At 42.9% G+C, this 72089-nt stretch overlaps 1 protein-coding gene and 1 long non-coding RNA gene across 10 annotated transcripts; one reads left to right on the forward strand and one right to left on the reverse strand.

Annotated features, from left to right (window-relative positions):
• Window positions 1–19420: 19420 nt before the first annotated feature.
• Window positions 19421–20405, reverse strand: LOC309541018. Its single transcript, XR_014223617.1, has 2 exons — window positions 19524–20405; window positions 19421–19482 (listed from the first exon to the last, which is right to left on the reverse strand). It is a non-coding gene; the product is annotated as an uncharacterized lncRNA (long non-coding RNA).
• Window positions 20406–28603: 8198 nt separating this feature from the next.
• Window positions 28604–58507, forward strand: NPY2R (neuropeptide Y receptor Y2). 9 transcript variants are annotated; one of them, XM_082237738.1, is made up of 5 exons: window positions 28608–28818; window positions 32656–32752; window positions 34935–35036; window positions 38289–38739; window positions 39829–43344. In XM_082237738.1, exon 5 carries the CDS (start codon window positions 39877–39879, stop codon window positions 41038–41040), a length of 1164 nt encoding a protein of 387 aa, XP_082093864.1. In that variant the 5' UTR covers window positions 28608–28818; window positions 32656–32752; window positions 34935–35036; window positions 38289–38739; window positions 39829–39876; the 3' UTR covers window positions 41041–43344. The 9 variants fall into 9 exon arrangements, 8 of the variants coding, with proteins under 8 accessions (XP_082093864.1, XP_082093865.1, XP_082093867.1 ...); XM_082237739.1 differs by having other exon boundaries at window positions 38547–38739; XM_082237741.1 differs by having other exon boundaries at window positions 38595–38739.
• Window positions 58508–72089: the final 13582 nt, after the last annotated feature.

The raw sequence follows: 72089 nt of genomic DNA on the forward strand, positions 1-72089 counted from the left end.
ATCTGCTATTTATTCATATTTTAGCTTTTAAACTTTATTTCCTGCTTACAGTCCCAGTAGAAAGAAAATAATGCTTGTTAGCTCCAGTTAGCAAGGTTTTCTATTTATTATTTATTTCATTTAATTAGCGAGCCTTCATTTATTATTTAGTGGATATTATTATTTAATGACTTTTTACAATTTATACTCCATAAAATGTTCCAGCTCTGTAAAATGTCAAAAAATGAATTTGGATTTTCTGAGAAGATGCCTTCTGTTGCTATTGTTGTTACATCCTGGCTTGCTTTTTCTGCTACGTTAACAAAGTCCAAGACTCTAATCTAAGCAATGTTATGTGGTGGGCAGAAAGTTCGACCTTTCTTTGCTCTCTTTAAAAATCAATAATTTCCCAACGTACATCGTTGGTGAGTTCCTGTGGGTAAAACTCTGTCAGGTAAAGTCAATTTCTCTCCTGTGTTTTGTGCCACTTGCTTGATTAACCTTGGTGTTTACAGTCCTCTGTGTGTATCTGTGATTTCTTTTCCTTACTTTGACTTGAGACTGCACAGATTCATGCTCCTGTTTTCTGGTTAAATGTGTGATTTCACGATGCTCAAATGACCCATTTCTGAGTTGCACCGCATTTGTGTCAGTGTGGCTGTTGTTCACACATCCTCATGAGCACTGGAGAAATGAACCCTGCCTGAATCGAAGGTGACAATATTGCGATATTGTCAGGGGTCCGAATGAAGCACGATGCCCTAGAAAAGGTGGTGAGAGCTGGGTTTCCTTTCTAAAAACACACACCAAAAAACAGTACTGCCAAAAAGAAGAAAAAGAGGAATGTATCACTCAAACAAGAGGGGTAAGGTGATACAGATTTGCACAGGTTAATTTGTTTGTAAAGATGCAACAACAGAAAAAAATTATTATAGATTAAGTGGAAATAGAAATACATCACACCATACTGGGGGGGACAGAGCAGGTCAAGTGTGAGCTTGCTCAGTCCACTGTCCAGCTCCTAAATTTTGATGGGCAGCTTTCAAGTCTCTGTAATTCCTTTCTTACTGGCCTTTATCTCAGACTTGGACTGGACATTGCTTTAAATAGCAGACTCCTTCAAATGGAGGCCTATTCTCTGTAAAGCAGAAGACATGACTAAGAAATGATTAGGAGTCATGGCTACAGCACTCTACCATCTCCATTGTTGTTGTTGTTTAGTCATTTAGTCGTGTCCGACTCTTCGTTACCCCATGGACCAGAGCACACCAGGCACTTCTGTCTTCCACTGCCTCCCACAGTTTGGTCAAACTCATGTTGATAGCTCGAGAACACTGTCCAACCATCTTGTCATCCCCTTCTCCTTGTGCCCTCAATCTCCACTAGCTTCTTACAAACTATCAGACAGTATTCAAGGCATGCGTTTTTTTCCTCAAGAAAGCCCACCAGGAATTTTCTCTTCCCTGGTGTTCTCTCACAATCTTTATGATGAATTACCTTCCTCTGAACTGAAGTGTTTTTCTGAAGTCCTGTAGGGTCTTCCCATTGGGCTGGCAGTTGGACTATTCTTATATTCTACCCAGTGCTATTTTTCTAGAAAAAAGGGTGTTGGAACTCACCATGAGCTTGTTCTCTTATAACTTGTTCTCTTATAATGGCAATGGCGCCCATCTGAGAGGTGCCGGAACTGAGTTCTGGAGAGTTCCAGCTAGAAAAAAAAGCCCCGATTCTACCTGTCCTGAATCCCTGAGCTAAAGTCATACAGGAACTTAAAAGAAAGAAACAAATTCTGATTATACATAAATGCTAAGTATGGTCATTCAACCCAACTTATTTCATCAGGTTTGAGATGGAATATTCAAATGTCCTTACAGTGGTACCTCGGGTTACATACACTTCAGGTTACAGACTCCGCTAACCCAGAAATAGTGCTTCAGGTTAAGAACTTTGCTTCAGGACGAGAACAGAAATCATGCTCCGGCGGTGTGGCAGCAGCAGGAGGCCCCATTAGCTAGAAGAAGAAGAAGAGTTTGGATTTGATATCCCGCCTTTCACTCCCCTTCAGGAGTCTCAAAGCGGCTAACATTCTCCTTTCCCTTCCTCCCCCACAACAAACACTCTGTGAGGTGAGTGGGGCTGAGAGACTTCAAAGAAGTGTGACTGGCCCAAGGTCACCCAGCAGCTGCATGTGGAGGAGCGGAGACGCGAACCCGGTTACCCAGATTACGTGACTACCGCTCTTAACCACTACACCACACTGGCTAAAGCGGTGCTTCAGGTTAAGAACAGTTTCAGGTTAAGTACGGACCTCTGGAACAAATTAAGTACTTAACCTGAGGTAACACTGTACTTACTTTGGCTCTCTCTTTCACAATTCAGCCCAAATGTTATGCTATGGATAGTCCATAGAGAACCAAAATGGACTTTCAAAAGTCACATACCTTATTTTTCTATACACATATTGAGTTTGTGGGCCATTCTTATGCTGTTTTATATGTTGCCTGCCCCAGAAAAGACAGAGCTCAAAGCACACGTTGTTCTGTCCCTTCTGTGGAATAGCAACTGACAGGCCACAGCTTGGTTCACTGCAGCTTTACTAAACAGATGGATAGTTATATTTATGTCCCCCCATGTATCTATTAATGTAAAGTTCCCAGTGCGAACATTAGCACTTGGAACATGGTATGTGTCTTGAAACACATTGCTGAGGTTTCATGTCCCACAAATATTTTTGGCATCCTTACGTAGGAGCGAAATCCTGCTTTTGTATATTTTATTTCATGCTGGTGGAAGGTTTATTATACACGTTTTCTACTGACTCTTTCTCAGAAACTGCAAATGATACGTTCATGCTTCTCAGCATGCAAAGGACATTGAAAGAGGGAAGACTGTGATGTGGGGTTTTTCTTTCCTTTTCTTATACCTCCTTCTGGCACAAAGCTACAGATTTTTCCTGTGATAACTATTAGTATAGAAAGTTGCCTAAGCTATTGGTGGTATTGAGCTATTGCTTCTTATGAGCAATGTGTGCATTATCCCTTGATGAAACAGCAGAAGATCCATGGTTGAGTTGTTGTTTTTAAGTGGCATGCTACACCACTGTCAGGGAACTGACATCGGAGATAGAGGCGGAGGGAAGGCTCTCAAATGATGCTGGAGAAGGGCCCAGCAGGGAGAGAGGCAGCTCCGCAGATGGGGAAGCAAATCAGCGCAACACCAGGGATATAGAGGGGCTGATGGGGGAATCGGCGAGAGGGCTCCAGAACTCTTCACCGGACACCAGCGGGGAGAGCACGGGTCCTCCACTACCCACGCCCACCCTGCGCAGAAGACTTCCGCGCAGAGAGAGTAGGAGGAGACTGGGTGTCAAACAACTTTTATGTTGGAAAAGATTTAAGAAACGCCCACTGACGGATTCTGCTAGCGACTGAGGCAGCCACGAATTGAAGGGCTGTCCAGACAGAAAGGTTTAACAAGGTAACATAACCAGGAGAGGCGGCAACTTACGCACGAGCAACCCCATACCCATTACAACCACCAATATATTTGGGAGGAATAGAGGCTGGTGTGCCACTTTACATCACTTCAAGGCCATTTCTGGCATGCAAGATGCTGGACCCCCACCCTATAGCCTCCAACATTTCTCTGATGAAAACAGGGATATCCTATTCTACATCAGGAAGGTTCTCTTGTGTTTGATGCCCTGCACACATAAACATCATATACGCATCTATACCGATCACCTCGAGCCAGGTACAACCTCTCTGCCTCACCTGCCTTGCAAGGCTATTGTAAAGAGAACATGTGTGAGGGAAGGGACTGTCTACACCAGGCAGCCCCAAACTTGGCCCTCCAGCTGTTTGGGACTACAATTCCCATCACCCCGACCACTGGTCCTGTTAGCTAGGGATGATGGGAGTTGTAGTCCCAAAACAGCTGGAGGGCCGAGTTTGGGGATGCCTGGTCTACACCTTCCACAGATAAATGGAATGAAATAAAATTGTAGTGGTAAACTGCCCGAGTTAATAATAATAATAATAATAATAATAATAATAATAATAATAATAATAGAAACTGTGAAAATGATCAGGAACATACCAGACAGTAAATCCTATTGAACTCAGTGGAACTGAGTTCTGAGTAAAAAATACTTTGGATTACAGCATAAGGCTGCCCAGTCTTTGATAGATTACCTGGGTGTAAGCTCTCTTGAATACAGTAGGACTTATTTCTGAGTAGACAGTGTAAGGCTCCACTTACAATAAAGGGATGAACACTCTACACATTTCCTAACAAATCGCTAGCTGCTGAAGCATTGCAATGAAAGAATTTGAAGTGGATTGTTGACCTTTTCCTTCAAAATTATAGGAAGGGCTTCATATGACAGCTTCACCGTTTCCTTCATTTGGTGCAGGGATTTTATTTTCCGTATAAGCAGGACTCCGTTTCTGCACACACACCTTTTATTTGTTCTCTGAGACATGGAGGGGAGGAAAAAGGAAATCTGGGACACTCTAGGATCCAATCAGAAACTGGGATGCCGTCTGTAATTCCTGGACTGTCCCTGGAAAATCGGGGCACTTGGATGGTATGGTGTGCTATAGCATAAAATTACCCCCCACCCCAGTTTTTTTTACTAAAGTCTTGAAAAAAAACCCCTGCATCTGCCTGATTGCACTATTTTAAAGCTTTGAATCTTAGCTGCACTCAGTTTTCTGATGAACGTTTCTTGATTTAGGTCCTGATTCTCATGAGCTATTCTGCTCTGACAAAGAAGCGGGAAATAACTGTCATGCATAGTCTTTGAGAATGTCACAGAGCCGCTGCCATGTGTGAGGAGGGGAAAGAATGAAAGACAGACTGATGGGCTGAGGAGGACCCGGTTCATATAATGTGATTGCAGGGCTGGATTTAGGTTTTATGAGGCCCTAAATTACTGAAGGTAATGGGGCCCTTTATATGTCCAGCTGTCCTTTGTCAACAACAAATTGTCGCTGTTTCTTGTGTTGAATGTATTCTATATGGCATGCTTCCTCAAACTTGGCCCTCCAGATGTTTTGAGACTACAGTTTCCATCATCCCTGACCACTGGTCCTGCTAGGTAGGGATCATGGAAGTTGTAGGCCAAAAACATCTGGAGGGCCGAGTTTGAGGAAGACTGCTATATGGTAATTTATGGACCTAATAGGTATCTAAAGTCATTTGCACATAACAAATAGGAACCTACACAACACAAAACACTGTTGCTGCATATAGGTTTTATTTTATTTGTTTTTTATCTTATATTTTGGAAATGTACATCCAGTTTTTTTCCTTTAATTTTTTTTTGGGGGGGCTAAGCTACAGCTTGTTTAGCTTATATAGAAATCTGGCACTGTGTGATTGGCATGTGAATGATTGGGACATCTCCTGTAATGTTCTACGCACAGTAAAGTGTTTTCTGCACAGAACATCCCAAAGTAATTATGCCACGTTGCTTCCACACCCCACTTTCCCGTGTATACGGCACTCAAAGTGGTTCGCAAGAGAATAAATACATTAAGAATTAATAACACTTCGCTACCAGCATCCAACAACAATTTGGTTCATTGCCAACGTGAGCAATACAAACTAGCGAAATGCACAATTGATGGCTTCCATCAATACTACTAATCAATACGACACATTTCCTAACTTTGGAATGAGGTTTGATTTCCATGTGTTGTCTTTCCCCCCAGCATGGGCACTCAGATGGGAGAAAATCTTTGCGCTTGCACAGAGAATGCCAGGTCTCCTTTCCTCACTGAACAGACGGGTGGCACCTGCACAGCGTGGGCTTACACATTGCAGTGTCACCACAACCCAGGCAACAGCAGCTGCAGCCACACAGTCAACGCCCTCACAGGCTGTGCTTGATGACACCAGACCGTTTCCATTTGAGAAAAGGAAAAGCAGCGTTTGCCATAAGCTCTTTCAACATTTGTTGATGCAGAATGAAAGAGAAAGGGAGACTAATCAATTATTGCCATGCTTTCGGTGGATTATTTAAACAGACTTCAGGTAGCATAGGGAGTTAAGGCACTGTTAGTCTCCTAAAACTGTAGGCATCTAACTGAACGGAAACACAGTTTGGAACCTCACCTCCCTCCTGATTCAGCGACATCTGCAATGAACTTGATGGGAGCTAGTAAGCTTAACAGCAGCCATGGGATCCTCAATATATGGCTCTCTTCTTGGGAATAACTGAAAATAGAGCCCTGCTGATTCTCCACTTGGCAGACATTTCCAAGCAAGGGATTAAAAAAAAACCTGTGCTGGTTTTATCTCATGTATAATGTATATGTTGCTAACAACAGCAGGCAGAGCTTTCTCTCCCCTCCCTTTCCATCTTCTATAAAGAGGCCTTCTCTGTTCTTTCGCAAGACGTGGCCCGGATCTCTTTTATCCTTTGGGACAGGAGGGGCTGCTTCCTGCTGGAGGGAAAGGTTATAGATTTGTGAATGCGACAATTTGAATTTCACATATCGATTCATAACTTTTTGAAAAGTCATCCTTTTATCTTTTTCTAAAATGAAAACAGTATTGATTAAATAAGCCGCTACTGTATGCTCTCCCCCCCTCTATAGTTAAACCGTCTCAATATTTTCTAAGTGTCTGTATCATTTTCATTGACACCGAATATTATTATTATTTCATCAGACATCTTTCATCCTCTGAATTTTTTTACCTGCTTCATCTAAGTCTGCCACACTCCAATTTCCAAGCCGGCATTTATTTATATTCTTTTCTGTTGACATGCCTTTGAAGCTAAAGTTTATGTTGTTTTTAAGGGCTTGCTATCAATGATTGTCTTTCTCCTCTCCTCTTCCACCTACGTTCCTCACTTCTGTTTTTGGTTTCTCATTCCAGCCCCCTTCCCCGCTGTGATCATGAATATATTGTGGCTATATCTCGAATGGTGACTGGGCAACTCTTGTGGGTGGCCCTGCTTGTCATTTCACACCACAGTCCTGTCCATATTTTCTCAGACATAAGTCCCACTGTGCTCTGTGAGGCTCTTTCTCAAGTTCTCCACCATTTTGCAGCCCACCTTCCCACACTGTCAGCACAGAGCTATTATGAGGGCCAAACTATGCATGATGCAATCTACCACCTTTGCTATTATTATTATTATTATTATTATTTACAAAAAGCATAAATTGCCCACTTTAATTTGGAAGGGAGAGCAGCTTGTATAGTCTCAATCTGGAAAGTGTTCCCAAACTAGATGGAGAACCTGTGTCAGTTTTCTGCTAGAAATAACTTCTTCCCTCTTTCTTTCGTATTTGCTGCTGAAGGTGCAAATTGGGAAAATGGGAGCGGGGACCATTTTCACTGGAAATCTGGTGCCTCATCCATTCCAGGAGGAGCCAGTGGGTGGTTTTTCTTCAGAAGCAAAGAATCCAGTTTATGCCAGGAACCACAGTACAGGATGCAAGTCACAAGCCAGGAATCCCTGCCGGCAAGTTTAGCATTTTTGGTGAATCCCCCCCCAATCCCCCCCCCCAAATGCTCTACTACTTTGGGTTCCAGATTTTAACCTTTTGAAATATGGCAAACCTAGACCATTAGGTCCAGTCGCGGACGACTCTGGGGTTGCGGCACTCATCTCGCTTTATTGGCTGAGGGAGCCGGCGTACAGCTTCCGGGTCATGTGGCCAGCATGACTAAGCCACTTCTGGCGAACCAGAGCAGCGCATGGAAATGCCGTTTACCTTCCCACCGGAGTGGTACCTATTTATCTACTTGCACTTTGACGTGCTTTCGAACTGCTGGTTGGCAGGAGCTGGGACCGAGCAACGGGAGCTCACCCCGTTACGGGGATTCGAACCGCTGGCCTTCTGATCAGCAAGTCCTAGGCTCTGTGGTTTAACCCACAGCGCCACCTGCGTCTCTATGGCAAACCTAATTGGTATACTATTTCATTAATATATGCATTTTAACGGCCACTTCTCCCTATTATTTGTGTTTTTGTACACATTATTTGGTTGGATCTAGCAGCATGAAAACACAAGGTTTAAGCAGTTGTTAATAGGACCAGTCTTTAATATCTAGTTGCAGAATGGAACTCTTTTGCAGCTGTCATGGGCTCATCAAACAAGCCTCTACAGAAACCTCAGAGGGACAAAGACTGACAATTACAGAAACCTCCTAGTGGTTCTTTTCATACACTGCATCGTGGCACTTTATAGCACTGGAAAACTGCATTGCAAATTTGTAACACAGCACCCCTCGTTTTGGAAATTAAGGACTGATGCTGATCTTTTAGTAAGATTTCACTGCATATTTTTTCCCTCACATAATCACAAAGTATCCTGGGTATGTCCCATGAAAAATAATGGAGATGACGATCAACCAATTCTTTTTAAGTACACGAGGGCTAGAAGTGACACATCCAGATGCAGAAAAGATGCAGAAAAGAGTTTAAGAACATAGCTGATTGGAACAGCCAATTATTTCAGGCTCAGCAATAAGTACTTGATCTTCAAGGCTTTCTGGCACCTCTCATGTTATTGTAACTTGGATGCCTGGTATCAGTGTTGGCAGAAAAGTCAGTTCTTAATGAGGCCTCAATTTCTTGCACTTCAACAAAGAGCTGACACACTAGTGTTTTGTGTGTGCATATATGTGTGTGTAGTACATTTAATGAACCAACCAACCAACCACTCTTTTTCTCAGAGAGCTTAAAACACACACACAGTAGTATATGTTTCACAAAGTCTTCATTTTCCCCCTGTTCTTTTGCACCTTTAGCACCAATTTCTGCTAAACATGCATAGGTTTATTTTCACAGTTCTGTCTTTTTGTTGTTGATGAGAATCCTGAATTAGAAATGCTGAATGAAGCTTTTTTACATCAAAAGAATTGCAAAGAGACACACAGAGACAGAGAGTAGTGAGGAGACATTTCCATACTTGGCTGAGAAAGGGAAAAAAAAGTCATTTGAAAAGTTGGAGAGAAGAAAGCAATTAGTACTAGAGCAAAACAGTCTAATGAAAAATTGAGTTCGCTTTCTAGAAATGGACTCGCGTTAATCAGAATGGTAGGTTGAATGAAAGAATGATTGCATCAAACGGTTTACATGCTTTTGAAGAAGTTAGCTTACTGATTTGCAATTTTTGTTGATGATGTCTGATATTCTGAGAGGAATTCAAAGTAGTGCTAAGCAGATCTCTCTATCAGTGCAAGCATTTCTGCTTCCCTGATGAAACTACCTGCCCTCTCCAACTGCTGTTTTGGGGGTTCTCCTGATATCCCCAAAGCCATTTGGGGTGTGTATGTGCTGGGACACATAAGGGGGGGGCATTGTGGTAATGGACTTTTTTGCAGCCTTCTGTTCACAAGACCAGTTAGTTGAGTCCAACCCAGTGCTTTCCACCATGAGAGAATCAAAGAATCACTCACTAGGTGTCCATGGGCCAAGTTTCCATCTTTTAGAGTCACAGGATTTTGTGAGGAATAAATGCGGGGAGAAGCATACATGCCACCTTGAGGTCCTTGGAAGGAAAGAAGGGATAATGGATTTTGCATTTGTTTCAAGTTATCAAACTAAGGGACTTGAATGCAAATGCATCTGAGGAGGACTGCGTGTGAGAGAGGACACGGTAGCTGAAAATGCTGCAGGGTTTAATTGATTCAATGGGTAGATGAATTAACTGAGGCTTTAGCTGATTAATGAGCCTTGATCGATTCAATGGATGGATGAATTAAGTGAGGCTTTAGTTAATTAATAGACGAAGTCAACATTTCATTTGGTGGGGCTGTAAATAAAAAAGCAGAGCTGGTGATTTTTGTGACTAAATACATTTGGTGTGCAGCTACAATGAGAAGTGTGAAAAATTCAGTTATCTGTTGGTTTTTGTGCTTTTCACAGTTCAGGTTTTGACTCATAAACTATAAAAATTCATATAAAATACACATATTAGGTTAAAGTATGTACAGAAAGGTATATTTGGGGATAGATGCATACAGAAATTTTGGGATAAAATGCACACGATATTCATATTTTAGGATAAAATGCATATAAAATGTGTATTTGGGGGGAAACAGATTCAAAAATAATTCATTTCTGTGCTTATATACATATGCACATACATACATACACACACACACACACATATATGCACAGAAATGAATTATATAGATGATAGATAGCTATAGAATTGATAGAATTGATAGACAACGTGCCAGAACACAATGGACCTCTGAATATTCACTTGTGAAACTGACATGAACTGTCAATAGACTATATGATTAACTGACTTTTGAGGACTTGAATTCTAGCTCAGTCAGTAGAACATGGTGGCAGGTGTAGGCTGGGCACCCACAGTGAATTTTTTCTGGGTGTCCAGGCACCCAGGGGCCCCTGGAGATGGTGCCAGTGACTGGGTGTCATACTATTCCAAACTGGAAGTTTGTACAGGAAATGGAGTGGAATCATACAATTGGAGGGGACCTTATAGGTACTCTTCTTGTTTCCTGTATTACCATCGCCGGGCGGACATTGCCAGACCCTCAAGATTTCAGTCTTCTCTAAGGCGTCTGCAAATGAGTGGCAGTGTGCTTGCTTTCCCCCTCAAGGCAAATGCAAAAATGTCATTCATTAGCATTTGATCCCTCCCTTCCGCCAAGATGGCATGCGTCTTTATCATCGCAGCAGCCCTGTGAGGGAGGTAAGGGTACCAGGGAATGACTGGTTGTGAACACAACACAAACTCATCCTTTTGATGGCCTGTCCAAATGTTTCATTGTATGTTACAGAATGGGGAAAGGACAGAGAGGGCTGGTCTTGAAGTATTTATTCATACAAATCTATTTTTGAAGCAGTAGTGAAATCTAATTACAGGAAGCGGGTAAACATAGGAACTGAGAGGAGAATTTTACATATTGTAAGAGTTTGGTAGGAAGAAATACGACTCGCTGCATGTAATAAAGATTCATTTGCGATAGAATACTGTTGTGCTCCATTAATTTAAACCCAACGGGATAAAACATGTCACTATAAAACACTTTCATTAGTGTTCAGAGTGTTGTTACCATGTTGGTAATGAAAATGAGACAAACATTGGGAAGCTGATCACCTGAATGCTACTAAGTTTAATTACGTTGATATATAAGCGTATATTGCACAAGTTCTTTGTAGTTCTCAACAGATTACAGTCAGTCACATGGTCTATACCGAGTCACAATGTGACTTTAGAGCTCAGAGTCAACAATCGACAAGATTTTCTCCGGCAGCTGCAGGAGAAATGCCAAAAGTAGAGATGTCCCTTTACATCACCTTCCTAGACCTGACAAGGGCCTTTGACCTCTTCAGGTGAAAAGGACTCTTCACACTGCTCAGCAAGACAAGATAATTGTGTCCTTCCATGGGAACATGTGCTGCACTGTCCAGTATTATGGTTCTTCCTTGGATGCCTTCCTATAAAGAGTGGTGTGAAACAGGGCTGTGTTCTCACCACAACTCTCTTTGGCATATTCTTTTCCTTGTTGCTGTCATATGCCTTCAGTTTGACTGAATACAGTGTGTACTTCCATTCAAGGAGTGATGGGGGTCTATTCAACCTGAACATCTCCATGCCCAGACAAAAGTGTGGCAGGTTCTTATCTGTGAGATGTTGTTTGCAGATGGTACAACCTCTCTAAGGAAGCTCTGCAGAGACTTATCAGCCATTTTGCCCAAGCCTACATGGAGTTTGACCTCACCATCAGCCTGACGAAGACCAATATCTTGGGTCAGGACCTCACCAGCACTTCTCGCATCAGCATTGGTGACCATAAACTTGAGGTGGTAGATTATTTTGTCTGTTTGGGCTCCACCAGAACCAGCATCCTCTCCATTGGCACTGAACTGGACTAGCATATTGGTAAGGCAGCTATGGCAATAGCTTGTTTCTCCAAAAGGGAACAAGAGAATGTGATACTAATGACCAATACCAAGATAAAGGTCTACCAGGAGTGATGCCTCAATGCCTTCCATATGCACTGTGTCTGGAAGATTTTGGGCATCACATGACAGGACAGAGTCTCAAACAAAGATGGGCTTTTTGAAGCCCACATTTCCAGCACATTTGCACTTCTGTGTCAGTGAAATCTCTGCTGTCTTGGTCATGCACACAGAGTGGAAGATAGCAGGACTTCCAATGATGTGCTTTACGGGGAGCTGGCTTCAGACACCAGGCCTGTTGGCATACCAACTCTGTGTTACATAGCTGACATGTCAAACATGACATGAAGGCTGGCAACATTAACCCTGCCATGTGGGAATTCCTTGCAGACAAGCGCAGTGCCTTGAGACAGATATGTTGTGTATCTACAGCAGTGATCAGAGGAGGAATGACCACTGGGAGGAGCAGAGAGAGAAGAAACGCCATGATGCATCTGTAACAATGAAACTAGATGCCTTTATCTGCCCCAGCTGCAATAAAACATGTCTGTCCCATATTTCTCTACTGTCACAGCAGGTGACAGTAACCATCCAGTGGTTTGACTTTACCACGGAAGACACACTCTTGCGTTGTCTCTCAAGACAGATGAATGACAACAATAAGCTCCTTTGGTTTACCACAATCATTAGCCAGGTACAAGAAATCTCAGCTCAGGAGAACTTGTGTACACACACACTCACACACAGAGAAAGAGAGACAGAGGGAGATGGAGGGAGAGAGACCCAGGAGGGAGAGGTAAACTGCCACTCCATCTTCCCATCTGCTCTGCTGCTGTGTACACAGCAGGGTACTGAATAGATGGTTTATTCTCCTTTGATTCTCCTTCTTTTACCTGCTTAGATCACTCTGTGAAGATCATCAGAACTATCAAACTTCAAAACCTTTGAATTTGATATTCTGCAAGTGTGCCAAATTTCACATTTGTGCAGAATTTAAGGGTCAGTTGGAAGCCTTACATGGAGTGATTTATTTATTTCTCCTTTGCAGAAGCAGCCCCAGTTGTGAGGAACAAAATAGCACCTATAGCCAATGATCTATGCATAAGCCGGCTAAGCTTTGATGCAAATACTGAATGTTGTTCCTAGGCAATTTAAGGACAGATCGCCACCTACTTCAAAAAAGTAAAATGCTATTTAGAAGTGGTCTCTGGTGTATGTTTACTTGCTTTTTCTATCCTGCCTGTAACAAGAATAGGTCAGGGCATACAGCCTGCAGGATCCCAAAATATAGTGTCTGTGGATTTTAGGACTGGCTGAGGGAAGAGAGACTGGGAAGGGAGGATGAAGGCTGCTGTACAATTACACATACACAACTAAAAAATTGGCACCCCTTTTGCAATTATTAGGGTTAGTTGTTTGAAATTATTTCATTAAAGCCTCAATAAAAAATGGTCAAATCATAAAATGGCATGGGGAGTGTTTAAATTTAAGCCTCTTCTCATTTTAAGAAAATTACAACAGTGACTTGGTTGCCAAATAAATTCTTAATTCTATGGATAGGTAAACCAATTACACCTGTAAAAGGAACACAGTGGAGGAAAATCAATACAAACCTATTTTTAAAAGAGTAATTACTATATTAATTCCTATGTGATAGCATCACTACTTACTGTCAAAAACTGGCATTTCCACCCACTATTTCAACTATTTTTCATCTGACTAATTCCATTAGATCATCTCGTATGTTGCCATTTTTACATATAAGGCCTGGGTATCCAACATGGTACCTACCAGATGTTGTGGACTAAAATTCCCATCAGCCCCAGTCAGCTTGGCCAGTGATCAGGCATGATGTGAGTTGCAGTCCAAACCTTCTGAAGTGTGCCATGTTGATTACCCCTGTGTTAGGGTATGATAAACACAGTGCCACAAGTTTGTGAGAGCCACTTTCTTCATGTCCTCTCACTCTGTAGCTGGATATGAAGCTATGAACTGACCATCCACAATGATGGCCTATTCTCTAGGGTTTTCCTATGGCTCCTGACAAAGCCACTTGGAGGCTACTGATATAATTATTCTACATAACAGGACAGTGTGGTGCCTTTCTCACTTCTTAATCAGCGTGGGCTTTTTATTTTGCATTTTCCCCTCACTTTAGGACGAGGCGGATCGTTTTGGTTCAGTTAAATGGTTGTCCTGCAGAGGAGTAAATTGGTTTAATCTCAGCAGCCCTTTATGTGGGCTACAACAATCCTGTTGGCAGTGGTGACTGTGTGAGAACAAGCCTTGGCATATGGAACTCCCTCCCCCCCCGCATATGGTGCTTGTGTTTGTGTGTGTGTGTGTGTGGGTAATTAGGTGTGGCTGAATGGAGAATATCATGTCCCTGAAGGGGGTACATCAGGAATTGTGGAAGGCAATTGCAGTATGTACACGGACAGCAACAAAGACAATCGAGAAGGAAACTGTAATGTACTTGCTGGCGGTGACACAAATGAATGAGAGCCCAACTGTTGGGATGAATTGTGTGCACCAAGGGACGGGTGAGGTATTCAGTTCTGTTCTCATTTAAAGACAAACCAACCTAATTCACACTTGCATAGCAATATGCGAACAGAAACACTGCTCTCCTTCAAAATTCATGCTCCTCTGAATTTTGCAATGCTGTTCTCCAGACAAGTAGTGTGTACAAAAATGTATGCACTCAGACAAAGTGTTATAAAAATGTGTGAAAGATTTGTGAAAAGAACAATCAAAATTGCATTATATTTGGGGAATTGATTTGCAATATGCACTTTGCACTGAAATGCTGGTGAATTTTCATGATGCAAAGCACTATGCAAACCAATATGAAGAAATGAACTTAAGGTTGGGGGGGGGGAAATCAGAAAATGAAAGAAACAGAAATTGACAGATTCACATATCCCTATTTGCATTCCACTTTGCAAAGTATGAAATAAAAGATCTCCCCCTTCCATTCCACTGGCTCCTTCTGGTTGCTCTGTCCCATCCCATTCTCCCAAATTCATAAGTATCTCATGGCATGGTTGCTGCTTCCACTGTAAGGTGGCAACAGCTACAACCAATGAAGACCTGGGTCAGGTAAACCATGTGGTACATTTTCACGCCAGCAGAGTTGTCCTTTCACATTAAATGAGAGGCTTGGGGCTTTTGTATTTTGATAACCATACATGGGTACCAAATTCAATGTGAGAATGACCTGTAAAGCATAAAACTGTCTATATCTTTGCTTCCCATCAGTTGCACCTCCTAGCACTTCAAATGTACACAGGTATTTTTATTTTTATTTTTCTGGATTGACCTAATCAAAAGAAAATTGATCTACCTTTACACTGATGTGTCCAAGATACGTCTTGATAGAACCCCTTAATTTTCTTCCAACTGCTAGAAATTGCGCAAGCAAAACAAGAAAACATGAAAGCCATCATTGGTAATTGCAGCTAAAATCTCTTAGCGAAGGTATAGCCTTTTGTCATTTACTGCTTGCAGAGAGGCAATCAAAATTAAATGAGGTGAAATTACTTTGAAGTGTCTGGTTTAAGCTCCGTCAAAAGGACTGTTTGCCAGGTTCAAATAGGTTTTGTAAAACAATATGTCGTACATCATGATCCAGCTGGTCCCTTGCAAAGGCCAAGGCTCCTGAACTGGATCAATCATTGTTGTCTACCAGAAGAGCTTCTGAGGGGAACTCCAGACTCTCAGTCTTTTGCTGACACAAAAGATTCGAGCACATAGCAGCAAATGTAGGCTAGTGAAATAAAAGTGAAGTGTTTTATGGCATTTGTGCAACAAATCCACTTTTTAAAAAGAAAGGGGCTCCTTGTGGTTAGGGAAGTGACCAGGAAATGCTTCGGAAAGTTCCTATAAATCTGCTGTCCCCTGCTCCACTTAGTGCATTCTCCCTGCTTCTGTGTCAAACAACTCACTTATCACTTACAGATCTGACTTCATTCATTAGCTATGAACACTGGAAAGTGGGTGTAGCCAAGCTGTCTCATCTGACAAAAATCACACAGAAGATACTTGTACATTTTGCGTCAAACCTTTCTTTCTAGGAGGGCTAGAAACCTGCTCTTTTTTCATGGAAGCTTGGAGTGTGAAATCCCTGCTGGCTATGGGCCTGGCACATCACTAATCCACGCTACCCATTTTTCAGTGGCCCTGTGCCAGTCTGTATCCATCTCCCAAATTTAATCCAGATTTACCATTTGTAGGAGAAATCTAATAAACTGGGGACTGCCGCCAATGGCCAGTTTGCAATTTTAAGCCCCCGTCCAAAGCTCTTCCAGATGACCTATTTATTTAACATTCACTTTGATTTGATGTCATAAAGCTTATGCAGAGGAAAAATATCTACCGTATTTTTGCCCTATAGGGTTAGGGTTAGGGTTAGAGAGCTGCCTGCACCCCGAAGCCTGGGGGGCGGGGGGCGGGCGCTGAGCTCAGTATTTTGTCTTGACTGAGGAAGACATTCTGATTTTTTTTGCTGGGAGATTATACAACAACCAGCCTTCATCCTGATTTGCTGTTGGGGTGTTTTGACACCAATAACATTGTGTAGTGAATAAAAGTTACCAGCCTACTAAAGTTTTCTTTCAAAAAGGCTTGTTTGCATTGTATTCTATATCTTTTGTCTAGGAAATACAGCTGGTAAAATAAATTTGTTCCAAAATCCACAACTAGGGTGTGGGAATCTTCCCTAGGCAAACCAAAATGTCACAAAATACTCGGCAAGCTTTCAAGTTCTCCATAACTCTTCACCAGGCTACATGGTAAGCAAAGCAGCCAGCAGGGAAGAGGGTGGGGGGGAAAATGCTTGATGCAGCAAACCACGGAATCTGCATATTTGGGGATCAGAAAGCACTGTGATCCTCCAAGCGTAGGAGCTACATCATAAAATCAATTCCAGGAAAAAGGATTTCCTGGGGTCCTTGATACTGCTGAGTTACTACACTATAAGGATTGTATTGTAAATTCAAATGACAGACCAGAAGATTACTTGCAGAGTCAGCACCAATGGCAAAGACCAATGGCCGTCTAGGGAAGGTTGCGCAAAAATCCTGCACAGCTTCTTTGTTCTTTTCCTTCCAAGGCTTTACGTTCTCTATGTCTGGCTCAGTTCCCAAAAGCATAGTTAGCGGTGTAGGAAGCTGCTGTTTAGAGATAGAGCTCCTCCAGATGACCTGTTTATAGAGCACGCCTCCTGATTTGCTTGCACAACATTTATGCCAAAGTTAGACTATACTTTACTGAGCATTTGTTGTGATTCGTTGGTGAGGAGGTTACACAAAGGGATGGACAAATCTGTCAGCTTCGGCTTCTCTCCATTCTTCCAATCTTAACTTCAGCTTTCCACATTTCTACTTCAGTTTGCATTTTTTAAAAGAAAAAAATCCCCATGAAAATTCAGCAGCATTGTAGTGCAAATTTCTCCTAATGAACATGTACTGCACACATTTTCTCTTGTTACACATTCATTTTTCCATAGATCCTCCCCCCTTCAATTCATTTCGTTTCCTTCCAAGCATGAATTTCCTCTGCAAGAAAGGAAAATTTAAAAGTCAAATCTTCGTTTTTCATGCAGTCATGCCAACTAGCTCTACTTCATTCTTTGTGGTATCTGCTGAGGTGTGAGAAGCTCCATGGGCACTTCCACAGACATAGCTACAGATGCTGGGCAAGACACTAGCCTACCTCTTCACCAAAGTAAAGACTTGGCTGAAGCCATATGTGACATGAATTTCATGGGCAGCTGGTGCTAAATGTTTTGATTCTCAACCTTTCCTGGAAAATCCACATCACTGACAACCGTTCAGCTGTTGAGCTAATGAGCCATCCTGTCTCTTTTGCTTTCTCCCTTCCACGATCAACAATGGGAGGCTATGAGATATTCCAGCATTGTCTGTGTGGGCAGGCAAAGACGAAACCTGCACATTCTATTTCGGTACCTGTATCAATGCAAAGCTCCAGAGCATCTATTAGGTTTTATTTATTTATTTTACCGTGTACTTTGCTCTGAAGGAGGCAATTTAGTGCATTGTGTGCACTGAAGAAAAAGCCACAGCTGATCTCTTCTGGTACAGTAATTGCATCATGATCTCTAGAGACTGCCTTTTCTCTTCACCCTGCTGGACTCAGAATTGTATTTCTCTTTGAATGCAATGCAGAAAGCATGCTTGCCCTATCTTTCAGCTGCTGACGGCACAACGGCCAGGACTGTGTGCTTGCCCCTGTGGTGTCCTTTGTCGTGGCTTCTTAAATGGTCGGTGTCTTGGACAGTTGCCCAGCTGTACTCCATGAATTGTTCTGGGAGTTTACAGCATCCTCATATCTTAAAACGATTAGGCAGTGCCTCCTGGCATGAGCTTTAAGCAGGAAAACGTGAAAAGTTTGCAATGCTGCAAAAGAGATTCCCCACTGGTTGACAACAGAAGAAACACAAAGGCCAGAGCAACATGGTACAATTACACACCACCTCAATCTTTGAGCAGTGAGAGATTCGAGAGGTTCCAGGCATTTACCCAGGATTTGGTTTTCTTGGAATGAAGGTCAGTGGAGACTGTGGTGTCTTTAGGATATATGGTTTTATTTACACATCTATACAACCTGAGCATAAGATGAAGCGGCTCACAGCATTAACCCCCCCCCAAAAGATCTTGCTTCTCCCTTACTCATAGCCTTGAATTCCAGCACAAGTCAAGCATGGCTCTGTATCTCCAGCTTCTCAGCTTGCTTTGTGCTCAGTTCACCCAAAATTGCTTGCCTATTGTTCTTCTATCTACCAGCCCAATGGGAAGGGGAAAGGCACAGCCATGTCCCCCATGGCACACCGCAACTCATTTGGTTATGCTAATCATGGTGCGTAACTAGCCAGCCTCAACCATCTCCCAGACAAAGAAATTGGTTTGCCAGGCTTGCTCTCATACCTTCTTCCCCAAAAGATACAGGAACCCAAGAACTGGGAGGGGCTTAGGGCATCATGCAGGCTGACCCCACAAACCTGCAACAATACATTCCCTCCGGGGCTGCTTCCCCATAACATTATAGCTTCACTTGACCTCATACACCGGTGTGAGCATGCTGTGTGTTTCTGACTCTTGTCATCAACAGCCAATGTGTGTGGTGGGTCAACATACAATGAGATAATGTCACAATGTGACTATGTTTTGCATAGCAATGTTGTGTGGAGTGTAACATATAATTCTGCTGGTAGAGTAAATATTTTCAAATTGCAGGTAGACCAGCCCACTTACTTTTTGTGACAGCTCCCTTATCTCCTGCTATAGTAGAGGCCCATCATTTGGCTAAAATGAGGGGGTTGGGCCCCCTTGCGGTTTTCATCAAGAGCCTCCTCCCTTTTCTTTCATGAACTGAAGACTGGCTGAGTCTTAACACACTCAAATGGGGCTCATTATTCAAAGCCATTTTGAAATGATACCCACCACCCTTATACACCCAACTCTTCTTTTTAGAAAGTTCAGATCAGGTTCTATGTGTATCCCAGTGATCTAATAATAATAATAATAATATCTTTATTGTCATTGCCCCCTCTCGGGGACAACGAAATTACTTGGCTGCTCCATCCACCCAGGTAGAGCACTCCACACAAAATCAAAACAACTATAAAAACACTAATTAAAACAATACAGTATAATACAGCAAGGAAGATTAGATGACTTTCAAAGTCCAGGCTTCCCATTCAGGGCCGAGATCGCTCTGGAGAAGAAGCTGTTCTTAAGACGGCTCGTTCTTGTCTTCATCGTCCTGTATCTCCGTCCCAACGGCAGGAGCTCGAAGAGACAGTGACCAGGATGCGATGGATCTTTTACTATGTCCAGTGCCTTCCTATGGCACCTTGTGGCATAAATCTGCTCTAAGGTGGAGAGTGGGCAGCCAACAATGCTCTCTGCTGCCTTAACAACTCTGCACAACCCCAACCTGTCCCGGGTAGTACAGCTTCCGTACCACACACATAAGCCATAAGTGAGCACGCTCTCAATGGCACAGTGATAGAAGGCAAGCAGCAGTTTCTGCGGAAGATGGTTTTTCCTTAGAATTCTCAAAAAGTACAGTCTCTGCTGCGCCTTCTTCACAAGCCCCCTTGTGTTGACACTCCAGGACAGATCCTCTTGTAATTCAATGCCCAAAAATCTGAACGTTGTTACCCTCTCCACACAGACCCCATCAATCAAAAGTGGCTGGACATTGCTCTTCTGTCTCCTGAAGTCCACCACAAGCTCCTTTGTCTTCCTTGTATTTATGAGCAAGTTGTTAGCTCTGCACCACTCTGTCAGCCGCTCCACCTCATCTCTATAGTCCGTTTCACCCTCCACTGCTGGTCCATGTTCATTGATCTTCCAGAATTCTGCAACATTGCATATGCCCAATTCATTTAAGGAACCGATTGAGTTTCTCTGATGGAATATGCTTTTTCCTCCCTTTTCTTTTTTTAGTACTAGCTGTTCCAAATACATCATAACTTATTATGCGGGTAAGAAAACTGATGAAAAGAGATGTCTGAAGAAATGTATGTAGGCCTTTTACTGAATGACATTTTGTTTTGTTTTGCTGAATAGTCCAAAATAATGCTTACCTTATCACCCATTACGCTAAAGTTGCACATACCTATAAAAGAATGCATTTGGTTATCAAAGAGACTAATTGACTAAGATGCTTAACTTTCATTAAACTGGTGCCCAGTCCCCTCTGAATTCTTAGTAAGGATTCTTATTAAGATCCCACTGTATGAGATTATGGACAAGACATAGAAGATAAATGCTCTTTTTATAATGCATGCAACCATGAGCAGGATTTGTAAGCATAAGTATTAAAGCAGCACACCAAGGCACTTTCCTTTTTATTTCTTTTGGCAAGTATATTCAATTAAGCAATTGATTTTCACATAAAGAACAATTTCATTTTGCAAGGCTGATTTGCTAGCAAATGAGCAAGAATTATAAAGAAGCCTGTTGCCATACATTTATTCCTTCCACAGCAAGAACAGTGTTTGAAAACTAAATTGGCACAACGGGGATGGAACAATATTGATCTATAAACAAAGATGGAAGGCATAATCATTTATGTGCAATTTCTACTTAAAGCAGTCATTTTGCTGCTCTCTAATTATTAGTGAATGAATTTATGTGCAGAGACAATTAAAGGGACACCACACTACCGGAATCTTGGGTCTATCCATACCATAGATTTAGGCTGGCCATTCCTGTTCCCCCAGAGGACTCTGGGAAATGAAATTCTGTAAGGGCTAAAGATTGCTAGCTATATTGTCAGTAGCTTTGCCAAAGTACAGAATTCTTTAGGAGAAGCCATGAAGTTTTAAATCAGTATAAAATAAATCTGCTACTACATGTGTGACTTGAACTTTCTGCACACAAACCAGATCACCAAACTTTGGGGGCCAATGGACACATATGAAATTTTGAGATAGTGTTCTAGCTGCCAGTCACAAAATGGCTGCAGTGAAGGGTGCACTGTAACGCAAAATGGCTGCTATGTCAGCATGGCATAATGGTTGCCACATCTAAAAGAGCAAAATAAGAGGCAGGACAACAAAATGGTGTGTGTGTGTGTGTGCCCCCCCCCAATCAACAGACCCATCAATGGGACAAAAGGCACCTACAACAGCCACTGCCCCACCTCTTCAATGTGAGGTGGGGCCATCCAATCCTGGCATCCAATGAAAAATGAGCATCTTTAAGGGAGCCATGCCCAATGTATGAGACACTGAGTGCAAACTGTAACTGAGCGGGGAAAACAGTTTCTTGTGCATTATGGATTTTTAAGGGAATATTTACAGAGACTTTTTGCAGGCACCATAAAGGTATTGACAGGCATGCAGGCAAGCTTATATTTTCAATCACCTGATGCTCAGTGGAGTTTAGATGTGGAGAAAAAAATCAGACCCATTTTTAGACAGTGTGTTGTCATGTGTCACTAACCAGTACCAGAGTGAAAATGGATGTAGGCAAGAAAAAAACGAATTCCCAGAGCAAAAACAAGAATAGGAATATTAAAGCAGCACAATTCTCATGGTTTACAAAAGGAACACTGACTCCAAAAGAACTGAAAAATGTCTTATCCAGTTACCACTGTGCTTTGAAGATGGAGATTAACCTAAATTTAGAGAAAATGTGTTGCAATTGTTTATCCAGTGGAGAATATGATGAAGGATGCTTCCACACTGAGTATTTACTATGGAAAAGCCACACTTTGTTCACTCACTTTTAAGGAGGCATCTGCACAATGACATGAATAAAATATTCTCATGCCATCTTCTACCTCAAGTATATCTTTTCCCATAGGAACTGACCTGGACTCTGTGATCATCATCTGAGGCCCTTCTTCATGTGCCTCCACCATGAGAGGTCTGGAGGGTGGCAACATGAGAACTGACCTTTTCTGCAGTGGCTTCTGAAATACTCTCCCTAGGGAGGCTCACCTGGTGCCTTCATTACATACCTTTAGGTGCCAAGCAAAAACATTCCTCTTCTCCCAGGCCTTTGGCTAATTAAACAATCTGTGACATTTTAAACTCTGTATGGGGGTATTGTTTTTGTTCATTATTATGATATGTACTTTTGTGTTTCTATATTGTAAACCATTCTTTGGATGAAGGGCAGTATAGAAATCTAATTAATTAATTAAATCAATTAATTAATCCAGAATAATGTCTGTTGAAGTTCCTCCTCTGCACCATGAAATCAGAAAATCTGACCATTTCTAAAATCAATGCAACAGCTGTGCAATTTCCCCAGGTGTAGCTACCCCATTGTCATTGCACAACTGTTTAGTAGGTTGTTAGTACAGTACAGCCTATATAGATTACTGTAGCCATTTCTTTTTCTATGGTTCATCTCACCTATTTGGGTATCACTTAACCTTCCACTTTTCAAATAGCATTGTCTTTATATCATTTATTTTCTCCCCTCCCCGGGAGAAGAATCATAATTGGGAGTGCAACAAGAGGGAAAGTTTTTAATCCTTTCACCACACACAGTAGTCCCAATAAAAATGTCCCCAACTCTATCATTTGTGGTGAGGGAAAGGGGGCTGCCCATCTGACTACAGAAGGTTATTTGGATTCCTGCAGTCTATAGAAGCAGAGTTGCTATTCTGCTTGTGTACAGAAATGATTGGGTGCTGCTAAATCATTGGTGTCTAAAAGCACCTGAAATGAAATGGAGTGATTAAGATTTGAGTGAGCATACAGAGAAGAATCCAGTGGTGTCAATGTAGAAAATGATGCTATATAGCCTGAGAGGAACCTCAGCTCAGAGCTGAAAGATATGTTTGATTAAAACAGTTTTTACAGAAACAAAGAGCTACAATCTGAGGGCAATGTGATGAAAAACAAAGTCCACTACCCTGCAGCTATAGTGTGTGAGAAATCCATGCAAAATTTAATCTCAGTCTTCAAACACAGGCAATAAAATCAATTTGTTCAGAATCAAAAGTTCCTCAAAAAGGGATGTTTGGTGATTATTCTTTGCTTCCTTGTAGGACGCACATGAGCGTGTGTGCTGCATGTCAATCTTAGCATGAATTTCCCCACTATCTAAGGCTAACTTTACACATTATTTGAGCTAAGTAATGAGTACAGAGTGACAAGTATTTAATAATGTACCAGGAAACTGGTCTGGCCTAAGACATTTTGGCACTTGAGGGAAACCACAAAATGGCTTCCCATGTACTCCCCCTGCCAGGAACAAGCTGGGGAGTGAAGATCTACATGCAATGCATTCCTTGGAGGCCGGATTTGCTGCCCCTGTGGATGCTGCTGCCCAAAGCAGTCACCTCACCTTGCCACATGAGAGGGCCGGCCCTGCCAGGAAACGTTGATAGCTTTGCTCTGAAATCAGAAATGGTATTCTGAGCACAGCAGTGTCATTATAATATCTAGGATACTTTGGGGCAAGGCTGGATCTGTACCAACAGCTGTTCTAATCACCTGTTGCTGATAGCCATACAAGGAAGTTCCCCAATTTCCACATTACATCCTATAACTGACACTGCTGGCATTGCCCATCCTGGTCCAATTTCTTTGCAGAAGAGCTCATATGCACTTTAACTAGACAACCTGAATTTCCCAGTGCTGTTGAATCCCACCCAGAAGATAGCTACAGTCCTGAACTACCCCTTCTGGATGATACTCAAAGCTTAAATGTGACAGTATCCCATAATTTAATTCTATAATAACATAAGGAACTGATCGGAATATGGCTCTAGCTGGAATGCCAGTATGGGCTCAGGGGCCACATGTGCGGCCCCAGCCTTGGACATCCCTGCCCCTGCCCATCTCCAGTTGTGTGTTCGACTAAGCATGCTTAGAAGCCTCCCTGTGTGGATGAATCCTTTGTTATCAGGGTTCCACATCCAAACTAGGCTTCAAAGCACGTTTACCAAATTGTGCTTTTCCAGCTCCTACCATTCAACATTGGTGGAATGAACATTGCTGCACATGAAAAGAGGATGAGGGCTGGTGCCCCTCCCCTCCTCCAACTCAACTTTGCAGTTGTGCTGGTGTGACGCATCAAGGAACTGACCCATTTTTATTTTGTTTTTTGGCAAAAACGTAGTGCTGTTTCTACAGACACATTTTTTTACCAGGCGTTTTAACCTAGCAGCAATAGAAGCCAGTCACCACAGTTTAATCATGCTCAATAACAAGCCGTCAGCAGTTAGCAGAATGATTATTACTTCTGTGTGGCCTTTGGCAACAGCATATAATCACTCATCTCACAGGAAGCTGGGGGGAAATCAGAGAAGAAAGGGAGCAAGGGGAAAAAAACCCCACCGCAGAGGAGAGAGAGGGAAGAGTGGTGGGTATATGTGCATGGGCACTTTGCTGACAAACCCCTGGATTTGTGGCATCATACACAAGGGCATATTTGGAGGAAATGGTGGCTGCTCACTGCCAGATGCCATTCCCTCTCAACTCCCCTATGTATAATGGCACATCATGTGAAGTGAGCCTCCTTAGTAGCAGTGTTGACTTCGTTCTTGTATCCTCTTCTATCAGTGTAGCAACTGTGATCAGTGCAGATTTAGTTTGCAGCTGCCACATGGCTGCAGCTGCTGCTGTAATATGATCTAAGGTTATTTTCACTTAGACAGGAGGCACCCTCATAATAGCACATCTAATTATTTACTTTCCCTAATGCTTGTTTTCAAAAGTCATTTGAAGAAGCGAGGGGTTGTGATTTGTTCTCTAAACAGGGCCAGCTCAAGACATTGAGGGGAGGATCAGATGAGCAAATTGTGCCCGAAGAGGAATAATTAATATTATTAATACTACATACAGAACTTGTATTTATTTAAATTTGTTTATTTATTTTTCAAATGATGAAATACTCTTGGTGCAATAGTGGATTTCAAGACAGCAAACAAAGCCATTTACAATTACAAAGACATTATGAAGCAAACAAATGAGTTGTACAATAAATGGAAGAGGAATATAATCATTCCATCAGCAACACATACCTACATCTAGAATGCTGGGTTAGTACAAAGATTATAACCTGGAGCCAAAAAGAATGCATGATGTATGGAGGTATAGATTATAATTTTTAGATATTTTGGCCCCAAATCATTTAGGGAGCAATCCTACAGGAAGATAAGCCAGGACAAACAGGGTTAGAGTCCATTAGATCTTTGGCTCTGCCGGGAGGTTCCCGGTGCAGCTGGACTACACCAGTGTAAGTAACTCTGGTTTCTCTTAAGATCGTATAAATCTTTTGCCTTTTACTAAGTCCCCATCCTCAGCTCAGCAGCATATCTCCAGCTGAGCTGAGCCTGGAAGATCTTAAGCTGGTGTAAGACCTGAAAAGAGCCATTCTGGGGTCATGGCATGGGCAAGATGAGGAAAAGGGGGACAAAGACTGGATCCTAAGCCCATTCAATTCTTTCATGTCACCTGGGAACTCAGTGAAAGTTAAGCTGGAAAAAAAGGATTGCAAACACTATTTTAAAGGCTTGTTTTCCCTCTGCCAAGCTTAGGCTGGTTCTGGACTGGTGTTTGAGCGTGGTGTGTTTTACTCCAGCTTAACTTAGCATTACACCAGTTTCTAGTGTACAGAATTGTCCTGTTGGAGATTTAAAGGTGAGCCCCAGCACCCTGAATTGAGTTCAGCAGCAAACAGGCCATCAATGTAGTTCCTTTAGAATGAGAGTTACGTGACTCTGGCAGCTGAACACTCTTACAGCTGGCTATTTTCAAATGCAAAAATAGTCCATCTGCAAAGACTTTCTGAAATGTCAGAATGTAATGCTCATTAACCAAGAAGGGCTGGTTTTTTTGAACCACATTGGCTGTGATAAAATCACAAGGAGTACGTAAGGACTTGGAGAAGGGCTTCTGTTTCTCTCCTCACCTCACCTTTGCCCAAAATATCATGCATTGCACCAGACAGCTTCTTCAGAAGTCCCTCTAAATTTCCAGGAGTTTGCCAGGGAGTGCATGAAAACTGCACCTAGGAGGAAAGTTGGAAATGTACTATTTTTGCTTCCCTGGTACAAGGCCATTAGAATTTAGGCCTGTGGAAGCTGCAATTTTTTTTGGTATTATAAGTCAGTGTGGTGCAGTGGTTAGAGTGGTGGACTTGAACTGCAGAGGGGTGGCTTGTGTGGTGGGGCGGTGAGCAGCCATAGCTTCCCAGAAGCGGGGTCACTGCCACTCACCAGGAGAGGGAGGAACAGGATGAGATGACAGCAAGGTTGGGGCCAGGCAGACATACCGGCAGAACCATGCTGGTGCATGCACCAATGTGTCTATACAGCCCCAGACTCAACACCACCTCACTCCTCTTCCTGGTAAGCAGCAGTTCTTGGTGAGCCACTCCTGCGACTAGAGGCCATGTTTTAAATCCCTACTCAGCTGTAAAGTTAAGCCATGTCATTCCGAAGTGTCAACAATTACCTGTTCTTGCAATTTTGGGGGTGGGGGTGGAGGAGGGCAATTGGTCTGTCCTCATGATTCAGAATGACTTCAAATGTCATTTTGCAATTCTGTATTATCACATCTTTTTGTAAGTACCTCTGTTCCCTTCCGCCCCCCTCCCCCCCAACTCCTTAGGCAAGTTGAAGGAGAGGAATAAAGTTCATCAGCAACACTGATTTGGCAAGTGGTGGACTAATACAACTACAGAAGAATTCTGGAGTCTCACGGGATATTAACCCAAACATCTTTAAATGTAAGAATATAGAAGAGTCTGGGAGGCAGAAATAAGGCTGCTTTCCGGTTCATTTTCTTCAATAGCAGCTGCAATAACTCTTTCGGCTGCCACACACAAACTACTTACTGTGGATCAGTTGCATTCCTCCTAATGGGACTACTCTGGAAGACAGATGCATCATGGATTCATAGCAGCCTTCACAGACCATCGTTGCAGGGTCTCCAGATTAGACCCCATTTACTGGTTTCCTTATAAAGCACCAGTTCACACATTTAGCAGATTCAAGTGATAAAGCTGGGTGGATTTTGCTGTTGCAGTTGCATATCTGAATACACCCCCCCTTTAAAAAAAGAGGCTTCATGCATGTAGAAAAGCACCAGTGTTCAACCAAGCCATCTCCCTGTCATGTTAGTTTTCCAGGCGCACATGATGTTGTTGTTGTTGTTGTTGGGCACTAAGAGACACGCACACATTTTCCAGGCTTTTAGAAATGGTGCAGTCCTGGACAAGCAGCAACAGCAAACTTTCCCACTTGATCCTGTTTGAAGTAAATGCTTGCCCTGGATTCTGCATCCTCCCCAACGCGAACGTAAATGAGAATGATCAGCTTTCGCCTAAGGAGCATTAGGTGGCTGAGGTCCGCATCACCAGTGGCGTAGCGTGGGTTGTCAGCACCTGGGGCAAGGCAAGTAATTTGCGCCCCCTAGCCCGTGGATTTGCGCCCCCTAGCCCGTGGATTTGCGCCCCCTAACCCTAACCCCCAGATGTTGCGCCCGGTGCGGCCGGCCCCCCCTGCACCCCTCACGCTACGCCACTGCGCATCACTGTCCGGATTAGGTCGCTACTCGTGCTAAATCGGAACTAATTGTCCAATAAAGTTCTGTTTCTTTATTCAAAAACCAATAACACCGACACCTAGAAGTCCTGAATGAAAAGCGACATGGAAAGTCGTTTAGGTCGCCATAGCGCTTGGAGAGCTTGGCTTTTTAGACATTAACCGCCAGAGACCCACTCGGATTCAGAGAAAACCCACTTTGTTGTGGCATGATGTAAACCATCTGAATCTATCTGAACTGCCCCCCCCATCATCATCACCTTCCATTTCATGGATTTTCAGCCGAGAAGATAAACCTGTGGCTCGTCATCGGACTGCAATCCCTTCGGCACTTACCTGAGCGCAAACCCCGCTGAACTCAATGGTCTTACTCCTGAGTAGACACACTTGCGGGCTGCGGGACCGAAGTGCTCCTCTCTCTTCCTTTTTTCATACTCCGGTTCAGTTAGGAAGAGGGAGGCGCCTCCCGGGGCTGACGCCTGCCCCACAGCGGCGCCATAGCTGCGGGGCTCTCTGCACATGTTCAGAGGCGCTCGTTTCCTCGTCGGGATGCCTCCCCCCGCGGCTGCCTGCCGGCGCTCCGAAGAGATGCCGAGCGAAGCTCCGCCCCTCAGAGCAAGAGTGGGCGGGGCTCCTGGTGCCCTCCCTCCCTCCCTCCCTCCCTCCCCCCCCCCGCTGCCTTCTCTCCTTCCCCTCGCCGTCCTCTGCCTGCTCCAGCTCAGTGTCCGGGCGAGCTTCGGCAGGTGAGCACGCCGGCGCCTCCCTTGTCCCGGAGATGGAAGAGGCGCTGCAAACTTCAGGCGCCAGGGACGGAGCGTCGGACTGAGGCGGGGAGACGAGTCAAGCCCCGGCGAGCGGGGCGAGAAGGGAAGCAAAGGCATGGGAGATCGGTAAGTCCAAGCCCCACAAAAGTATCTGATCAATCTAGGAAAGAACAGCCCCCCCCCTTGGGTACTTGGAGGAGGGCAACTCCTGGCGTCCCTCCTCGATCCAGGCGAGGCACCCGTCCCCGCCCTGCCCGGAGTGCCTGGAAAACTTGGACACTTCTGCCCCCATCTCCTCCACTCCTGCTTTCTAAGTAAAGGTCCTGGCGCTGCCCAGGGAGGCGAAAGGAGAGCCTCGCTCGTGCTTTGGCGACTCGATCTCCACGGGGAGAAAAGGGTCGTCTGGTCACTGGCAATTCTCTTCTCTGGTCCTCCTCTGTTTCGAATTAATAAGCGAGCCCTTGAGCATTGCTGCGCACGGGGATTCAGAGTGACAGGACATAAACTGACGCGGGAAGATGCGCGTGTGTTTGGTCCGTTGTAGCAGCCTCTGAATGTCACAATGGGGATGGGGAATGATGGTAATTAGACACTAAGAATCTCAGGTTGCCGGCCACAAGCTACAGACTCCACAGTCACCCTATGGAAATTTGTTGAACTCCGGCCGTAATAATTGAGTTATGAACTGCAGTAACAAAGCATTCAGGAGTCGTCTGTATTTAAGTGTTTGGCAAGCATCTTGCTACACATCTCTCTGCTTTTCTTGTTGTGCTTTGTTGCTTTCAACCTCTACTCTACTCTACTCTGCTCCACCCCGTGTACATCCCATAGGAGGAGGTTATCAATTAATAACGTATCAGCCAGCTCTGCAAGAAGGCTGGGTGGATTTTTAAACAGCTATTATCATTATTATTGAAGGCTGGGGAAGGAAGTGTTTTGTGCATCAAACTTACTTCAGCCCAGGATAATGTCAGCTAGCAGTAATGCTTTTTTGAAAGCAGGCCATATGGCATAAATAACGGATCAGATTGTTTGGCGCATCGAAATCGTAGCCTTTTCTTCTTTAACTCCTGCCTTTCTCAACAGCTCTGTATTTCTTTCAAACCAGCAGCTTCTCTTCATTGGAAGAAAGTTAGTAACACATTGCAAACTTTTACATTAGAAGGTCACTTCAAGTTTCTGTTGGGTGAAAGCAGATCCCATGGAAATCATCAGAATTCTCTTCTGAGCAAATATGCTTATAGATGAGTTTGTAGATATGTTTATAGATGAGTTTACCTGTAAAGATGGTTTGCTAGAGTGTATTTGAGATGTGGAATGGACACATTGACCTGGTGTGCATGTCACATTAAACTGTTGGATTTTTAATAGGAAGTTTCATTGGATTTCAGTAAATACAAAATTAAATCTCTTCCCAACAGTAACAAATTACCCCTCCTTGCTTAAGTAGGACAAAATGGTTTCAACAGTGGAGTTCATTGTTCCTTAACCAATCATGTGCACGTGGTGGATGCCAGATTGTATTATTTTCATCTGAGAAAGTTGCAAATGGATGACATATTTCAATATAGTCATTAACATCCTGAGAGCCTTTACCCATTTAATCAGCTTTCCATCAAAGCAACCATCCATATTTTCTGTCTTCTAATACAAGCTGCAGGTGTTCTCCCAAGTCCTTCCAGTTCTGTGTTAATCAATTCATTATTGTGAAGTAAAATGTTGAAGGGATAAAAAAAAAGGCAGAACAAAAAGTACCAGAGATAATGGACACCCTTGTTTGGTCCCTCAAAATAAAGAACATGGGACTGATTCCCTGTTATTAACCTGGACTACAGATTCTGTGAGCCTATAAAATTGTTAAGAGGCCCCTCTTACCCTCTCCCTGAAGGATGCCCTGGTCATTCATATTGTTACAAGTTTGTAAATTCCTGGGTCTGATAAAAGTGAGAACTAATCAAGCTTTGGGGAGTTAAATTGTACCAAACAGCTTATGTTAGAAATACAAGCCAGGCTAACCTGATGATGGCTTGCTGAGTGGGAGTTGTTAGGGGTATAAAGCATAATGATGGCCAAGTCAAAAAGAGGCAGGGTGATTAACAAAGTAGTTACTCTGCGCCAAAAGGCAGAGGGATGTGAGCCCCTCCTTCATCTAGAGAGGTAACTAGCAAAAGGCAAGAGGCCAGAAGTTTTAGGATGGCACTTGGCAGTGAAGTACTGGCAAGAAACTGTGGCAGGCTGTGAAACAGACGGAGATTATGGCTGATTTCTCTGTTGGATCCAAGTTCACTTTGTCTATGGGAGAAGCAAGAGACCCTCATGGAGTGTAATGCTGGGAACCCCTCCACAGTAGGCTCAGGTGCTCTTAACCATATATCATAAACACGCCACAGTCTCTGCTTTGCCTCCTTTACAAAAGGAAACACAAACCCTGAGAAAGTGCTTGGATTCCTGCTCGGAGATTGGGATGACATGTAACAATATTAAACCATAGGTTATGCTAAATGTAGGGGTGGCCAATGTGGTGTCCTGCAATTGTTGTTGGACTCCAACTCCCATCGGCCCCAGCCAGCTTTGTTAGTGGTCAGGGATCATGGGAGCAGACATATGAAGCAACATTTGAAGGGCATCACTTCCCTGTTTAATGTGATGTGTGAACCAGGCCATTGCAGAATGAGTCCAGCAGGAGTTCTAAAATCCGCAGAGCAGTGCTGGAATATGGATTATGAGAAGCATGATTGCAAGATGTTTTTGTGCACTCATTCAAGTAAAAAAAAACCAGCATTAGCGAAAACAAGCGTGCTTCAGAATAGGTGAAAGAAAGAGACAGAGAGAAATAATGAGGATTGTATATACAATACAGTAGGATTCTTAGTAACAGCCCCATCAAACACCCTCGATCTTTCCAATTTTCAGCATTTGTTAACCAAATGCAATTTCTCCTCTGCTTGTGTTGTTGGATTCTTGAAGCATCTTTATTTTTTCCTCCCCTCTGGTGCTGCTACCCAAAAAATTCTTCCTTGGATGAAGCAAACTCAGCAGAGCACTTTAACAAGGATATAAAGAAAAGATGGTGTCACGAGAAGAAAAAACATTATCTGATCATTTTCTAGCCAAAAGGAGGATGAAAAGCTTGATGAAAAGAGAGAGATGGAAGAAGAGGTTTTGTAGAAAAATGAAGCAGCCTTTCAATACAGTTTTTAAAAATACTGTAATTTTTCGTCAAAGAAATTTTAACATGCTTTTTTCTTAATTGGGAGTAAATGCAGGGTTCTTTGAATTGTATGTTATGCATCTTAGCTGCATGCTACATGCATAATTAGCAGACTTTGTAATTGTTTGCTTATTTACAGTGCAGCCCTGTATATGTCTGTTGAAGGGTAAGCCCCATTGAGTTTACTGGGACTTATTCTTACCTAGGTAAGTTGGGTGATTTGCAATGAACCTGCAAGGATTCATGATTCCTAGCTGTTTAGCAATGGCAACAACAAAATCACTTTTTCCACTTAAGTGGGGCTGCTGAAATGAAGAAACTTAACCAGGGTTTATCTTTTGTGTGAAAGGACTGCAACCTCAGTTCATTTCTGGAAGTGAAAACAAATACCAAGGTTCAGAAGCACCCTGTCATTGAATTCTCACTGGCCCACTTCACACATAATGTTAGGTCAAGCCATATCTAAGTGTGAATGAGTGACCCACAGCAAATCATAGTGGCCCAGACAAACCACAAGCTCAGATTCAGATGAGCTTTGACTGTGGCTACCTGAATACTCACTCGTTCATGGATAGCCATGGTCTGGCTTCATGTTATTTGCAAACTAGAACAATATTGTATCTTTTACACTTGGAGCTTGTTGGTGGATCTTGGGTTGTAGGCGAGGGAAGTAGACGCAACAAGTTTGTGCAGGAAGATAGTTTTGCATCTGCATTTCAACCATGATATACTTTTGTTTCACCTGTCCACAGGTGTGATTGACTTAAAGTATATTATTACTAGTCCTGTGACCGCCACCATCCGTACCACAGAGATGTAACCTTTACAGCTTGAGAAGCCTCAGCAAAGGTAATGCAGATCAGCTGGGGAGGCGGTGATGTTTGCAAGAGAATGAAAAATTTCCCAGCCACAAGCTTCTAAGGGGACATCCATGGCATACCTTTCCCAGTCTGGCTCTTGTGTCTTAAGCTGAAGTGTGGGAAGAGGGATGAAACTGGGAGCTTCCTCCCTGCCCCCCTTTTGGCAGTCAATAAGCATGACTCTTTCCATGTTTATTACCTGTTACAGGGCATTCCTGTAACAGGTGGTGTGGATGGGCAAGGAGATGAACCAGAGGGGGCTGAAGTTGTGGCCAGATATGGACAGTGGGGGTTGGACACATGGTAGATGCTGATCTTCTTTAAAGTTGCTGCATAGATGTACTCCAAGGCAGAGGTGGCCGGCTTCAGGATTCTTAGGGCCCCTTCTGTTCTCCATATAGTTTTTGAGTAAAGGGAGAAAGGGCCTCTTTCTATAGCCTGCCCCCTTCACAGGTGATCAGGTTTCATAACAAGTTCAGTGTCATCCAGCAACAATAGCTTTACAGGGTCAAAGTGAACAACACACAGGAGGTGCACAAATCAACCCTTCCTCTGATCATTTTAAAAATGAAAACCCATGTCTGGGCTGTAATTTGGAGCAGGGGAGAGGGGAAGGACTGCTTAACTATTTCCTTCCTTGCCATTTGCCTGCTCACCCAGCCCGCAAACTGCCCCCCCTTTTCTCCCTTTGCAAGGGAAAACTTTTGAGAACCCATACATTTCCCCAGGCATTTTGGAAAACACCAGGGTAGTGGAAAAAACAGCAAGAAGGGAAAGGTTTATCAAGTCCTCTAGATATGATTTTCAGTAACTGGAACGCATAGGGCTTTTATATTTTTAAGATGAAATGCAGAGGCAGACTTGCTGATTAGGGGTGGGGAGAACCAGCTTCCCAGCAGGTGCATTGCTGTTACTTTCTCAGAATGAGAGGGTGGGAAGGTCAGCACAGTGCAAACACACGGATGCAGCCAGTCTGGTGTTCCTGCTGATGCATTTGCACCATGCCAAGCTGCCACTGCATCACCTCTGGAAAGTTAGTGTAGCGGCTTTGTCTCACTGATGAGCCACTTCTGGTGAAATGCAAATTGCTTTTTTTGTTGTTTTGTTCCTTAAATGAATGAATAAGTAAAAGAAGTCCACTGTGTGGCTATTCCTCTCCTGCAACCTGCAGCCTCTTGAGCAAGGTTGGGAAATCTGTGCTCTCCAGATGTTGGTGGGCTCCCAAATCCAACCCAGGGGTGATAGGAGTTGTAGTCCAGGAATGCCTGGAGGATCGCAGTTCCCCTGTTCCTTGAGTTTGTTTTTGGTTTTAAAAAAACCAAAGAAAATGGAGAAAAGAAGCACATAGCTGCATATAGTATTTACTGCTTCACAGTTATAAAACGTGGCCACTTGGGTATTGTCTGTGCCTTACATATAAAACAAACCTTAAAATAAATGAATTCCTCTGACACACAAGTTTTTAAACACCTTATCTCTTTGAATGAGGAAAGCTGAAGGCAACCTTTTTTACTTCATTAACATTTGGTGTGACCTTGGCAGCAGATGAAATTGCTTTGTAGGCTGTCCCTGGTTAAAGGCATAGAGTAGGATAATCAATGCATTATTAAGGATGTGTAGGAAATGAATGGTCACAAATTCCTTTGGCGACTGGGAGTTCACTCCCCATCCCTAGAAAAACCTGCAGTTGTGCTTTGCAGTGCAGCAATCTTAAGTTGCACCACCATTTTTTTTGCAAGCCATAATACATTTGCTCCCCACGTATTGTAAACATAAGGAACAGGGCAGATAAGTTAACAGAATGTAGCCTACAAATGCATTGCTATTGGGAAAGGCAATATAGAATTTCAATAGGTCTAGAATGGTTCATTAACTTCTAATTGACTCAGGCTAGGGCTTGCCTTCATACAGAGGAGCAGCTGGGGAAATAATGCCTGAGGCATGTTCATCTGACACAAAGAATAGGTTCAGGTAACAATAGTACCACCATGGTGGTTGCCTTTTCACTCTGCAGGGCTGTGTCCATCTGATAAAGCCACTGGCTGTAGCGACAGGAAACATGGCAAATGTGCGCCTTGCATATTTGCTGCCTTGTGGAAATATGAGGATGACAAGACTGTTAGCTTGCCAACTTATTATTAGTGTCACCATGCTCTGTTGCTTCGTTTCAGGTCTTCTCTCGCCCACATGCAGTTTGCAGGTGTTGATAGCAGCTGCCACCAGCCGTGCCTTGAAACAGAGGATTACCAACCCTGCGGCAGAGTAGAGTGCAGGTGGGCAACGTGTGGTTTGGGAACTAATGAGGCCCATAGCCCGCTTTCATACAGCCTGCGGCCTAATTTCATGTGGGTGGCAATGAGGGAGGAAATGGAGGGAAAGATGATGGCAGAGAGAGAATGAAAGGGCTGTTAGAAAACAAGAGGGAGGAGGGGCTGTCCTGTCACACATCCTTGGTTCAGATTCTCCCCACTTTTGTTTCTGGCTCTGCTCTCTGCTGGTGTGCAGCGCCCAACAGATTACGTCCCAAGGGAATGCAGAAAAAGGGTCATCCCACTTCTGTGGGCACTGCTGTAGGAAGGGGTGGGGTGGGTGGGGACTGCCCCGGGTGCCATCACTGAGGGTGTGTGTGTGTGATGTGGTGGCTTGGGCAGGTGCCTGAAGGCTCTGCGCTGCCTGAAACAGCAGCGTGGGATTTGCGTCTGCCCTCCGCGTCTCCCTTCGCCGCCCTACAGCTGAGAGGGAGGTGTCAGAGAGGCTTCATGCAGCGCGCCCCATCCCCAGCTGCAGGACGCACGAGTCGCACCAGGCACCCGAGCGGCTAGTTATGTCACTGCCTGTGGGAAAGGATTTGAACTTTGTTACGTACCTTTGATTACAAAGAAGTGTCCTCTATAGTTCTGTTCAGCAGCTACAAGGTAAATTCAGTTTACTGAATGGGGATATACACTTTCCTACATTTCTTGGTAGAATATATATTTTTAATTGGTACTTATCAAAAGCTATGCAAAAGGTCTTACCCAGTACAAAGTATCTTTTTATTGTACAACGGAGTAAAAGAAATACTTTAAAAATCTAATGTAAAAATGAACAGGAACAAAAGGAAGAAAAAAAGTGGTGGGTGGAGAAAGAAAGAGGTAAAAAGAGAGAGAGAAAGAAAAGAACATGGAAAGATAAAAAGGTTCTCTGTCCATTACATATAGTATTCACTCATTAACATCCAACTATTCTATTTTCTATGAGCCAATCTTTTTTTCAATCTTCTAATCCAGATATTACAAGTTCATTTTCTCATTCAAGCAGAAAAGCCCGCAAGAAGTTTCCAATCCTTAATAAATGCCAGTAATGTTTTTTCTCTAATTAAACACATTAATTTTGCCATCTCTGCTAAGTCCAGTAATTTTATCAACCATTCCTTCGTAGTAGGTAGGGCTGTATCTTTTCCATACTTGGCTATATTTCTGAATGGTTGTGGGAACCTCGTAAATCAGGTAATTGATCACATTTCAAACTGGCTTCCTCGTGGTTAGTGTTCCCCTGTTTCCACCCTGTGGGTGCTTCCACACAAAGTGCCAAGGCACTGTTTTTCCTCAGTTTGCAGAAAGTGATACTGAATACCACACCAAGTTATTCAGTGGTACCCTTCCCCCTGGCCAAGATGTCTATTCAGAAGTAAGTTCCATACCCAAAACTCATGGAAATACTCTTAGCAAGTTCAGTCTGTTTTCTGGCTTTTTGCTGGTCTATGCTCTGGGGATCAGTGGTGAATAGCTTCTGATCTGCCCCTTGAATGGCTTCTTTATCCAAAACAGCCTGAATGCCCTTTACAGTTTTTGCATATGGGGGTGAGTATATCACTTAAAAAAAAAATCATTATTTTGCCACATATGAAAATTATAGTACAGTGGTACCTCGGGTTACATACACTCCAGGTTACATACGCTTCAGGTTACACACTCCGCTAACCTAGAAATAGTGCTTCAGGTTAAGAACTTTGCTTCAGGATGAGAACAGAAATCGTGCTCTGGTGGCGCGGCAGCAGTGGGAGGCCCCATTAGCTAAAGTGGTGCTTCAGGTTAAGAACAGTTTCAGGTTAAGTACAGACCTCCGGAACGAATTAAGTACTTAACCCGAGGTACCACTGTATTAATAATCGAAAATCTCTCTCACACACTCAGCAAGAAGAGAAACTGACATTGGGGTAATTGTAAAGCTGTTATTCAAGGGGCAAAACGGATCTTATTCATTCTTCCTCCTCCAGCACAGATTAAGAAGAACCAATATGATGGGCTGAGCTTTCTAAGAGGAAGCATTTAATTTAAATGCATAGGTACCCTGAAAACTTTAATAGGGTTTAACTGGTTGAAGCTGCCCACAGAAATTGCCATTGATTAGACACGCAGGAAAAAAATGGGGAAAAGACCAAGTATTTTCCAGAATACACTAGAAAGCAACAGGCTAATAAGGACATTATATGGATTCTGTGGAAGTATCTTAGGTTGCTCAACACAAAACTATATGATAAATTGGTAACCCAAAAATACCTTTTCTATTTGGAATAATTTAAAAATGCCCTTGTTTGTGTTGCAACGGTGAAAACCTGGATTTAGGAATTCTATCCCCACAGTTCAGGATGTGTTCTCCTGTAATGAGGAAGACTTATAACATCTTGTTCATATAAATGGGGGTGTTAAAGCAGATGGTCAGTGCAATCCTATAATATACCTACATGGAATTAAGTCCCATTGAATTCAGTGGGATTTACTCCCAGATAAGTCAGTAAGATTGTAGGCTCGAAGAGTCTAGCTTTACACACTTGCTCATTTTCATGTCTCTCTTGAGCTTATTATCTCAAGTTGATAATAAACTGAAGAGTTTTGACAACTTTAGCATTGGTTTACAATACTTGTTCACTCTTTATTGCTCTGCTTATATATAAACTAAAGGCAGAAGTTTTTTCCCCTTTCTTTGATCGTACTTTGAAAGGTTCTGCAGCAGAGAAGAGGGGAATGTTTTCTTCTCCTTGAAATATCACTCCAAATGCAGTCCACTGCCAAAGAAACATTACCTCAGGTTATTTTTAATGTGTTTTTAAAAATTTAATTTCAAAGTCAACGTTGTATAGAAAAACTCCTCGGTATTAAACATGCTTTCTGTTCCCTTATTGTTTATTGCAGGGTACAGCTTGTACTCCTGAAAGCTAGCCGCTTTGCTACACTGACCTTTTAAAGGGACAGGGGGGAACTTCATGTTTCAGTTCTGTTTAGATGGTTGTAGATGTGCTTGTTTTTTCAGTCACTCTGTCACTCTTTTCTAGAGTTTAAAAGAAAATGTGTGGTGTCTATGACATGTAGCTTCTAAAATTCTCCCGATACTTTCAAATCATCAGTATCATGAGCAGCATGCTGAGAGTCACAAAAATGAACTGAATTTCTAGCAGTAGCAGCTGGGAAGTGCTTCCTATGTATATTTCCTGGGCATGAAGAGTACTATGTGTGTACATATGTCTTTATTTATTTCAATAATAGCCCACCTTTCCTCCAAGGAGTTCAAGACGACAAATGTGGTTCTCTCTCCACCTTCATTTTATCCTCACAAGAACCCTGTGAAGTAGGCTAAGCTGAGAGACTGTGGCTGCCCCAAGGCCACTTGGCCAGCTTCATTGTCATGTGGGGACCAGAATCCTGGTCTTGCTGGTTCTAGTCTGGCACTTTAACCACCACAAAACACTGGCTCTGTTTGTGGGAAAATCACATGAGGTGACTGACTTTAGCTTTCTGCATCAGTTGATGGAGCCACTCAGCTGACCTCCTGTCACTGCTGCTTACCAAAAGGTGGAGGAAAGAGGTTGGCACAGTGGAAATGTACTGGCAAGAACACTGGATTGACACCACTGATGTGTTCGTACTGCGCTGACCTCACTGCTGCCACCTTCCCTCTACTTCCAAGTAAACGGCAGCAATACGGGCAGCAGGTCAGGTGAGTGTCATTGCCCTGTTATGTATATATCTGGTTCATGAATCTGATTTTCAGTGAGTTGTGTAGCTGAGACCTATAATTTTATTTGTATGCTTTCATGAACGATCCATTAGAGTTCCTTTCCAATGAATTTTGCCTTATGCAGTTCAAAATCCTTGGCTGTGAGGGGCAGAGAAGCAGTCTAGAGGTATTTAAAAGCATTGCTACATGCTTTCTGCTGAAGCTGAAATGATTCCACCCCCATCCTTGAAGTTCTTCTTTATTAATGTCATTGGTGAATATTCCCTGAAATTTCTTTGACTATGCAAATATTCTACATTCTGAAATAGGATTTGACATTTAATTTTCAGTAGGAGGTCAGGGTATATTTATAATGTCTGACATGTAGCACTCAACATTTGATAGGATCTGAGATCTGACATACAGTACCAGCCAATGTTTGCCAATTAGAACTAACTGTACAACATCTTCCCAGTTATTGTGGATATTTCTGCCTGGCGTAACATTATCATCACATGTACAGGACAGCTTCTGCCAAAGCTGACACACGATTTGGGGGAGCAGCAAATGCTTTGTTTACATTTTAATTTGCATGCTAGAACAGTGGCTTATCATTGCCCGTTGAAAGGGCTGGCTGGCTTTCTGTTGTTTGTGATGTCTGGCTGTTGCTTAAAAGACCAGCCTAGAAGAAGAGGAATCTCAGCTCCCAGTACAGTGCTGTGATGGGAAGAAAAATACAGCAGAGAACAGTTTCTCTCACCACCACAGCACTCAGCTTGTGAGAGAGGAACCTCTCCTCATACCATAACATTGTGATGGGAACACTCCCCTGCTTCTCTGCAGATCAACAGGTCATAGTATCTGAAAGCTGTGTGCGACGAGAATGTGTGTATTACGTCTATATTAAAGATGAAGCAACTGAGTCTGAGATATATTTGCTTGCCTAGGACCCCTAAGAATTCAGGGCTGAGGTGCAATTTGAAGCAAGGGACCTCCTAGTTCAATTCATTTAACCAACACCCTACCTTGGGGTAAACCTCCTGACTTTGCCCTTTTTTAACATGTCCATCATCTTGGTATTCTTTGTAGGAGAAGAATACAGCTTGTGTGTTGAAATTTGTCACACCTACAGAGAACATGGGGCTGATGGGAGGATCCAAAATTATGGAGAACCGGACAAGACTAACTAAAACGGACCTCTACTCCAGGCTGAACTTGCCACCAGGCTTTGAGCATCCCTATGATGACCTGCTTGCTGACCCCAAGCGAGATCTGAAGGATAGCACCAATTTGGTGGAGGTGCAGATCGTCCTCATCTGTGCCTACTGCGTCATCATTTTGCTCGGGTTAGTGGGCAACTCCTTGGTGATTCACGTGGTGATCAAGTTCAAGAGCATGCGCACGGTGACCAACTTCTTCATTGCCAACTTGGCCGTGGCCGATCTGCTGGTGAACACGCTCTGCCTGCCGTTCACGTTAGTTTACACATTGCTGGGAGAATGGAAGCTGGGTCCTGTGCTGTGCCACCTTGTGCCATACGCCCAAGGCCTTGCTGTTCAGGTATCCATAGTGACGTTGACTGTGATAGCCTTGGACCGGCACCGCTGCATTGTGTATCACCTGGAGAGCAAAATCTCCAAGAGGATCAGCTTCTTGATCATTGGGGTGGCCTGGGCTGTCAGTGCCATCTTGGCCAGTCCTCTGGCTATTTTCCGGGAGTATTTCTCCATTGAGCTCAACCAGGACTTCAAGATAGTGGTCTGCGCTGAGGCCTGGCCCAGGGAAGGGCTGGTCAATTACAGCACCATCTACAGCGTCTTGATGTTCCTGATCCAATATGTCTTGCCTCTGGCCATCATCTCCTATGCCTATATCCGTATCTGGAGTAAGCTAAAGAACCACATCAGTCCCGGGGCGGCGGGGGACCATTACCACCAGAGGCGTCGGAAAACTACCAAGATGCTGGTGTGTGTCGTGGTGGTGTTTGGGGTCTGCTGGCTGCCCTTCCACATCTTTCAACTCGTCAGCGATATTGACAGCAACGTGTTGGATTTGCAGGAATACAAACTGATCTACACGCTCTTTCATGTCATTGCTATGTGCTCCACTTTTGCCAACCCGCTCCTCTATGGCTGGATGAACAGCAACTACAGAACGGCTTTCCTGACTGCTTTCCGGTGCGAACAGCGGCTGGATTCCATCCACCCAGAGGTATCGCCTGCACTGAAAGCCAAGAAGAAGCTGGAAGCCAAAGAGGAGCATTGCAATGGACCCCCGTTTTCGCAGCCTACAAGTGTCTAGGGGATCAAACTAGATGTGGCAGTGGGCATACACATACACATACCCGTCACGCTCTCTCTTTTTGCAGCTAACAGGTATGGTGGCGATATGGATTGGGACCAGGGGCAGAGGGGGAGAAAAGCCGTTTAATCTTCCCCCTGTCCGATCTTCCTGATGGAAATTGCTCCTCCCAGCTGGCATTTGGAAAAGCAAAAGTGCAAGTAGCAGATGGTGGAGCAGGGGGTCATGAGTAGGAAAACAATGTAGGCAGAAAGGATTAAGCCCTTTCCCCTTGTGGCTCTGATCCAATCCTCACCCAATTTGCATTTGCACTGATTTTAAAGAGAGAGAAGTGTATTCACACATCTCTATTGCATTTCTTGTTTGACCCTAAGAAAGCAGTGAAGCTGGATGAAGAATGTGAGTGCAAGGGGAAATAGTTAGATGCTGATGTATTGTTGGTTGTGCTCAGATGTGCTGCTGATTCATAGAAAGCTTATGAACTGGGTGCAATTTGAGAACGTTCCCAACATTTTCAAGGCCATTTGTCATCAAGTATAACGTCAGCTCCAAAGAACTATAAAAGACTAAGCTGGTGCTTGGTTGCGTACAGTGAATTCAGAAGCACAGCCAGCAGTAACGCAGAAGAAAAGGGTTTGCCATTGTCAATGCACATTTTAAAAAGTGAGGAGACAAGACATTGGTAGTTGGAGGCAGATGACAATAAACATTTGACTACTTGGAACATTGCACAGTCCTTTTAGGCCACAGGATCAAACTACCCTCTAGTGGCAAAGCTGCAAATGGTTGTTGAAGTTGAAACTTGCTGCATTTTTCTTTTTGAAAGAAGTGGGTTTCCTAAAAGTCGTAGTGTACTATGGTTTCTCCCCCCCCCCCCCCGATTTATGTGAAAGTTGTGTTTCCCTGTTGAAGTTAAAAACAAGGTCAGCAAAACATCTACCTTTTAGCCACTTGCAATGAAATTCTGGAAGGCAAACCACACTTGAAGTTTGTATAATGAAAGTGGTACCCAGCTTGGTATTGTGCAATCTGTTAGTGATGGATTGAGCACCTGCATGGCATCCTGTGAACCATATGTGCCAGCTTCGCCCTGCGACCATGGATGCCCGGGGCTGTGGGTGACATGCAGTGTGCATGGCCCTGGCACTGAAATTTGTGGGTGCCCGGCCCTTTCATGGGGAATTTTGTGGGTGCTTGGGCACCCAGGACCTCAGGGAGTTTGCACTTATGCTGTGAACTGTTTTTGCAGTCCTTTTTGGGAAGGAGAAGGTCGGGGGGGGGGAGAGAGTTTTACATTAAAGTGGTCCAAACTTTTCTGCAATTGGTTCTGACAGAAGCAGACATAGTTTTCTTTGTTCCTTTACAATGATTTTGTACTATTCATCCGCTTACCAATAGCACCATGCTTATTTCTTCTGCTAATTTATTTTAGCAGAGACAAAAAACTGTCCCTCTCAATGATCTTAGCGCTCAACTATTTTGCAGTTCTGTCTTGTACCCCCTCCCTCTGCCCTTTCAGACCAGTGTTGCCAAAAATTTAACAGGATTCACAGGGGTGCTGTGGTACCAATTCATGCTATTTCAAACATTTCAGTTAAAAATCTGAGCCTGCTAATGGCAAGATTAGTAATGGGCGAGGAACTAAGAAGTCAAGCAAGTGTACTGGTGTGGATCCCTGTTTATTCTCAAGTCAAGTCTGGGTATTTTGGGTGCCTGCATGCCTTTATGTGAGGGAACTGCAAATGCTTGATCTTTCAGGTATCTTATAGCCTGATCCATACCTGAGTGATTGAAGGTAATCCTGTTTATTCTCAATGGTGTTAAATTGAGTCGGATCCTAGTATTCATTTTAAATGGATTGCAGATTGAGCTGCTGGCACCATTAACACATCATGTTTGAAACTCTTCCTGCTTTATTGCTAGATGCTAAAAAATGACAGTAGAAACACTGCCCATCTTGCTCAATGGTAATGTGTGTTTTTTGTTTTGTTTCTGTTCTTGTGGTTTATGCTTTTATGTCACGCATCTTGCCTGGGATCTGTGCCTGTCATTGCACTCTGTGCAATTAAATACGTTCAAATAGAATGCAAGCTAGACATCCATATGCTGCTGTGTATACCACCAAATGAAGTTTGCATGTGTGTTTGTTAAGAGTTCCATTCTGTTTGCTCAGGTATATGACTTGACTCTCCTGTAAATGCACAGCTATGAATGGCAATGCACACTTCTTCAGCATATATGGTTTGCCTTTTTTAAAAAAAACCACCCCCAAACCCTGGAATCATTAAAGTTATCAAAACAAAGGATCATTGCTGGTGTGTTTTCCTCACCCACTTTTCGGGCCAACCTAGATGTGGTGCATCATTGGAGCCATTTCTTTAAATGTGGGTAAGCCATGAAAAATGGAGGGTGCAGGGGGATGGGATTCAAGGAACAAATGCTACATGAGTCACAATGCTTGCTACATCGGAAGCTGCCTTATTACTGAGTCAATGGCTGCTAAGCTACGATTGTTCTGTTTTGCTGTTGGTGACAGTATCCCTCTGAATATCCATTGCTGGGAATCGCAAGTGGGGCAGTAGCTGTTGCACTCAAGTTCTGCTTAAGGGCTTCCTCCCATGGACACCTATACGAGCCCTGTGATAAAAGAGTGCTATAGATGGGCCTTTGGCCTGATCCAGCTGGGCTCTTAGACCGGGGGTCCATCTTGCATTGTATTGTCTGCACAGACTGGTGGCAGCTCTCCACAGTTTCAACTGGAGGATAAACCCAGGCATACCTGGAGATGCTGGGGATTGAACCTGAGACCTGCATGCAGGGCAGATGCTCTACCATTGAGCTATGGCATATTCCTCCCTTGCTCACTGCTTGCTTCTATGGGGTGAGTTCCTTGACCTAGCTTTTGCTTCATCTGGCCTCCATTACCCCAAGTCAGCTTGGCTCAGAAAAAGGAGCAAGACAGAAAAGAGGGGGCAAGCTCTGGTGCTCAATGAAGCGAAAAAGAAAAAGAAAAAAGGTGCTTCTACGTGTTTTGAAGTTAACTCCTTCGAGAGCTATGGACAGAAACAATGAACAGCATTAGTAACACGATTCGTAAAAATAGAGCGTATGTAATACACATGTTATAGAACGTTTAACATGGTCCAAAAACCTATTAAATGCATAACACAAAATCTAGCTCTCCTGAACATTTAAACCCATATCGGACTTCAAAAAAATGAAAAAGAAGAAACAATGTTTGCCAGGTACCAAACTTAGACCTTAGCCATGAAATGTTAAAACCTCATTTTTTCCCTCTAAAGAGTGAATAGTAATTTATCTTAAATGTAAATACAATCTTGAGATGCTCACCACCAGCCCTAACATTTACCAAACATGCAGAAAAAATGTGCCTGGAATGAAGGTAAGTATGTGGCGGGCCAATATACAGTGGTGCCCCGCAAGACGAATGCCTCGCAAGACGAAAAACTCGTTAGACGAAAGGGTTTTTCGGTTTTGCGTTGCTTCGCTAGACGAATTTCCCTATGGGAAAACGTCTTGCGCTTTTTAAAAAAAAGCCGCTTGAAGAGGCGCAGTTGCGATGGACCGTGCTTCGCAAGACGAAAAGACTCACGGAACGAATTATTTTCGTCTTGCGAGGCACCACTGTATGACCAGGGCAGACTGCGTGTCATGAAACGTCAGATCGCAACTAGGGTTTGGCCCTGGAGGCGCCCTGAAATATCAGTCATGGGGGCTGAGCATGGAAGCAGCTAATCAATTGCTTCCTGTGCTTAAACATGGGAGATACCTGAGCCTATGGATACTATGCCCTGTAGGGAGGGTGTGTGTGTGTGTGTGTGGAACTTGAGGCTTCTCAGATTGTGGTTTCTCAGTTTTGTTTGAACTCCAAGATCTACCAGTGGAAGCCAAGTGCAAAAGACATGTTGTTAGAATGAAAGAGCAGGGTGCCTCTGAGGACATTCTGAGCCTAGGCATTTGTTTTCAGTGCAAGAACTGGGCTGGTCTCACAAAGATTTCCCCTAAGAGTCCTCTCCTTGTTTCCTCTCTACATTTCAGCAGCCTAGTAGAGGCATGGAAAGTTATTATGCTGCTGATAATGTTAGAGTCAGAAGGCAGGAACATTGCTGAACAACCGCAAATCACCCAGAGATCAGTCAGTAGATGCTGATCTACTTTCTGATTATAAGACAAGTAATCAGTTCCCTTTAATAACTATGCAGTGGGACAATTGTGCCTACATACACTTCAAGTACAAGTTCAGCAAACGCAAAAGTTCAACAACACCATTAAAAATAAGAACATATGGAAAACATTTAAAATAATTTAAAAGTATGTGCAGCAATCACATACTCGCTCCTAGATGACACAGAGCTGCGCTTGGCAGTCCTGTTACCTATAAATGTGTCTGCAGGTGGCATTCAGTTGGTGGGGTGGGGGGAGAGGAAGGAAAGAGTGATACAGCTTGAAAACCTCGGGGCCTTCCAAGATGCCCAAAGAGGCTCTTTGTGAAAGGCACCTCTCTGCAATAAGAAGCAAATGGAGAGAGGTCCAACCAAGCTAATTTTAGCTCTGAGGAGTTTTGTGCCGTAACTAAAGTTGTGCCCTGGGAATACTGTGGCAGCTTGAGTGGGCTGCTTCCACACTCATAGCATGCAGCTCCAACCCTTCAGGTTATTTCCAAGCCGGTGCCTTTTTCCCAGAGTGTACATATGCAAGAGTTCTCTGAGGCGGAGCACCTGAAGCAACTCACATGTTATTATCTCTGGCAAATGCAAGGCATGTATAATGAATGCAGACATCAGTCAGAGCATGTGAACTGCTTCCTAAGCACCATAAATAGATGCAGAAAGGTCAGTTGCTCTTTCTCAGAGTGGGGAGCATGTGGCTTTCCAGATGTTGTTTGACTCCAATTCCCATCAGCCACATCCAGCATGGCCAATGGGACAAGTTGATTCCCCTCCCAAGTGGAAACTAACCAAGCCAGCTATCTACTGTTGTTTCAGCGAAAATACCCAATCTCTCCACATTTCCCCACAGGGTACAGCTTCAGCTACCTGCAGCCGCACAGCACTCTGCCTTTGCTTCTGCTTAGGAACTGTTGAACAATCATGTTGTTGCCTCATCCATTTGGCTAATTGTTCTGTTTTAAAAATGAGCATTTGAAAACAGTGCCAAACAAATGAAGATCCTTTTTAACTTTTGCAGGAATAGATAATGACACAGGCAGTCCTGCTTATGTGTTTTTTTGGGCACGTTGATGAATAAATATTGTGATGACCCAAAGTCATGTGAAAGGCTTGGTAGAGAATGCATAGTTTCACAACACGTAAGAGGCACAAAGGCTTTATTTTCTTCCGATGTAGGAATAACAATGAGAAAGTTAAATCTAGTGTACAAATGATAGTGCATATTGTTTGTCAAGCTGTGGGAGAAAACTCCTTTTCATATTATATTTCCTGGCAAATGAAAAAAGGACAGGAACATAGGAAGCTGGCAAAAGACCATTGGCCCAGTTAGCTCAGTATTAACTACAATGATTGGCAGCAGCTGTCCAGATTTTCTTTCCTAGCCCTTGATGCTGAAACTTGGAGCGTTTGTATGCAAAACACTTACTTCACCACTGAGCTCTGGCTGAAGATCACATCACCCACACTGTTTGATTAAATATCCTTTCTCTCTGCCTTGTTCTTCATTTTTGGAAGTTAGCTGGGTGAACTGGCCTCGTTCAAAACTTGCAAAACACTTTGCTCTTCTCTGGCCATGTAGAGGGTCACTTGAAACATGCCTGGCTTCCAGCGAGGTTCATCTGTTCCCTTTCTAAGAAAGTCTAGAAGAGTGCAGCCATATATGTTTCTTCTCAGAAGCAGGTTCCATGGTTTTGAGTGAGGCCTACTCCCAGGGATGTCTGTATAGTGGGTTGCAAGTTTAAACTCTTTTGTTTACTGATGTTGTATCTGCTACTGGGTCTATGCAGAAACAGCTCACTGTGTGAGATGCGGTGGAGCTGCTCGCTTCCTGGCAAATGAGTCATTGTTGCCGGGAAGTAGAGAGAAGGGAAGAGGCAGCAGGGAAGTCTGCATGCTACACCAGCAGAACACGTCCCGTGCTCCTTGCAGTATTTTTGCACCACAACAAACTCCGTACCACATCACTATTCCCTTCCAGATAAGTGACAGTGACCTACCTGCTCGGAAGTTGATGTAGTGGCCCAACTCACCATGTAAACCAGTTCTGCAGCTTCTGATTGGCTGCAGGAAGCTCCTGCAGCCAATTGGAAGCAGCTGAAACCACGTCAGACATTTGGCTTCCTAAAGAACATTCAAAAACACTCACTTCTGGGTTTCGATCATTTGGGAGCCAATTTGTTCGAGATTCAAGGTATGATTGCACTAGAAATTTAGCTTTGCAGAATTGAAGTGGATTAAAGTATGGTCACTATGGCGCAACAAATCTGCTTTTTAAAAACATGCCCCATTGGGAAAGTAATGGGGAGATGTAGTGAAAAGTGTGAGGTGAACGAATGATTGACTGGAAGATGTGTGAACACCCTGCAAGCAAACCAGGATGAGTGCCGATTGTCATATAACCACCTCGTAAACAAATCATAACAAATGCTCAGTAACAACCATAGTCTAACCAGTGTGTAAGCTTTGTGGAAGTAAAACAGGATGAAGAAGCAGGTCATCTGGAAAAGCCCTAAGTCAAACATCGGAGCAAGTCACACTTTCAAAGTGTTGAACAAATACTTATTAATCATTGCATTATCGTTGTAAAGAGGATAAATGGCTAGAGACAGGTAGCCAAATGGGTAGAATGAAACACTAAATGGTGAGTCTGCAGGGATCTGATGTAGAACTCTGAGCTCTTGTATAGCTTAGCATAAACACCTGGCTCTGCCTCCTGTTTCAGCAAATTTGTAGAAATGAAATATAATGGGGCACATATTTCAAGGAAATGGGGAGGTGGTATTGGGGCACTTGGTGATCCACACAGAACTGAGCAGGTACATAAGCAGAGTTCTAATGGATCCTTGCTGGGAATTCAAACCTGAGCACAGATGGTACATTCCATTAAGGAGAGAAATGCTGCCGGAACAGAAATTCTACATACTGCCTTGAATCTCCTGCACCACCCTGGCACTGCCTTGCCTGTATTAAAATGCTGGCTCCAGAGTCTGAGGGGGCTCCCGGCAGTCATAGATCATATGGTATGCTTTCCTGAGTGGTGGCAAGTTCAAGGTTGCCTTTACAAGATCAGAAAAACAAAGGCAGCTCTGTTAAAGGACAATAACTCTCTCTCCTCTCAAATCCACAGTTGGGTAATACCGAACAAGCATTCACAACATAGAGGACATGGTGCATTGCAAACAACAGCACCGCCACACACATTTTCAAATGTATTTGTTAAATTGGCACCTCACCTTTCCATCAAATGGGGTGTGTGTGTAAAATAAAACACACAAGAAAAGAATGAAAGGACAGGTAAAACATAAAATCAACAAAAGGAAAAGGCCACCTAAAACCAATTACTGTACATCATATTTACAAGCCATTTTTACAGCCTGTCTAGATCATGTCTTTGCCTGCTGGTGTAAAGTCATTGGAGATGGGCCTCCCTTGGCCAAGAATTCCAGTTCCTAAGTGCAGCCACCAAGAAGGCCCACACCTGAATTAAACTAAAGGCCTTATTTCACCCAGATAGCAATATTTTGTAGCAATGCAATAAGGCTAGACTTCCTAGCTGGTGCTTTAGTTGAGAGTCTTAATATACGCACATTTCTTTTCCAAAAAGTTAAAGTCAGAGTAGACCCACTGAAGTTAATGGACATGGCTAACTTGCAACCTTTCATTATTGCAGAATTTCCCAGAGTTACATCCAACACTAGACCCTACACTGCAGAGTCTTGATCTGCCTTAACCTCTACACACACTGGCTGCAATACTCTTATTCATAAGTGGTTCTAAAAATGAAAATGTTAATGTAGTATAATCTAAAGAAATGTAAAATGTTGCGTCCAGATTGCCTTTTTCCATATCAAATTAGCTAATTTCCTCCCAAAGGGAGGTGTAAAATAGCCAGCAGTAAATAACTGCGGGGACATTTGGACATTTGAGAGGGTGTGTGTGTGTTATTGTGGTGATGGCGGGGTGTGTAAATGGCTGCCCCCACTGGCCAAAAAGCAAAATCAAACATTGACCACCTCATTTTCAAACTACCCTAAAGCTTTTAGAGTTCACCCTCCCTGAAGATTACTCTAATACTTTGGATGGCATTTTTTGCCCCCAGAGTCAGGAAAGCATCTGGGCTGAATACTTTGGCTCAGAACTATAAGAAAAGCACAGTGAAAATGAAAATCGCCCTCTGATTTCCCTTCCAGAGGTGATTCCACGAATCCTCTCAAGGTCCTGGAACATGTCAACTCATTATCAGCGGTATTGTATTAAGATTGGACAAGAGATTGCACTGGCTGGAACTTTCATAACTACAGATTGCTTTAAAATGAAAGTAATAAGCTGATATGATCCCCAAAATGTAAAATGTTCAATGCTGTGTCAAAATGCCTTTCACCATGCCAAACATAATAACAGTTCTTTTCCCCCCTTCAGTCAAAGGAAGGTCATTTGGAGCCAGGATGACTGTAACTAACTCAACAGTCCAAGTTACCAGGCACATCTGTTGCAGGGAAAAATACAGGTAAATGGCTAGGAAATAGCTGGGGAGTCCTGTGGGAGGTGAGAGCAATTTTGGCAAAGGGACATACTTCCCCCACCTCTCTTTCCCCCACCTGGCTAAGAATGTTATAATCTAGGTGTCTCTGTGTGAAAAGAACAATGCATACTGCAGTTTGAGGTCCTCTCCCAATCCAGACTATCATTTTTTGCAGGAGGAATTCAATTGCATACTGATGGTTTTAGGTTTGCACAGAGAAATTGGTTTTAAAAGCACCCAGGCAATCTTGTGAAACAAACCAAACTTTTTTAAAAAACAAATTGACTTTTTGTGATAAGGAACATGCATTAGAAAGCGTGGGATGCTAATTGAGTGATGAGAAATCGTATAGCCTCAGTGCAAACAAATCAGGATGGAGGCTCAGTAAACCACAGAAGTTACAGAACCTCCATGCAAGTTTTGTGCAAACAAAACAGCGTCAGTGCCGAATTAGAAGGTCACATGGAAGCACCCTTTATTAGAGCTGAAGAAATGCACAGGGAGCTACGTTCTGAACCCTGTTAGCAAACAGCATTTTGAGGTGCTGGCTAGGGTTGCCGTACATCCTGGAAAACCCAGACATGTCCTCTTTTTAGGGGTCAACATGCCCATCCGGATGAAGTTTCACATTTTAAAGGAAATGGCTGGGGTTTTGGGGGGGGTTGGGGGGCATGCACATGCTCGGGAGGGTGCTGTGCCCCAGAAGCAGAAGCACCACAGCAGAGTAAGGCTGTCTCAGTGAAGATCAGGTAGGAGCTGGGGTCCGTGAGCCAGTGTGGTGTAATGGTTAAGAGCGGTAGTCTCGTAATATGGTGAACAGGTTCGATTCCCCGCTCCTCCATGTGCAGCTGCTGGGTGACCTTGGGCCAGTCACACTTCTTTGAAGTCTCTCAGCCCCACTCACCTCACAGAGTGTTTGTTGTGGGGGAGGAAGGGAAAGGAGAATGTGAGCCGCTTTGAGACTCCTTCGGGTAGTGATAAAGTGGGATATCAAATCCAAACTCCTCTTCTTCTTCTTCCTGGGCTGGCAGTGGCTCAGGCTTTGGTGGCTTTGGTTTGGGCTTTGACTCAGGCTGCTCTGCATGCTGCAGCTGCTGCCAGCCTGAGCTGGAGAAAGAGGTGCATGGGCATGGAGGTGGCCCCATGCACCCACATGCCTCTTTCCCTGGCTCGGGCTGGCAGCAGCTCGGGCTGCCCTCTTTTTTTGCTCTTCAAGATATAGCAGCCCTGGAGTTGGCTGTTTGTGATTCGAGGACCCGATCCCCGCTTGGGGAATAAAGACACGTGGACACAGAATGTAAGGTTAATGGGTAAGGTAAAGGCCACAACTTTATTGATTACAGCATGTGAGAAGGTATTGGCTTAGGCATTGGACCACGGAACATTAGACTCCACCCACTCGTAGAGGGGTGAGTCTGAGGAGGGGTTAACCACCAGGAGGGGGAGCCTGTTGATGCTAATCCAACTATAGGCTCTCTTCCTGATGTCACCGAGGGTCATGCCATGGCCCCCCCCCCCGCCACACAGGCATCGGACAGGATCCACGACCGCTGAATTCCTTTAGCGGAATACCCAAAATTGTCGGGGAAGGCGATGGTCACACATTGCCCCCCAAAACACCAACAACACATTCCAATGCCTAACCGCCACCCGAGCCCAAAGGCTCGCCGCCAATACCCTCACAGCTGCAACCAATCCCTAAGACTATTGGATATGTTAGCCAGCCATATGTTGTTTCCACGATCTGAAAGATGAACACCGTCATCCTCCCGGAATAGGGTCTGGTCGCCAATCTGGATATCATCATGAGATATAACTCGGCCATTCATAAAAAGCACTTTGCGCGCTACCGCGCGATTCAAGAGTTTCCTGGATTTTTCAATGGCCATAATGTTATGCGCACCGTGCCAAACCTTTCTCCTCAAGAGAGAGGACCAGAACAGGGTTGTTCTGGGAAATAAGGCAGCCAACTCATCCAAGACCTTTCTCATGTCCAAGACCTTTCTCATGTTCCACAACAAGTCCACACTCTTCCTGCTAGCCAGGTCATTCTCACCCAGCTGAATGATTAGAATGTTAGGGGGGCCCAACAGCGCCGCTTTTGCCGAAAATGTGTGTGCAATGGTGGGGAAGGCTGGCGCGGCTGCGTTTGAGCAGCAAGCCCCGCCCCTGCCGAGCTTCCCTATTGGGTGCCCAACAGGGGAGGGGCGTGGCGCCAGCCCTGGAGTTGAAGCAGGGAGAAGAGCGCCTCCTGCATGACGCAGGAATCGTCTCCCGTTCACAACCCCTTCCCTGGGAGTAGGAAAGGCTTTCTCCAGAAATATCTGGCATGGGAGCAATGGAGAGTTGACACTGTATCTCTGTTTGTGGTGCAGTTCTGCCGTTTTAGGCCCTGAGCATACAGTGTGGGTGTGTAGCTTTAAATGGCCATATGTATTCAATTAATGTTTCTTTTCTTCCATCCTCGCCACACACCATGCTTTATGACTGCTGTGCATTCCTGATACATCAGAAGGACAAACAAGCAAGATGAAAAAACACATTCAAATCCGGAGAAAAAGGAAATATCCTTAGAATGCTCAGTGCCATGTCTTAAACTCACTCAGATCATAGCACCGTCCTAACTAGAAGAATAAAACGAGAGTCTGCTTCTGCTATCCTAAGCACAGTTGATGTCGAAAAGGCTAATATATGTTTTGAAATGAAAATAATAGTGTGCTGATGCCCAGAATTTTCCCATTTGATAGGGATTCCGTTTGTGGAGTATGTGAATCAGCATGTTATTTCCTCAGTAATCCATTCTAGTGTGAATGAATGAGTGTGGGAAAACACACACACATATCCTAGCCCTTTCTTGTGCTGTTAATACCAAATAGACTTTTGCTGACCTATAAATGTTAAAATTGTATTTGCTTGATTGTAACTTAGTGGCTGATCTGTGATTGTAATAATAAAGATTGATTGAAATGATAAAGTGAACATATGCCCCCTTTTATGTGCCCAGCTGCCTGCTCCCTGACTATAAAACGTTTTTAAAAATACAAGGAAAGGATGTGGTTGGTGGCAACCAGATTCGGCCCTGGGCCCAGATGCTGACACGAGGCCTGTTTGCTGCTGCCCCATCATCTCCCACTCCCTGGCTAGTCCAGCCCAAGCGATCCAGCACAAGCAATATCTCATGCCTCTCAGAGGCTCTGCACAACAGTCCCAGCTTGCATGTCCAGTGATCAGGTAAAACCAAGTTACAGTCCAAAATATTTTGGAGAGCAGCAGATTGGGGAAGGCTGTCTTTAATCAATGCAGCACAGAGACCAACTAGTCTGTCTGCCAAGCCAGAACATGGGAACCAAGAGGAGAAAGGATGACGAAGGTATGGATTTCATTCTCCTGTTCAGTGTCCTTCTTATTGGCTTTAGGAACACATTAATATACCTCCTTGAGGCATTTCCCATTCTGTGTGCTCTTCATGAGTAGAATGGTGGATATGGTTTTAATGAATGAATAAATCTGTTTGGCAGTATGTGGCAAGCTGAATATTAGTCAATAGGGTGCTACATGTGCCATGGATCTGATGCAAGAATGATTGACTTGTGGCCCTCCAAATGTTGGACTACAACTCCCATCATTCCTCACCACTGGGCAGGTTGGCTGCCCAACATCTGGAGGGTCATGGGCTCCCCTTCCCTGATCTAATGCAATGTGACAATTTTTATGTTCTCATTGATCATTCAAGTAACATTAATAGCTTTAAAAAAGATCTCATTGAAGCATACAGCCTTGAGTGCAAAATTAGTTCTTACTTAAATAAGGTGGGGAATTCAACAAAAGGAGTAGACTGACATAGTAGCAATATAATCAGTGGTCATGGCATCTAAGCATAACTTACTAAATCCTCATGTGGCAACTCAAGCTTTGACAAGGATAGCAAGCAGAATAGAGTTGTTTTCTCCATCACAATTTTTCTCTTAATAAGATCCTGAGCGACGAGTTGAAATAAGAATTGCGATGATAGTTTCTGCTTCAACCCAAGGGCTGGTTAATCTGCCTCCTTCACAGCTGCAACTGCTTAAGAGCAGCTTGCTTCAGTCAAATGCTGTGATGGAAGAGAGGAAACACATTAAAATCCCAACTTTGAACTGGCCAATCAGGGGCCCTCCAGTGGGCAGAGCCTTGCTAGTGGACCGTGAATTGGGTGCTTCCATTCCGGTCTTCCCATGACACATAAAATCTGACTGCACTTGGCATCTTCAGCGCAGTCAGGAGAAGCATAAGGTCTGTTGGCAAAGATATAATGCCCAATATATAGGAAGGTGACCCTTTCCATGGAATAGCCATCTAGCATCCAGTGTCACTTCATAATGAATATTGATTCATTATGGCAGCTTACATTGCATTATCTCCATGTAATCTCTGTAGAGGCAGGATGTTTACAGCTCTTGTAAGCGGCCTTTCAATTTGTTCTAGTGTTAGAAAAGGGCAGCCAGCCATCAAAATGTGTCATGCTTCATGTTTATTGCTTGTGCTCTCTATCTTCTGTTGAGGTCCAAAAGGTTGCTCTTAGACAGGAATTTTTGTTTTCCCCTTTTCAATGATGAAGGTTTTATAGCCAGTTTCATCCTGTGACATGACATCAGTGATGGGAAGGAGCAGCATGAAGGCCACCACCACATCACTCCCTCTTCCACTCTGACCTGATTTCCTACAGCAGCAGCATGAAGGTGCGGGCAAACAGACCTTGTCTAGGGGTCCCGTCCCTGAGGCAAGAACGCCACTGACACGAGACCATCAACCGTGTCTCACTAATGGAAGCCCAGGCTTGCTGGTCTCATAATGGTGCTTAGGGACAAAGGTGTTTGTGTGGGTGTGTGGAAATATAATTTGTTCGACAGAGATAGATAGGCATTTCTGTGTGCCTTCCTTTCATTTTATGGCTCTCTACCTGTGAAACAATAGTGTTCATTCAATGTGCTAAAAGACAATAAATTATTAAGGCTGGAGAGACAGTAGTACGAGATATGAGAAAATATTACATTGTTTGCTGATATAATAACAACAGAAATGCTCTTTGATATCTCTCTTTTAGGTGGAAAATAGATATATACAGTGGTACCTCGGGTTAAGTACTTAATTCATTCTGGAGGTCCGTTGTTAACCTGAAACTGTTCTTAACCTGAAGCACCACTTAGCTAATGGGGCCTCCCACTGCTGCCGCGCCGCCAGAGCACAATTTCTGTTCTCATCCTGAAGCAAAGTTCTTAACCCGAGGTACTATTTCTGGGTTAGTGGAGTCTGTAACCTGAAGCGTATGTAACCCGAGGTACCACTGTAGTTGTAGCTATTCTTCATATTCTATTGTACACCCTTTTATATTATTTTATGGTGCTCACTTTGGCAGCACTATACAGAAACTGGAACAATATTATTTTATGCTATAGTTTTTCCATTTTGTTGCATGCACATTAGATTACCCCATTCGTTTTCATGCAGGATACAATCCAGTGTGGGATCACTGATCCCTAAAAAGTTTTAAATTGCTGTGGATTGCAGAGAGTTAGGCTTTCATATAGCACTGGGGTGAAATGAAAGCTAGCAAAGCCATTTTGTTTTTACCAGCAAAATACCCAGCCAACCAGTTTTTGTTGCGTTGGGGGAGGGGTGGTGGTGGTTTCCAGAATAGCTCCCGGTGAGGTGTGCTCTGCATCTGGTACTTGAATGAAAATCAGCAAAACTTTCCCTACTTATATATAACTGCTCAACAACAACCAACATTCTCGATACAGATCTGCTTAAAAAATGGTTTAGTCCTTGTTTCACATTCCATGGGATGCAAAGTTCATTAATTAAAGGTGCTGATGCAAATGACAGCACAGAGTTTATAAGAGAACCACTTGGGAATTGTGCCTACAAGGTGTTCTGAAGTGAAGCCAGCTTCCTTCCCAATGAAAGCAGCAGCTTTGGTAGGTGGGTGGTAGAATGGGAAAAGAGAGGAGTCCAGAATTAATCCCTCCCATCCTATGAAGCCCTGTTCCTGCTATTTGCATTACAAAAATCATGCATGTTAATAGCATTCACACAAACCCACATCTGCTTTGTCCCATCAGCTGGTTTTGACACATGCTCGCTCCCTGCGGTATTCATTTTCAATTTGTTCAGATTGCTTAGAAATGAAGGCCACACATTGGCTCCCTGTGGGATTCAGAAAGATTTAATTAGTGAATCTAATCTAATCCCTTAAAAACTATACTCACCTTGAGATGTGGCTGTGCTGGTCCTCTGCGCATCTGTAGAGATGGGGAATAAATTCTTTTCAATTCTCTTGAATTTGCATCGAAAGATGAACCTACCCAATTTATAGAATCATAGAATCAGAATTGTAGATTTGGAAGGGAAACAAGGGCCATCTAGTCCAACCCCCTGCAATGCAGGAATCTCAACTAAAGCATCCATGGAGGACACTTCCTGAAACAATACACAAACCGAAGCCTTGTCATCGTTTGAAGTTCACACTTCTGCATTGCAGTTCTCCAATCAAGTAGTGTGCAGAAAAATGTGCATACAAAGTACTGTAATGTGTACATAAGAATGCATCTGTTAGTAAAGTAACATACTACAGAAAAATGCATGCAAAAATGTGTATATTTGGCAAAAAATGCATATCAAAATTAAGAGAAATATGCAGTAAAATGCTGAGTTTTCATTTAAAAATGAATTTTTAAGCTTATGTGGAAAACCAAACTTAAGAATGGAAAAAAGAGATACTGTCAGGAACTTAACTGACAGATTCACCCATGCCTAGCAACATGTCAACAGGGCCTCATGTCTTGCCTCATGTCATATCTCCCTCTCTCTCCCCCCTCTTTCAAAAGACTCCCCAGATTTGGTATCCAATATTGCATCTATTCTAGGGAATAAATGCTAGTGGTTTTAGTAAAAACTGATCCAAATAAACCATACATAAACAGATGGAAAAGGGTTCTAGTACTATGTGGATTGCATCATTTTAACAGAGGTCTTTCAGTGCAAATGACCTGTTTTACCTTGCTCTTTCATTGGCTTAAGCAGGTTCAATGCATAGTTTATGGGAGTGAGATAGAGAGTGACAGTGACTGCTCATAGCCCTAGAACAGATCGCAAGGACTTCACAAATCAATTTTGTTTCCACGACCAGTAGTGGCAAAAAGCAAGTCCTTGGAGGGCTAACACAAGTTTATCATCACAAATGTGTATCTTCTGCCAAATGAACAGCGGAAACGGGCAGTCAGTTGATGCAGGGCTGTGGCTCCATCACAGCAGGTTTCTCCCTTAAAAGCAATTCTTAGCAATACAGAACAAGAATGTTGATGAAAAGAGGGAGCCACTGCATAGCCCAACTTTAATGAAATTTCTTTACAATTATACTTTTAAATTAGAAGTAGCATCTGTTCTTTTGTTCAAATCTGGCCACCTAATTTCACAGTTCAGTTGGAAACGGCACCAGGTAATAAGGAGGGAACTTAAGGTGGGAGGGAACTCATACGGATTTACATTTTTGGAGTGGTGAGAAATACACTTTTAATTAAACATTTCTACATCCCTTCCAGTCTTCCCGGCCATTTTTAAAATATATATTGCAGGACAGATTTTACGGGTCTCATTATTTGCCACACCTAAATCCTTTGGTGATAGCAGAATGCAGAGACATAAAACTGAAAAACACTTAACTGAATATGAAGTGTTTTATGGGGCAGGTTGGCGGTGATTCATCACCAGGCATGCAAATTCCTTCATTGTCAGCATTGGCAAAGATGCCCAACTGCAAATGGTAGGGTTGCAAAGCTTCTGTCGCTGTCCATGGTATTTGAAATGTTTCATACCTATTTAAGAAACTCCCTTCCCTAATGCCGTTACTTCTTCTACTGCAAAGATAGTGATTTATTCTCCTTCTTTCCTGCCTTGACTACTTTAAGGCTGCAATCATGTGCCTGCACAGTACATACTTAACTTGAGAGAAAGCTCCACTGAGACTAGTGGGACATACTTTTGAATAAACACATATATCATTGCACTTCTTTCTGGTTTGCCCCTTTACCAGCTTCACCCTCTCTCCTCCATTTCTCACTCTGCTTCTAGCCTGATTTATTTTGAGGGCTAAACTCCATGTTATATTAAGCATGCTTTGAAAAAGTGTATGCTCAACACAGATCCCTTTATTTCTCAATGAAAAAAACAGTCAAGCAGCTCCAAACACACCCACCCACCCACCCCCACCCACACCGCCCCAACCTGGCTTGCAACCACATTGTGCGAGGGGGAAGAAATTCACTGCAATGTTTTCTTGCCTAAAATTGCCCTGCCCTAGCTGCTTTTAGCTCAACATGGTGCTACTTTCAGTAAGCAGCATGCAAATAGAGCAGCAGGGGGGAAACTCAGAGCCAAGTATTCCTGGAAACTGCCAGTGTCTTACTCTTTTTTGGCTATCCAATTTAACTTGCACTTTGATGGATGATCATAGTTGTCACTGATCAATTGTTTGAGAAGTCACTATTTGCAAGAGAACATTTATGTTGCTCCTTGTTCCATTTGCCATGGCGAAAATCTCTATAGGTTCAGGAGGCAGAGCTATAGTAAAAAGCAGAAGAGGTCCTTAGCACAGGGTTAGAAAACTTCCAGATGTTGCTTACAACTCAAGACTGAGCTTTTTTCTTTTCTTTTCTTTTAAAATGACTTGCAGATCTTCACAGAAGACAACAGCACTCGCTGGAAGCAATCTATATTTCGCAATGTACATATTCTTTATTTATTATTTACTAAATAATAAAAAGCCCATACTTTTTGTCACTGCCATATTTATATCCCACCCTTCCTTCGAAGGACCTCACAGAAGGGCAATCTGGTTCTTTAGACAACCGCAAAATATTGATCAACTGGTTGTCATTGCATCCTTCCCAAAACAACAATTTATTGATGAAGTAAATTGGAGAAAGTATGATTTGCTGCATTTTTTTGTCGAGTGTGGAATGAATGCATCAATGCAACAGCTTCAAAATGACTTAAACTGTCACCTTCTTCTCATTACTTCATTGTAGTTTATAACAGCTGCCATTGGTGTGGTGAGTTTGAAACCATGCATGAAGGGGAAAAGATAGAGAACTGAGTGGTTGTAACTTCAGAGTGGTTATGAAAATATGATAAATGGGTAGAGTTACCATAGTCCATGATGGATTGTCTCAATTACTTCTCATCTGCAACATAATTCACTTAGGTATAATGTACCAAAGAGCTGCTGGCAAGCACATCTCCAGTGTTGTTGAGCTAAATATAAAAACCTTTTGATAATGCAGTGTGAAGGAAGGAAATATCAGAAGCTGTTAGGGATGAGCAGATGTCTCTATTTCCCATTTCTTTATTGGCACATGGGTTCACTGTGCTCCAAGTTCGACGCTCCTGAATTATGAAATTAGACAAAATAAAAAAATTCCTTCCTGTAGCACCTTAAAGACCAACTAAGTTAGTTCTTGGTATAAGCTTTCGTGTGCATGCACACTTCTTCAGATACACACGAAAGCTTATACCAAGAACTAACTTAGTTGGTCTTTAAGGTGCTACAGGAAGGAATTTTTTTATTTTGACTATGGCAGACCAACACGGCTACCTATCTGTATATGAAATTAGAAACATTTCTAAAATTCTAAAATATGACAATGCAAATTTTGCTGCAGCTTACATCGGCGGGTGGCGCTGTGGGTTAAAGCCTCAGCGCCTAGGGCTTGCCGATCGTAAGGTCGGCGGTTCGAATCCCCGCGGCGGGGTGCGCTCCCGCTGCTCGGTCCCAGCGCCTGCCAACCTAGCAGTTCGAAAGCACCCCCGGGTGCAAGTAGATAAATAGGTACCGCTTACCTGCGGGAAGGTAAACGGCGTTCCGTGTGCTGCGCTGGCTCGCCAGATGCAGCTTTGTCACGCTGGCCACGTGACCCGGAAGTGTCTCCAGACAGCGCTGGCCCCCGGCCTATAGATGTGAGATGGGCGCACAAACCCCAGAGTCTGTCAAGACTGGCCCGTTTGGGCAGGGGTACCTTTACCTTTACCTTTACCTTTACATCGGCTTTGCACCCCCCTGGTCTCCATCTAACATTGTCACTGAATATTTTCAAACTGATTAAACATTGGGGGAACCCCCCCCAACAAACTTAGTTCTGATGTTGATGTGGCTCTGTCAAGAGTCTTTGTGTGCTGTGTTATAATGTGTGTATGCCTTATTGCACTTTGGTAAAACACCACACCAAAAAGAATCTGGATACAATCCTATGTACGATAACATTTAGACTGGAATAATGATGTGGGGTGGAGAAGAAATGTGTGTATGTCTATCAGTGAAAAACTGTTTATGTATGCTTATCTGTATATGCAAAACTCTGTACTTCAGTTTGGAACATTATATTCAATATATTACAGACAAAAAGAAAACAGGAGCTTGAGAAGCCCACCCCTGAGTTGAGTAATGAGCATAGAACATAATTTTATTCATTTAAATAATTGTACCACTTATATATCCCTAATTTCCACAGTGAATAAGAGGAATGCAGTAGGAACACAGCATAAAAACAATTACAGTGGTACCTCGGGTTAAGTACTTAATTCGTTCTGGAGGTCCGTTCTTAACCTGAAACTGTTCTTAACCTGAAGCACCACTTTAGCTAATGGGGCCTCCTGCTGCTGGCACACCACCGGAGCCCGATTTCTGTTCTCATCCTGAAACAAAGTTCTTAACCTGAAGCTATATTTCTGGGTTAGCAGAGTCTGTAATCTGAAGCGTATGTAACCCGGGGTACCACTGTAAAAGTAACAAGAAAAGCAGAAAACACTTTCTGGGCTGTTTATAAAACATACATTTAAAGCACCTGTTTGCTCAAAGAATCTTGGGAACGATCACTTGTTAAGTGTGCTTGGAATTGAAGTTCTATGGGGTGTAAACTACAGTTCCCATGAATCTTTGGAGTGCTTTAAATGCATGGTGTATGCATGGCCTTAAAACGTCAACTGAAATAAAGAAGTTACTGGACAATTCCTGAAAAGGATTGTGTATTTTCTCAATCCACATCCAAGAAGGATTTAAGAAAGGTAGGGCATTAATTGAAGGGTTCATCATCACCATCTGGAGTGCCACAGGCAGTGGCAGACTTTGGGTTGTCAAGTTTCAGCAGCTCCCTGTTCAATACTAAAATTCAGTGCCATACCATCTCTCATGTTCTGTTCTACAGCATTGTTGTGGCACCCCCTGTAGCTTGGTGCCCAGTCCAAATACAAGATGCTTTTCTATTCTCATCCACAGGTGTTCTAAGAAGGCCCTAGTAGTTCTGCAAGCATTAGAGACAAGTGTGTGGGCTGCTATAACCATCTCTGGCCACATGACAGGGAGCAACTAAAGCCCCAAAAGATCTGGTTTCCCAGGGTTACCCAGTGAAACCAAGCATCAGCGATGCAATCATGATGGGACTTTGGGGGCTGAAGCCTAGTGTCTCCACTCAACAGAATGGGCAGGAAGGTTTCCCTGAGCAACAGGGCTGGCTTATGTGAAATAATCCCCATTAACAAATAAGGAGCCCACCTGACTCAATAAGGCAATTCAGTCAAGAGTCTAAAATTACCCAAGTGCACCACTGCCAAGCAGAGATATGAACTCTTCTGTCTCAAGAGCAACACTCATTGAAGAATAATGCCCACCACACAAAAATAACTAGGTCAAGATGTATTTAAAATGCCTGGGAAGCTCCCAGAAGGAAAAGAAATGGCAGAGGAATTAGTAAATTCCAGCATTGGAGGTGGATGAAATGAGACAATTAGAGTAGAATGAGTCCAGTAAAGGTGTTGCCTGTAAGAAGAAAGGCACATTATGATTTCCCACAATTACATATTGTTTCTAGGAGATAAGAGTGAAACAAAGAATGTAAAATTATACAAAATTAAATAATGAAGCCGACAAAGTTGCTGAAATATTCATTTTAAAGGCTTCTTTTGCAAGGATGCTTGGCAAGGAGTATTGCTTGGAAACAAGAAGAATAATATAGACATTTTTAAGGTTGCAGGAAGACAGAATATAATTGTGTGTATGCAAATGAATAAGGGAATGCCAGGCCAGGGATAGCTAAGCCACAGTCCATGGCCTGCATCCAGGTCTGGGCACATTTGGTGGAAACAACTGTGAGGTTTATTATATCTGCACCCAATCTTTATGTTCAGAAGCTCAGAGTAGCTTTTCGCCTTGTCCTGACCCTATTAGATAGGTTAGGTGGAGAGATGCAAGGCCACCCAACAATCTTCACAACAGGGTGAGACCTTGGACCTGAATTACTTGCTACTAAATCTGACACTCAAGCTGTTTCCTTACGGATCCCACAAATGCTCTAGTGGAAGCATTGCAGCATTTGCACTTGGTTATGGTGACCTGATGAATTGTGCAAACTACAGCATCCCAATAGTGAGCAACTAAAAGGTCACACACACAAGTTTGCTCTTGCTTCAACTGCAGTGGCAATTATAGCCTGTGCATTAAAGAAGAACAGCTGGACTCACAGCAACGAGCACTTTTATCCTACAGAGATTCAGTTCCACCCCTCAGTTACCACATATAGCAACTGAGCATGTGAAAAGATCCAGCCTGCATTCAACTGTATAGTCAACCTCCAAACAGAAAGCCCTTTATGAAGGAGTGGAGTGAAATCCAGGCCAAGAAAACTTCTGCCACCCTTCTTTGAGGGTGCAACCAGACTTTTTCTCTCTCTTTTGCATGTGAGAAAAAGTGAGGGAGGTTTCTCTTTAATGCACCTGAAAAGACTAGAGAGAGCATTTCAATTATCATGGGTCCAAGCTGTCACCTGCAGTGAGAAGTGAAAAGGGTGCTCTCCTGAGAGTATCTGTCTTCTGTATCATGAATTCTTCAGACAAACAAGCAGAAAACTTCACTGCTGCCAGCAGGTTGTTCCAGGTGACACCAGGTTTTCTTTAAAAGCCTCCAAGATCAAAGGCAGAAAAATCTTCCCTTGTACAGGGAAGCTAAATCACACAGAACTGAAGATCTAAAACATGCATGAAAGAGTACCCATTGTTTAGAAAAACAAAAGGGCAATCATTCTTCCTCATTGCTGCATGGAACTGCTACATTTGAAGACATACCAGAGTTCTTGTTTTATTTTCCTGCCTTCAAGGAACTAGGCCTGGCTTCAGACTTAAAAGTGAAGGTGTCCTCCATTACTGGATCTCCAACTTCTTTACTCACCAAAAAGAAACTACAGCCAGGCCATACACATTCTCTTTGGGGTGACCAGAAATAACCAAACTGCCATTACATCTGCTTGAAACCTTTTGGAAGCACACCACTTCTCCGCAAAAATTATTTTTTGGCATCGCTCATGAGTGATATCCAGGGGCGGCCCAGCCATGAGGCAAGGTGAGGCAACTGCTTCAGGTGGCAGGATCCATCAGGGCAGCAGATCCCAAAGTCAATATTTCTTCCCCCATTGTTTCTGATGCCAAAATGTATTGGGATGGCCCTGGTGATAACATTAATGAAACAGAAAACAAAGGGTGACATTGAAGTAAATTTTACTTGGAGTAGATCAATTGAAATTAGTCATGTTAATTAATTTCAGAGGATCTACTCTCAGTAAAGCTTAATTGAATACAACCCAGTTTGTTTAACTTGCACAAGCGTCCCTCTAATTGCTCTTTTCTACTGCCCGAGTGTTGTATCCTGTTAACTATGAGTTTATTTGTGAAAAAGTTTGTCCTTAGCAGGACCCAGGAGTTGAGGGGAGAGATGGGAGGAGGGAAAAGAAGGCAGACATAAAAGAATAGGCCGAGAATGTAAATGGAGGTTATGAATGCAGTTTCTTATTACTAAAATTTATTCCCCACTGATAAAGTTTACCAGACCTAGAAGGATTGCAGCATGTCTATAATTTACCAGTCATTAAGTACTGATAAATTGACTGCAGACATGCAGATGTCAAAGATAATTGAAAGATAATTGAAAGAAACGAAAATGCTGTATTTCTTTAGTTAAGTTTGAGCAACACCCATGCCTGTGGAATGGATACATCCAGTTAAGAAGATACGTATTACCATCTGCCACCACAGAAATTAAATTTTGCAGCACCAGAGGCAGATATGCTTATGACTGTCACTCTTTCCAGAAACCCAAATTAGACAAGCATGCCTAAACCCTAAGAAAATATTTGAAGCACTATTCTAGACACCTTGTAGAAGCAAAAACATAGAAGGCATTTATTCTTTATTTAAAGCAATTTTACCCCCTCTTCATTCAAGAAAGCTCTCACTAATACAATTTGGTTTGTTTTTTTAAAAAAATAAAGAAAAGATCAGTTACAAAAAGTCAGTTCCTGCCCTCAGGTTGACAGTCTAAAAGACACAACACAAAAGGAAATAAAGTGATGGGGAGGAAAGAGGAAAACAGCAAACTTAGGCACCAGTTCTTCAAGCTGCAGTTCTTAAAATGAGAAGCAGGGATGCAAGCAGTTCAGGCAGCCTGATGGAATGTCTAATGATAGGTGACAGTTGAGGGCAGGCCAAAGGCAGCTGGTCCATCAGCAGAGATGAAGGAATAGTCCTGCTTCCCTTCTTTCCCTCTGCTTCGCAGCCTTGATGCAATGGTTGCTACTAGAAAACATCCTAAATAATTCAACTGGGCAGGGAACCACAGCCTGCTTCCAGATATTCTGCGACCAGAAATAAATTCAAGTTTGCAAAATAAAACATTTGCGGCATATTTTTTGCTGCTTCCCAGTATAAGATCAGCACCAGAGTACCAAAATATTAACATTCTTGTACTGTAGTCTTAGTGACTGCAGCATGGAAGGAGCTGTCAGATGTACTGTAAACTAGTATATTAAAGTATTAAGAAAGAAAAGACACACAAACCATTTCAGTAAGTAGTACAGAAACAAGGTATTTCCAAAAGATATTTCCCATGGTCTGTATGATTAATGGAATCTGACTGCTCCCTTGCAAATGTCGTACCACAAGATGAAAGAGGAGGCCGCATGTAAATAAAGAAGGTGAAATGATGTTTGGTGATCTCTTAGCAACAACTGGCGCTTCAAGAGCAACCACCCATCAATCATTTTTCTGACAGTTCATTGATTTCTTTGTGGCTTACGGGGTGTTCCTGAACTTGTTTTTGGATTTTGGTGTGAAGTCCTGATAACAGGAATCCCATGCAGGTAAGGGATTCTGTTATGCATATGCATAAACTTCCCTGTGCACAAGAAAAGTGATCATATATAGAGATGCCCTTACCAGTGAAGTGAATGGGGATATACCAAACCATAAGGCAAGAACCATTATTGTGTCATTTTGTGGCAATCTTAATGAAACTGTACACATAATCTTTGCTTCTTTTTATTTTGTAGGTGAAACAATAAGAACCTCAATTCCTTGGTCTGAAGGACCTCTGCAAATATTTCCAATGGTATTTTGTTAAGACACATTTAAACAAACAGTCCATATATCGAGAGAGAGAGGAGGATATGATTTGTGAACAAAAAAGTGCAAGCATAACAAAAAGAAAGTATATAAACAAAGATTCAGCGCAGGTCCAAAGGCATAATAAAGTTGTAACTCACAAAGATTCCAATTACAAATAATAAAGATATATAAAAATAAAAGTATTCTCTACCTGTGAGTTCCATCATTATTGAGAATAAAGGTTCTATATAGTCCTAAATGAGGCAGACATTTGCATATACTGGTAGCACTGAGTGACCATGTGCCTTAATATTCAGATAAGAAATAAAATCATGCCATATCTGCCCTCAGTTGGTGTAATCTCAGGCTGTAACTTTAACAATTTTTGTTCAATTTGAATTCAAAATGACTGGAAATAATTTGTGAGATGTAAATAAAAGATGCAGAAGTAACAGTGCAAAACACATTATTACAGGCCTGCAGTAGATTTTGTTTTCCCCCTCTTTCACTTGAGGACAAAATTGCTCCTGAAGCTCCAGGGCTTGGTTTTTCAACTGTGCATAATACACCTTTTCTTTCTCTCCATTTAGTCTGCTATCAAAAACCATGCAACAATCAGACAACACACTCTTGGGAGACAATTGCTAGGGCACCCACTCAGAGAACCTCATTGCTCTAGGCGTGCTCCATTTTCACTCCATGTAATGTACTTGGAGAGTCAATTTTGGAACAATTTCTTTAAGAATAATGGCAGTTGTGTGTTATTTCATTGGAAAATCACCATGTTTGCCTTATGTGAGAGACAAAAGAAAATCTGTATACACAAAGCTAATGGAAATAAAATTTGACACGTCTAGCTGTCTAACCTGTAGGAATACTTTCCATGAGAATAACCTTAATTTCTGAAGTATATCTGAAGAAGTGTGCATGCACACAAAAGCTTATACCCAGAAGAAACTTAGTTGGTCTCTAAGGTGCTACTGGACAATTTTCATTTTTTAAAAAAATTATTTTGACTGCGTCCAACCAACACCTACCTGAACTTAAATTTCATAGACAAAAAAAATTCATAGAAATAAGCATGAAAGGAAAGGCAAGTATTCATATATTCCAGAGGCAACACTTTGTAATTTTAGGAGGACACTGCTGTCATCCAATGCCAGCAAACTGTACCCAGTTATGTAGAAGTATATTTAAGTGTCTTGTTTTTCATAATTGATCTTTATATTGTGTGTTGAGACCAAGGGAGTAAAATTACTATTTATTTTTGTGCTTGCGTGTGTCTGTGTGTGTGGCAGGGGGTGTTTTGCCTGTGGCCAGTAATATTTTGAAGCCTCCAATTCATTTTTATTTGTGCAGAGAGGCAACAGCCGCCATAATATCATAGTTGCAGAAGCCATGCCTATACATGAGTCGCTTAAAACACAGTGAGGTCATTTCCCCCTCACTGTGTTTCATGCTGCACACACCAGAGAGGAGGCAGGGATGTCCCCACAAGATGCACATTGTTCCATTTCTTGTGCTGAACTCCTGTTCAGTGAAGCTGTTATCTGCACATGCACAAGGGCTGTTTCAAATGTACACATCCCTGCTTAACTGTTGCTTGTGTTTACAAATCATTTGGAAGCTGGTTTGGGGGGAAAGCATAGCCAACTGTAGTATTTCTCAAAAAACTACAGGATACAGATAAATTGTGGCTAACACTGGGTGCACTGCACTTCAAACACCAGCAGTGGGAGCACATTGGAGCAGGAGTAAAGGAAGTCTGTTGTCCTTCCAGCTGGTTTATTTTGGAGTGCTGCCTTTCCCACTAGGGAGAGTGTTGAATCTTAAGGCAAGCCACATTACTCCTCCTTGCAGCGTATGGGGGAGTGGGGAAATCTGTCACTCTTGGTTCCTTCTGTTTCTCATTTTCTCAGTTTGCAATTTTTTGAAAAGAAGGACTCCTCGTGGAAATTCATCAAGTAATCTAGTGCAAATTTCTCCTCATATACACATTTGCAAGCTAATAAAATGCATTCTGGTATTTTTTCCTCCACCAGCATATGTGTTTTTGTGTGTCCTTTACCCTGGTTCATTCACTTTTGAACATACTACTTGGCTGGAGAACTGCACTGCAAAACTTGGATTAGTGGGTATTTTGAAGAATGGCCATGTTTTGGTTCAAATAAAGTTTCAGGAAGTGCAAATTTGCTAGATACATCTTTAAATGTGTACTGAATTTCTTCCCCATTGCTGCTGCCAGCAACACGAATACATCTATTTATATAGGAACTGAGGGAAACCAAGCCAGAAAGCTATAGATGCAGAATACGTTATTTATCAACAAGACTAACAGTATGATCCAAACTCAAGATCCATTGGAATGAGAGAGGTTGTATTTGGCAGATCTTGACCTTTCTCAGCTGGGGCTATTCCAATGTAAGTCCGTCACCCTGGCTCGCTGGAGATATGGCGGCATAACTTCCTCAACACAGTTCTGCTGGCGTTCAGCTAGCAGAACTTAAGTTGGTATAACTTATACCAGCAAACATCCCTCCCCTAAAAGGGGCATTCTGGAGGGTATGGTCAGAGCAGAACAGGACAAGACAAGGAGAGACTTACGCCTATTCCAAGTCTCTTTCAGCTCAGCCATACAGCCTGGCAACACAGTGGAACTTAGTCAACAAAAAACAGGGTGTAATTCAAATTTCTCTTCAATTGCATTTGGAAAGGGGTAAATCATGCTGTTTAGTTAAGACTTTTCTATGAAGGAAGGAATTTGAAGGTGGCTCTGGGATTTTCTTCTGGAAACAAAGACTGCAATCTTCTACATGCTTATATAGGAGTAAGTCCCATGGAAATCAGTAGGACTTGCTTCTGAATAAACACCCAGACATGATTTTTTTATTGATAGCATTTTCTGTGGCATTATTTACCAATGAGCAGAGTGAAATTAACCGAAAAATTAGTTAAATGTGTTGTAGAAATGCACTAAAACCCCCTGCGTGCTAAGGAAAATGTCAGGTTGACATGATGCAGTGGTTATTGTAAAACTCATTTGAAACCAGTCAAATGGAATAAACGCTAATATTGTAGTTCTTAGTAGGTGACCCACAAATGCTAAGTTCAACAGATAGTCAGATAATAAATACAGTGTCAGATGTTTTCGTATGAACTGAGACTTTCCACCAGGGTTTCAATGGGTCATGGTAACCTACAATTACGATACGATATCTTTATTGTCATTGTCCCATGCAGAACAACAAAACTGAAAAATCTACATAAGACATTCAACCCCCCCCCTAAAAACTCTGAAACCCCATTTTAAAATACAATATACTGCTATAGAGACTCTTTATACTGCATTTAAAACCAGAATTGCATTTGGGTAGAAACTGTTTCTCAGGTGGCTAGTCCTAGTCTTTATAACCCTGTACCTTCTTCCAGAAGGCAGAAGCTGAAAGAGATCATTTCCAGGGTGTGCACTATCCTGCACTATCTCTGCAGCTTTCTTATGGCACCTGGCAGCATAGATTAGATCTAAGGTGGGAAGAGTGCACCCAATTATTCTCTCTGCAGTCTTTACAACCCTGGACAGCATTGTTTTTTCCCTAGCCACGCAGCTCCCAAACCACACACACAGACCATAAGTTAATACACTCTCAACAGTACAGTGGTAAAATGCCATCAACAGGTCCTTTGAGAGATTGTTTTTCCGGAGGATTCTCAGAAAATATAACCTCTGCTGTGTTCTCTTCATCAGGTCTTTGCTGTTTTCTCCCCAGGTTAGGTCATCTCTCAACTCCATTCCCAGAAATCGAAACACCAAGACCTGTTCCACACACATCCCCTTAATAATAAAGTCTCAATTGAGTTGAGACTTTAATCTAAAATGGATCATACCAGTAGCACTTCACCCATTCTTCTTTTTTCAGAGTATTTAAAGTGGGAGAAAGAGGCAGAAGGAGGTGGAATGACAGAAGCAGGAGAGACAAGGGTCAGAAAAAGAGATAATGAGGAGATGGTCATCTTCAGTCAAACACAGTAGACCCACAACCTATGTGGAGGTCACGTTCTGGGGATAGCACATAAAGCCAAAAACTTGTATAGTTTCAACTCATTGGTTTGCTATGGTGGGTAGAATTTTGAAAGTTCCCCACCAGACACCAGCCTCCTCTTTATTTTTTACCAGGTGTGTAAAGCTGAATACACACAAGTTAAATGTGTGCAAGTTGTGGGCCTACTGTATACATTAATAATATTCATCTTGAATACTGCTGTGAAAGGTGGATCCCAGGTCTGAAAAGATGTATGTGTTATGCAAACTTTCTTTCTCCCCCCCCCCCCCGATTTGCTGTGCTTGCTAAATTCTTGGTCCCAGTTCAAAGATCCTTGATGCATGGTAGGTTTTCTCTCCTCCTCCTCAACTACTACCCCCTCAATTACTTGCTGGTTGAGGTTGTGTCACACCAGCCTTGCAACACCTAAATAAATGTCCTGTTTGACTGACAGTTGGAGTCTGAATCTTATTGACCCCACAGGGGGGTCACAGGCTGAACCCACAGGGTACTGGGTACCAAATCCCAATATTTCCGCAACAATATAAGTTTGTTAAGAAGGGTGAAGTGCCTTTTAAAACAAATAAATTTGGAAGATGCAAGTCAGTAATAGCGCAGGATAGTATGCACCCCAGAAATGATCTCTTTCAGCTTCTGCCTTCTGGAAGAAGGTATAGGGTTATAAAGACCAGGACTAGCCGCCTGAGAAACAGTTTCTACGAAAATGCAATTCTGGTTCTAAATGCAGCATAAGGAGTCTCTATAGGAGTATATTGTATTTTAAAATGGGGTTTCAGAGTTTTAGGGGTTTTTGAATGTTTTATGTAGTTTTTCAATTTCATTGTTCGGTATGGGACAATGACAATAAAGTTATGGTATTGTATCGTATCGTACTGTAGCAATGCATACATGATACAGGCCATAACACATATATAGCTGTAGCCAAAGTTATTATTAATTACCTTATATCAAACTCTAACACAAGATATTGGGGATTCTGGGGGGAAATACTAAATCTCCCCTTATTGGCAAATAAGCACACAGCAGCCATGTTGATGTGCTGTAGTGTTTTAGAATAGAGAGGGGCCATCTGCTAAAGCTGTACAATCTGAGCCAGTCTTCACCAACCAGGTGGCCTCAAGGTGTTTTAAAAATCTAGACTACAACTCCCATCAGCCCCAGCCACCAAGTACTGGCTGAGGCTGATGGGAGCTGTAGTCTAAAACACCTAGAAAGCACCAGGTTGGCAAAGGTTGATCTAAGAAAAGGTTATTTTCATTTACTTGCCTTTAACAAGCCATGCACAGCTGAAGTATGGCTGTATTATACACAAATAATTCCAAAGCCAGAACGATGATGATGATGATGGTGTTGTTTTCCCATGCAACTATCTCATTTTCCTCATTTTTCTTTCATAGGTAAACATTTGAGATGGCAGAAAATTGGATTTGTGCTTTTGGTTCTACAAGTCTAAGGACAGGCCAAATAAAATCATGTGGTTCTTCTTCTATGTAATGTGGTAGACTCTGATTTTGCTGATTAGATGTTGACATGCATCATTCATTTTGAGGCAGCCAAATCTATTTATTTTACAGTTGCCATAGTAGTATAAATGCATGGCAATCATCTAGGAAGCACCCCACCCCCTTGGCTGAGTCACAGAGAATGTACTCTATTTGTTTCAAAAGCAGCCATTAGCCAAATGGAATATTTCCAACTTAGTGAACATTATAGCATCATTATTGGTTTTATATGCAAAGAGCAAAACTGACTTTTTGTAAACAAGTTGCAAAGCATCTCTAAGTCACACAAAAGACAGAAGAAATTTTGACGATGCAGTTAAATTGAATATTCCACCAAAGAAGTAAGACCTACAATTGGTATGCAAATGTAAACACATGTATGTGCTGAAGGTTCAAGCCTACCTATGGCCCTTCAGTATTGAGCTCTTAACACCCCCCCAACACCTGGTTCTGCAATATACAAGCAGAAGTTGACTGCACTCAGTATTGATTTGCTGGCCCTTAGATGCCAGCGAGAAACATCCTCATGATCCCTAGTGCAGTTTTGCATTTTAAAACCAGCTTCAGAAATGAACAGGATGAATGAACCGGACACAGTTCTCCAGGTGTGGTCTAACCAAGGCAAAATACAGAAGTACTATGAATTCCTTTGATCTCAACACTATACTTCTGTTGATGCAGCCTAGAACACCATTAACTTTTTTTTTTTTTTTTTGCTGCTGCTGCATCATACTGTTGACTCATGTTAAGCTTGCGATCTACAAAGATCCCCAGATCCTTTTCACATGTATTGCTGGCAAGCCAGGTGTCCCCCATCTTATATTTGTGCAGCTAGTTCTTCCTGCCTAAGTGTGGAACCTTACATTTGTCCCCATTGAAATTCATTTTGTTAGTTTTGGCCCAGTTCTCCAATCTGTTTAGGTTATGTTGAATCCCCATTCTGTCTCCTGCGGTATTAGTTACCCCTTCTAGTTTGGTGTCATCTGCAAATTTGATAAGCATCCCCTCAATACCTTCATCCAAGTTGTTTATAAAGCTGTTGAACAACAATGGGTCCAGGACAGGACCCTGTGGCACCCCACTTGTCACTTTTTTCTAGGATGACAAGGAACCACTTGTGAGCACTCACTGGGTTCCATCAGTCAACCAGCTACAAATCCACTTAGCAGTTATCTCATCCAGTTCACATTTTACCTGCTTCTCTGCAATAATATCTTGCAGGACTTTGTCAAAAGCCTTACTGAAATCAAGATACATTACATCCACAGCAGTCCCCTGATCCATACTCTATAAAAAAGCAGCACAGCAAAACATT

The sequence above is a fragment of the Podarcis vaucheri genome (genome assembly GCF_965113315.1).
Source record: "Podarcis vaucheri genome assembly, chromosome: 9".
Taxonomy (NCBI): Eukaryota; Metazoa; Chordata; class Lepidosauria; order Squamata; family Lacertidae; genus Podarcis; species Podarcis vaucheri.

Bases quoted from the DNA above. Each gene is read 5' to 3' on its own strand.
- NPY2R (XM_082237738.1), top strand. From the start codon at position 39,877: ATGGGGCTGATGGGAGGATCCAAAATTATGGAGAACCGGACAAGACTA.